The sequence below is a fragment of the Epinephelus lanceolatus genome, chromosome 24, assembly GCF_041903045.1.
Source record: "Epinephelus lanceolatus isolate andai-2023 chromosome 24, ASM4190304v1, whole genome shotgun sequence".
Lineage (NCBI taxonomy): Eukaryota > Metazoa > Chordata > Actinopteri > Perciformes > Serranidae > Epinephelus > Epinephelus lanceolatus.
The window spans coordinates 20,812,478-20,863,928 of NC_135757.1; the positions used below are offsets into that span (position 1 = coordinate 20,812,478).

General features: G+C 41.9%; 1 long non-coding RNA gene and 1 pseudogene across 2 annotated transcripts; one reads left to right on the forward strand and one right to left on the reverse strand.

Annotated features, from left to right (window-relative positions):
- The first annotated feature begins 2,437 nt into the window (after window positions 1–2,437).
- LOC117249736 (leucine-rich repeat-containing protein 3 pseudogene) lies at window positions 2,438–3,264 on the forward strand (annotated as a pseudogene).
- Window positions 3,265–5,360: 2,096 nt separating this feature from the next.
- On the reverse strand, window positions 5,361–32,591 carry LOC117249780 (uncharacterized). 2 transcript variants are annotated; one of them, XR_013490515.1, is made up of 3 exons: window positions 32,476–32,591; window positions 32,304–32,392; window positions 5,361–6,113 (listed from the first exon to the last, which is right to left on the reverse strand). It is a non-coding gene; the product is annotated as an uncharacterized LOC117249780 (long non-coding RNA). The 2 variants fall into 2 exon arrangements; XR_004501003.2 differs by lacking the exon at window positions 5,361–6,113 and adding an exon at window positions 31,895–32,210.
- Between the last annotated feature and the right edge of the window lie 18,860 nt (window positions 32,592–51,451).

The following is a 51,451-nucleotide window of genomic DNA, read 5'->3' on the forward strand; positions in this document are numbered from 1 at the left end:
GACGCTGGAGAACAACGCAGCAATTCAGCACAGAGCAGATCGTGCGGGGCAGCAAGTCGTGCACAGAAACACGAAAAAACATCCGGTTAATTTTCAAAACAAAATACACAGTGTTCACGGCGGATCATATTTCCCTGCACTACACCTTGAAAACTACATAAGACCTGAAGTCAACAGGTCAGAGGTTTTCAGACGTCATTTCACCCCGTTAACACCATTTGACGGACGGCGGAGCACGCAGCGGATAACCTGCGCTGCCGTTCCGCAACGGACACGCATCCAGTGGAAATCCAATTGTCTCACCATAAAGGTTTCATCTCCCTTATTGAATAAGGAGGTTAATAACTGCAATATCATACTTTCATTATATTTTACTCCTAGATTAGAGTACATCCTATATTGTGCTGTCTGGTTATTGATTATCCTAATCTGTCTTTTGCAGAGATGGGGACTCGAGTCATTGTGACTTGGACTCGAGTCGACTCGAGTCGCTGTTTTGATGACTTGTGACTTGACTTGCCAAAAAATAAAAGACTTGAGACTTGACTCGGATTTGGAAGTTAAAGACTCGGGACTTGACTTGAGACACAATGACTTGAATGACTTGAGTGTTATTCACATCATGTTTTCAGTTAGAATATAAAATTAATAAATTAATTTAAAAAATAATGTTGATTACCCGGTAGGAGCGCAGGCTGAGAATGGCGTTGTCATGATTGGATCACTGCCCTGTCAATCAGTCATGCCCTCTCTACGTACCACAAGACCAGCTGTACATTTTATGAACGAGCAACACAGGGTTAAATGAGCTAAATGGGTGTGTGTGTGTGTGTGTGTGTGTGTGTGTGTGTGCGTGCGTGCGCACGCGCATGGGGGTCGTCCCTGCAAAGTAAACATTGCAGCGATGAAATCAATGTTTACTGACAGTTACTTATATCTTGTCTTTTCACTTTATTAAGATCAGATTCTGCAGGTACAATTACAATAATAAGGTGACTTGACTTGGACTTGACTTGACCTATTACAGGACTTGACTTGACTTGACTTGACTTGACTTGCCCAAGAAAAAATGACTTGGGACTTACTTGAGACTTGAAGGTTAAGACTTGAGACTTACTTGAGACTTGCACATGTGTGATTTGGTCCCATCTCTGATCTTTTGCACCTCCAATAACATTTCTATAATACTCCTACAGTGACATAGTTTTACTGAGACTTTTTAGCTCATCAATATTTATATTACTCTACAATCCCTTGAGAAATCTGAAAATATTTCTAAACAGCTTGTGTGACATTCATCATCTTGATCCAGGAGCTGTCTTGCTTATCTGTTGCTCTTTGCATTGTTATCTCCCATTGTGTCCTACAGTTGCTTTCATTTGCATTCTCACCTTCACTGCTCTCACATGCATCCCTGTTAATCTGATAGAGTACAGGTTTGTTTGGGGTTTTTTTTGGGTTTTTTTTTAAATTTAATCACATATCACTGTTTCAAAGTTCATCTTTTGCATATTGATGAGCTCACACCTTGTTTAATGGCATTTCCTCAACGGGACCAATCCCGAACCCATTCTATAGAAACATGCTATTATTATGATAATGCTGAACTTTACTGGCTTCCCCTCGGAGGAGGAAGGTGTCTGAAAAGGGGAGATGGTGTGGAAAGTTCTCTGGATATGTGGTGGGAGATCATGGGACCAGAAAATTAACACAAAAGCATGTAAGAGTTGTCTTTAAATTCACATCATCGCAGGTTTTAACAGCTTTTTTAGCCGTAGCAGGCAAATAAAGACATAACTGAAGATGAACTTTCATGAGATTTGACATTTCCTCTCTCGCACCTTTTATCTCTCCATCTTTTTCTCTTTTTCTCTCTTTTTCTAGCTTCCAATCAGCCAAGAAGACATGCCCCCTTCCACCCTGGATTCACAGCCACGACCTTCCCTTTCTCCTCGGCGGCACTGCTCTCTGACATCTTATTTAGTTAGAATGCAAACCTTTGCCCATGTTCTCCTTTTTTGTTGGATCAGGGCTGGGAATTCCATAACTGTTGAGGTATATGATGAACAATAATGTCTGAGTGAATGCTGGAAAGTGCCCTGAGGATGAAACTTTAGCCATTAATACCCAGACGAAAGGTCAAGTTCAGATGGATTTTAGCTCTGCGTTAAGAAAAAAAAGTTTGAATGAGGCCGATGACGCAATGCCAACGCAGAAGGCTCCAGCAAAAATCTGCAGGGTTGTCTGGCAGGAAAGCTGAACTTGGCTGGAGTTTTAAAACACTGCCTTTTGGCATCCGATAAGCCATTAAATTCATGGATTTATTACTCAAACCGGACTTCCTGGATTGTATTTCATATCTTACCAGTACCTAAAGAAACCCCCACAAACGCAAACCCCTTGAGTTGTTTTAACCAGGGCTGATTTCAGTCCGCTAATGGGGGCCTCTTACAGTTGTAGGTCATCTATAAAACCTCCTTCCTGTGGTTCTCTTTTTCTTGTGGGAACTTTGCTTCTGTCTCTGATTATGACTGCGTATGCTTGCCCTAATATCTGTCACTGCACGGACAGGAACGGCGTGGTGGTGCAGTGCACCTCACGCAACTTAGAGAACATCCCACCGAACTTGCCCAAGGACACTGTTGTTCTTTTGCTTTCATCTAACCGAATCAGACACATCCCAAAGGAGACCTTCACAGACCTCCACCGCCTCAGGGAACTAGACTTATCTCACAATGCCATTGAGAGCATGGAGGTCGGTGCCTTCCAAGGAATTTCTGACAGCCTGCGGACGTTGGATCTTTCAAACAACCACCTCAGCAGCCTCCCCAAGGACACCTTTGCCAAGCTCCATGCCCGCGTGCGATTATCCCACAACCCCTGGCACTGCGAGTGCTCTCTGCAGGAGGTGCTGAGGGAGCTGAGGCTCGACCCCGACACGGTGAACGACGTCAGCTGCTACACATCGGTGCAGGAGGAGTACGTGGGACAGCCAGTAATCCAAGTCCTGGACTCGGGCATCAACTTTTGCAACTTCCACCACAAGACAACAGATGTGGCCATGTTCGTGGCCATGTTCTGCTGGTTCTCCATGGTGACGGCTTATATCATTTACTACATCAGACACAACCAGGAGGACGCCAGGAGGCACATGGAGTACCTCAAGTCCCTGCCTAGCACTTCCCACATTAGCAAGGCCTACGACACAGCCAGCAGTGTGTTTTAGCGTGCCTGAGAAAAGATGGACCAGTGAATATAGATGAAAGCGCGCCGGTGAATACAGATGCAAGTGTACCAATGAATATGTTTACAGCATATAAGGGAAGGAACATTGATAAGTGACAGCTTTGCTGTGATAAAACTCTCCTCAAGGTACAAAGACATTACAAAAAAGGTCTAAAATCATCATCGTCCAGCTTAAAGTAGAATCTTTAAAGTTACAAAATAAAACTATGAGCAGGAAAAACAGTCTGGATGTGTTTTCCTTCCATGGTAACAAGAGGCGGCAGTTCATTATTTTTCACTCAAGTGTTATGTGTAATGCATAAAAGCATCTCCAAGGTAAACTTCACCCAAACCTCCAAACAGTTTTGCATATTATTACGTGGTTTTAGAGTTCACGGTGAATTCATCCACACAGTGAGGTGAATTTGAGAGTGTCAATCACAGTTCAGTGGAATTAGGTACCTGAAAAATAATCCCCACAGCTTCAGAGGGGGATACTTGCAGAGAAATATCACTTTTAAGTTGTTTTTGTGAAAGTGTTATGAAGACTTTGGGGGGAGTAGCAAAGAAGGAAAAAGTGAAAGAAGTATAATGTGTTAAATTCACAAAAAGCTCTGAGTAGATGTCTAACCTTTCAAACAAATACTGTTGAGATTTTGTCCCTGGAAATAATCACAAAGGTTTTTGTAAATTGCACTTACATGTAACATTTCTGAAGTTCAAGATAGAAGGAAGTAATTTGTGAAATTCCTGAATGCATTTTTAGGATATGAATACATCATAACAGCCAAAACTTTGGCACACTGGGAGATCTAAGTGAAAGTACTGATTGAATCATGCAGTCTATTTTCAGAAGGTCAGTGTGCACTCTCATTGGATTTGGGTGGCTCGTTCGAGTGGAAATATATTGCAGCAGTTTTGGTTCATTTGGGCAAGTGAAGCCATTCAACAAGTCACATTTTCATTTAAGAAACTGTACACATTTTTTACAGATTTCTCATAATTTGACAAAATAAAATATGAATGAATGTTCACCTCCAGACACTACTGCGATATGGACAATAGAAGTTGGTGCTTTGAAATAAATGATGCACAATGGTGCAAATTCTCTAGTCCAGTGCTATTGAGCCATTGCAGAATAAGAGCAGCAAAACATCCAACAGCGGAAAACATAATGGAAATATGTTCTATATATTTATAATGTACTGGTATGAGGAACAATACAGCCTCCTCATCACTCCTTACTGATATGATGTTTTTACCTGCCACTATCTTTCATGTCTTCATTGGAGAGCAAGCTTGTGAGTGTCTCTTGTTCAACTTGATTTATCGGCAAAGTCACTTTCCACTTTGTAGCATTTTGGTTCAGCCCAGTGGCCAGAAGAAAATGTTGGAAGGGTACATCTCTACAAACCACAAACATGTAACATTTGCAGGTTTCATTCTTATCATATCAAAGATTCGAAAATGACTTTGTCATTATGAGGTGGAGGGGATGTTGGATGGTGTGACACCCAGCTGAGACATCTACCAAGCTGCAGAACACCGCTACAGACCAACAGCCAACAAAACTGGTTATTCATTGTATTTTTAGTCAAAACATATTAATCTTTTCTGAACCACAACTCAGTGGCTTTTGTGCCAAAGCCTAACTACACATTAACCACAGCACTCTTAAACATAAAGTTTCTTGACGATCCTCTACATAATAGCATGCAAATGTAGCCTAACGTATCCATGGTCAACCCAGTCTCAGCCCAAAGTTGTCGAAATCCGGCGCTTGGGAAGTGACATCCGGCAGCAGAAACCAACAAAAAAGCTGTCCTTTCATATCGACATGAAATGCGGCCAGTTGCAGTTATAGTTTGACGGCACCCGGCATTGTCAGGGGGAAACACAGCAGGACAAGAACAAAAGTGAAGGCAGTGAAAATCTGAGTAGGGCAGGTGGGAGGGGTGGTAGATGGGTCCAACAACCACCGACTTTCACCAGTGAGGCCGGTGTTTGCTTCCCAGAAGATAGTGAAGTCAAACCTGTTCTTTTTTCCTAAACCTAACCACGTGCGCTGGTTGTTGAAGGAAAAAAAAAAGTGTGTTTATTTTGAAAGAGACTGTATGCAAACTGTATATGTCCTGTGAAAACTGAAGTGTATTTTAAAAACAGACAATGCATGCAACAGGCAGAACCTTACACAGCGTTCTAGAATGCCAAAAACCAACACACCCAGGGTACTTTGTATGTCATATCTGGACGTGGAAAGTCTGTGACCAAACGTCGATACTTGATGAGGTTGGAGGGAGAATATGTTGCCATGGTTTGCAGAAATGCTAACCTTTTTTCATTTTTTTCTCTCAAGTTGTGTTTTTTTAATTCATACACCAACTTCAAACTTAGCTGAGCATTATTTGACATTATTATTTGGTATTTCCACTTTTTGAGGAGGTGGCATGGTTTTATGCATCAATTGAAAATATGCATACATAGTTAAAGAAGTCTTCCAAACTAACATACAAAATACATTATTCATACCTTCTGTCAAGAACAACACATTTTCTATTTATCTGGGAGACATCATTTGTCAGTGCCTTTCAAAAAAGTATTTACTGTTGCAAAACTAAAAACATTTTCTGTACACCACAATCGTTGTGAGAAAAATGCCTTGGTTCATTCTTCGAAATATCATATTTAATGCAAGGTTTAACAAGGTGAATTGCCCGATTAACCAGGGCAAGTAAAATGCCACATCGGACTAGTAAATGTAGAGACTTAATTGCTTGATGGAGAGCTGATGATGGACGTAGCTAAGGAATGAGCCATCTTGCTTTCTTCTCATCTTCATCGTCTTCTCATCTCTGTTAAGAGTTGCACATGCAGTACCAATCAGGCACCTACAAGAAAATGGTGGCAGGAAAAAACAAAGTGAATGAGCTGAAGAACAACTGATCATTTAAATTATCCTGGAAACAGGAGTTTACTTTGGTGGTGTTGGAGGATGTGGGTAGCCTGGTTCCAGACCATAGACCCCGCCCACTCAACTGAGTAGGCTTGCATCTCTGGTCTGGCATACTGCAATGAATTTGCGATTTATCTCGTCCAAACGATGGACGGACCAATGAACGCCGGGGGTGGGGGCGGGACTAGCGATTAGCCAATCAGCGCCACGCTAATGGCAACCGCTGCAGATCCTACAGACCACATTAACGATACTATCGAGGTATTTCGCCACTACTCGCGTTAATGGAGGACCAAATTAAGGAAGCTGCTAAACTGGATTTAACAGCGATGCAGCTGGGCGTGCACGACGACGGAGACATTTTAAATGGGCAATGCTCACTTGTTTTCAGCACCCCCGAGGCATGGATACTAATGACGTCAGATTCTAGGTGAGTCGTTGATCTCTACTGATTGGTTAGGGAAAAATCAAATTCCCTCCCCCTTGTAAATCGCCTTCAATGGAGGCGATGTCAGACTGAAGGTTCTGGGAGCTTCAGTCTGACACTCAGGCTAGGATGTGGGGCAAACTTTATGTATTGCGCAGTTTGCTGTAAGTTTAAGAGCAAGGCAAAAAAAAAGCAGTCATTTCTGAAAGGCTTGTCAAAATTCTGAAAAACAAATCTGAGGAGTTTACAGCATCTCACATGCATGGTAGCTTTAGTCTTGTTATTGTTGTTATTTGATAACCGCTATGTCCTCCTGAGACCCAGTCTTTTTTTTTTAGTATGCATTTTTACTTTCTCCTAGCTATTTGGGATCAGTAGTATCTGATAAGTATAAAAAAAACGAACATTGTCAATGACAATAGAGCCCAGCAGCAATTATGTCCCAGTGTCCTTAGAAAAAACAACAAGAAAATCCTAATGTCCTCAAACGAGACGATAATAAAGTCCCAATGTCCTTCAACGAGCTGATGAAAAATTCCCAATGTCTGCAAACGGGTACTCTCAAATTAACGTCTTATCTTGTCTGTCGCTAAAATTGGTCAAATTTGTTGCCATATCAAACTACAAACATAATTAACCATAAATAAACAAGTTTCAGTCATAAAATGTGATCAGGTTTTGGACCATGTCCACTTTGGTCTCAGGATCGGCTACAGACTGACTTGGCAGAGATGGCTGCCATCTTGTTTTTACATGGATTAGTGTATTGTGCTCTTACTACCACTAGATGGCACAAAAAAAGTGTCCATGAATTAGGACAACAGATCTAAGTCAAGCAGAATGAAGTATAAGGTCTAGTAAATTCAAAATGTAATGTCTTCATATGAGGACACAGGGTCTCAGGGGGTTAAAAGGGGGCCAGTAAAAATTTACTTTGGGCAAGTAGATTTCTGAACCACTTAAAAAAAGCAACCACTTGGACTAGCTGAGGGAAAACAGAAAGGGAAACGCAAGCTCTTGTATCAAAGTGCATCATTTTCTTAACCCGTCCATTCTTCACAACCTTTTTCCTTTGTGGATGTTGTGGCTCGACAACAATGTCACACGGTTTCATCCTCTGCTCCTTACAGTCAAAAGTCATATCTCATAAAGTCACATAAACACGCATATTTGCTGTGTTACTGAAGCTGTTGTTTTTCTTCAGTTACAGCCCAATTTTTTAATTTAGAATAATAAAATTGATGTATAATTAATGTCATGACTAGTGCAGCTTTATGTTAATTCAAGTTAATTTTCTAGAGGTTATATTTACTGAGCTGAGCCCCAGCCCTTTCATGGGTCTGCGAGTATCCCAATAAGCTCATAGCTCAATAAGAAATAGAGCTGTGCTGCTGCTTCTTATCACAAGACAGTGCTGTATTTATTTCCTTTCTTCTTTGGACGATAAAATAAATCAAAATTTAACATTTATCAGAATCCTGCTCCTTCAGTGATATGATGAATATGTGTTTGTTTGATGGAGACAGAGATTTGAACACAGCAGTAAATCCTGTGATTTTTATGGTCGTTGTTGTCACAGCATAGAGCCAATAAATGTGCCACAAGTTCACATAACTTCTAAAACTCTCACACAATCTTCTATCAACTCATCTGCAGCCGTAACACACTCCTCACACTGAGATCCTGTTATTTATTCCTCCAGATTACTGTGAAAAATACCCACAGCTCCAAATATGGAACCCATATATCTTCATCTGCATACATCTGGATGAGGCAGAATATTAATATGTGTCTTGCAACCCAGAAATAGTTTCATCCCACTAACAGTTCAAATCCATAAATCTAATGAGCCTTTGAGGAAGGCACTTAGGATGTCACAGGATCCATTTATATCAGAGATGTCCAGTCTTTATTTAAAGGGGGCCAAAGTCGATAATGTGACCTGCACCATCTGTCATGCTTTTGCAAATGCATTGCACTATAACGATTTAATTTTCAGGAAAGTAACAGTTGTTGTTTGTTCAAATCACTCACAGGTGTGTACAGTTCAATCCTAAATGGCACTTTCCAGCGGCTTTTGAGCCACCAATCCTGAGTGTTTTTATTTGAGCAACTGACCTTTGAGTGTTTTCAACTACCCGTGGCTTTTTTCAGTAGCATCTAAGCCACCGATCTTAGGTCTTTTTACCAACCCTTTTTGGTGTTTCTCAGTGGCGTCTGAGCCACTGATCCTCCTATTTTTACTGACCCTATGTGGCATTTGAGCTACAGATCCTTGGTGATTTAAGCAACCCTTAGCATTTCTCAACAGCATTTGAGCTATCAATTACCGTTTTTTTTACCGACCCTTGGCGGGATTTTTTAGCATTATTGGAGCTATCGATCCCGGGTGATTTTAGAGATCCTTAGCAGCATTTCTCAGCTGTATTTGAGCCACCCATCTTCAAGTGTTTTCACCCACCCTTCGTGGCTTTTTTCAGTAGCATTTGAGCCACCGATTCCAGGTGTTTTTAACAACGCTTTGTGGTGTTTCTCAGTGGCATTTGAGCCACTGATCGTGGGTATTTTCACTGATCCTTCATGCTGTTTTTAGCATCATTGGAGCTACCAATCCTGGGCGATTTTAGCAACCCTTAGCAGCGTTTGTAAGCAGTGTTTGAGCTAGCTATGCTGGGTGTTTTCACTAACCTTTATCAGTGTTTCTCAGCTTCATTTGAGCCACTGATCCTAGGGTTTTTTATCAACCCTTAGTGGTGTTTGAGCCACTGATATCCGGTGTGTTTACTGTCCCTTAGCAGCATTTCTGATCTTCGTTTGAGCCACTGATCCCAGGTATTTTTACGTACCATTCATGGCATTTTTCAGCATCATTGGTGCTATCGATCCTAGGTAATTTTAGAGACCCTTAGCAGCAATTCTCAGCAGTGTTTGAGCTACTGATCTCAGGTGTTTTTACTGACTGCCTGTGGTGTTTTGCAGCATAGTTTGAGCTACTGATCCCGCGTATTGTTACCAATCCTTCACGGCATTTCTCAGCTGCATTTTCTAGCAGCATTTGAGTCACCAAACGCAGGTGTGCCGGGTTTTTTTTACCGTCATTTGAGCCACTGATCACTGGTATTTTTACTGACCCTTCGTTTGAGCTAGCAATCCAGGATGTTTTTACCGACTCTAAGTGGCATTTCCCAGGATCATTTGAGCCACCAAACTCAGATGTTTTTACTCACCCTTTGTTGTGTTTCTCAGCTGTGTTTGAACTACCAATCCTGGGTGTTTTTACTGACCCTAAGCGTTTCTCAGCAGCATTTGAGCCATCAAACCCTGGTGTTTTTCACTGAGCTGTCCCTGCTTTTCCCAAATTTTTTCATGCCAAAGCCAAAACATAATCTTTTCCAAACCACACCCTTTTTGTGTGCCTAAACCTTACCACACATTCACTACAGCACCACAGAGTAGCCAGCTATACACTTGCTCAGGTCTTTGACAAACTATCATTTATCTTATGTGTCACATCTGCAGGAAAATCCCAAAAAACATAAGCCAAAGTGCACAGACTCTTAAGTATGATGAATTACCGATGTTACCATTGCATCATTATAACAATCAAAGCAGTTTTCCTTACTTGACCTGTTCTAAACATCTTCAGGTAATAAGATAAGTAAAATGTCATGTAGGTGAGGATCAGTTAGTTTCAACCTTAACCTCTTGTTCACAACAGTGAGTGTCTGTTCACACAAAAAATGCAAAGTCAAACAAGCTCAGCATTTTCTTTGCAAATGTTAGCATTTCTGTGAAAACTGCCTTTATCCTGCTGCCGGTAAAAGTTCACAGGAGAGAGCTGCTGATGTCGGCTGCAAAGCTCGCACTGCAGCTCAATGAGCTCCAGCTGTGGCTGATGCTGGACATCTTCAGGGTCAGGGAGAGGATGAGAGAAACATGTTCTTTTTGACAGCAGCACAATCTTACCTCACATAAATAAATTTATTATGTTGATCTGTTCTGTACATCTATTGCACGTCTGTCCGTCCTGGAAGAGGGATCCCTCCTCAGTTGCTCTTCCTGAGGTTTCTACTGTTTTTTTTTTCCCCCCGTTAAAGGGTTTTTTGGGGAGTTTTTCCTTATCCGCTGTGAGGGTCCTAAGGACAGAGCGATGTCGTATGCTGTAAAGCCCTCTGAGGCAAATTGTGATTTGTGACATTAGGCTTTATAAATAAGATTGATTGATTGATTTCAGTGTGGATGATCCACTTTGTTCACCAGCCATGGCAGTTTCATGTAATCAACAGCTGAGCAGACAGCTCACCACTTCAAGCTTGCTTTGGTGCTGGTTTCATTTGACTCTTGGGCCTGTGTGATGAGCTACTGCTGGGAGGCAGAGACAGCTGCGAGCTGCTTCACTTTTTCTGGGCGGTCACTCCCTGACAACTTGTCATATGCATTAGCATGCTTTGTTTGATAAGTGTCCCTTTACACTGACTTTATTTCTCTTGGCAAATAGGCAAACCCCATCGTTTCAGCTTTCTGTGAAGAAATATTGTGTTTTCCATCCTTGTGGAGGGAACCCTTCAACCCTTTTCTTTTCAGCTGCATTAGCCATTACAAAAACCTTATCTACCAGCGCTGGAAGGGATCAACGCCAGGGATGCGCATGTTAAGCAGTATTGTGCAGTAACATGTTACAGTAATACTATTACTTTTCCCAGTCACAAGTAGTGTAACAAATTACTAATAAACTTTCAGTCGTAATCACATACCTGGATTCATTTTCGCAATCTTTGCACAAGCTTGTCACAAAGCAGCAAGTTAGCTTTGAGCCTTGATCCCCCAAGGTTCAGTTTTAGGCCAACACTTTCTAATCTTTACACGCTGCCACTTGGGAACGTCATCAGGAGATACAGCATTAGTTTCCATAGTTATGCTGATGATACACAGCTGTACATCGCTGTGTCTCCTGATGACTCAGGGCCAATTGATGCCCCTTTTAACTACCTTTTAGATATCAAGTCCTGGATGGCAGAAAATTTTCAACCAGGACAAAACCAAGGTCTTAGTTATTGGTCCTGAAGCTCAGAGAGAAACTCAATACAAAACTCCAAGAAATGGCACTGAAACCCTGTCAACAAGTGAAAAATCTTGGAGTTCTCTTTGATTCAAATCTTACTTTTGAAACATATATTAGAAGTATAGCCAAAACTGGATTTTATCATCTTAAGAACATTGTCAGAGTGTGACCGTTTCTCTCTCAAGCAAACACAGAGACACTAATGCATGCTTTCTTCTCTACTTTCTGGTCCTCCCAAGAAAAACATTGCTCAGTCACAGTTATTACAAAACTCAGCTGCCCGTGTGCTGACGAGGACCAGAAAGAGAGCACACATTACACCAATTTTAAAGTCTCTGCATTGGCTTCTTGTGAGCTTCAGAATTGATTTTAAAATCCTTTTATTGGTTTAAAAAAATTGGTTTAAGGCTTTGAATGGTCTTGGTTCTACCTATTTATTGGATACTCTGTTACAATAAAAAAATATATATATAAAATTTGCTCCACCCTAGTGTTCCCCTCCACACCCTTGTTTGTTAGCTAATCTCCATTTCACTCCTTTTGCCCATGTCTTCCTAATCCAGCTGTGTCTCCTGTCACAGCTGTCATTCGTGTCAATCACTGCTCATGAGCTGCGGTCATGCTATCAAACTAGGAAGCCCTGATCAAATGTGAAATTAGATCCTGGTCCTGTATTGCCTATTTCTCACCATAAATATTATCAGAAACATATTTTGGTGTACTGTTTACCTGTAAAATGAGAAAGTTTGCTCTGGTTGTTGGGCGCTGCTTGATTCTGATTCGACTGTTTCCAACATGGTGGCCAGGTCAAAATAAATGTTTCTTAAAACACTTGAGGCTGAAAATGGGCAATAATTCAACCTGATTTGTTGTTTTTGTTCAAGGCAGTTCAAAGCACTACAATGCAGCAAAGTGTTATGTCCCCGGTCTAGGGGAACCTAGACATAGCATGATGTGTGACTCCCCACTCTTCCCACTCCCAAGAAAGGCCAGTTACACTGTTTTCAAACTACAGAGAAGCAGTTTATTTTTCCTTCAGAGGTGAGCAATGCCCAAAACAACAAACATAAATATAGGAATGGTCCCTAAACTTACCTAACAATAAAGAAAGTGAAACAAAAGACACTTTCCTTACCTTAGCTTCTACCTTTCAAAAACAGGAGAAAAGAACATAGCAATGCCAAACAAAAATGGGCTTCTCACTCCACTCAAACTGCTTTAAGTGATCTATTTACAGTGCTCTAAAACAAAAGAGAAAAACCTACAAATAATACTAAACATTACACTGCTAAACAAACTCTATTCACCTACTCCACATCAATCAAATACCTTTTCTACTCAACCAAGTTATACACACTAAGGTACACAAAATTAAAGTAGTTACTGAGGAACTAATGAGGAACTAATGAGTAGTTACTGAGGAACTACGGTACACAAAATTAGAGTATGAACTAATGAGGAACTAATGAGTAGTTACTGAGGAACTAAGCTACACAAAATTAGAGTAGTTACTGGGGAACTAATGAGGAACGAACGAGTAGTTATTGAGGAACTAAGCTACACAAAATAAGAGTAGTTACTGAGGAACTAATGATGAGCCAACTATTAGTTAATGGTCAGTTCTTCAGTAACCCCTGATCAAATTTCAGAGGAGTAGTTACTGTGGAACTAATGATGAACTAACTATTAGTTAATGGTCAGTTCTTCATTAACTCACAGAGGGGTTAATCACGACTTAATAATTAGTGAACTAGTTACTTCATCAGTACAGAATCATTACTCAATAAACTGTCCATTAGTTAACCTTTTTATGTCCTAAAGTAAAGTGACACATAATAAGTAGTCTTTCATTACTTCATCATCATCTTTACAATTAGTTCCTTAACAAATAAAATCACAGACAGCAGGATTCTTGAGAAGAGTTTAATTAATTATTTTCAGACCACATACACATTAATATGATCATCCATGTTATTCTGTACAAGGTGCTGACACACCAAACCGACATCAAAGAGCTAGCGGCAACAAAAGCCAACTGTTGCATCATCTACGTTGCCTCACGTCACCCTGTGTCAGTTGCATTTGAACACACTACAAAGACTACACCCAGCACTTGAAACTGTTACTCATTTATTTTGGCACTGCCCCATTGTCAAAAGACTCTGGAGTGATATTTGTAATTTTATTGCGAACAATATTAAAAAATAATTTAAGCTGTTTTGGAGGGATGTGCTGTTTGGACTTTGTGACTTTAACAGAAATACGGCAAAACCCACTGAAAGATTTATTATTAATCTCATCTTATCTTATATTTTTAATATTTTCTTGTAAACTCTTATCCCCACTGGCATATGTGATATATGACATATATGTGTAATGTTGAAGATCTGCATTCTGTAAACTTCCTGTCTTAAATAAAGTTGTGGGGGGAAAAAAGAAGACTACATCCGACGGCCAAGTAGCATGTACGTTCTGCGCCTGCGTGAAAGGAAATAACGCAAAAAGGGAAACCGGAAGTCCGTTGAATGTATGAGATCAACAAAGTAGCGCGGAGTGACAGAGTGGCACATCCTGTCAGCCAAGGGGTTTCCTATCTGTGCAGCCGAGCACCGCAGCACCTCCACGGACTATTACATCCAGATGCTCCCGGTGTTTCCTCCGCAGGCTCCACTTCACTCAACTTCACTCAGCTGCCCGACAAACCCGCTGCTTCTTCCCACTTTAACCTGAATAACAAACCAGGGCTCGGTGCTCCGGTTGGATCCAAACGGAGAGCCGGGGCTAACGTTAGCTTGGAAGCTAGCGGAGGCTAACTGGCTGCTTCCCTCCGGTCATGCTGCGGCTAACGCTCCGCTAGCCGCTCCCAGCTAGCTCCGGTATGTTATTGAGGTTAAAGTGGGAAGAAGCAGCGGATCTGTCGGGCAGCTGAGTGAAGTGGAGTCTGAGGAGGAAGCACCGGTTAGCCCCGGTTTCACTAAGTTACAGGCAGATTCGCTTGCTACAGGGAAGAGGATATAACACCTGAACAGCCAGTCAGAGGGATCTCTCTCACCGACAAGCTCCGCTGCCGACTCAACATGCTCAATCAGCCGAAAATTTGTAATGAATGATGAACTAACTATTAGTTAATGGTCAGTTCTTCAGTAACTCCTGATCAAATTTCAGAGGAGTAGTTACTGAGGAACTAATGAGGAACTAACTATTACTTAAGCATTACCTACTCATAAGTTACTCTTTTTGTGTACTGTTGGGAATTGAATGATGTTATGTGTTTTACTATAAGTTGTGTTTCACTATATAAGTTTTAGATGTGTGAACAATGAGAATACTGAGATGATTTCAGCTGATCTGAATGTGTTTGCTTTGCAGAAGTGGAGAAGTACAGGAGAGGAAGAGACATGAAGTCTGAGGAGCACATACCGCAATGCTTAGATAATTAGTTTCATATATGGTAAAAAGAATAGAAAGTGATATACAGATAGTAAGGTACAGCACGTGTAGGGAGTTGTGTTGTTCTCTTGTCTTTCAAAACAGGAACCACGCCCCCACCACCAGCGGGAAGGAGTTAGATTAACAGGAGGCAGGGGCGTGGTGTGGTGAAGGAGGAAGTGGAACTGCCAATGAGAAGAGGACAACGCCTTGCGTGCACAATGACACTCTGTTACGCTCAAATATACTGGGTCAGGGAAAGGACAGGAGGTCAGACTTCGTGAACTGACACACCTTTGTTGTTCGTCAGGGACGTGAAGTTGAGACCCAGAGCTCTGTAATTTTATTCCTTTACTGCTTAATAAACTATATTAACTGAGACCGAATATCTTCTCCTATTGCTTCATTAAAGAACACGCAGGACTGAGCTCACACATAGCACATTAGAGAGTAGGATGAGACTCTTAGTCCATCAATTGGTGACCCCGACGTGATGAAGCCGGAGGAGTGACGGGACAAAAGACATTCAACAGCGGAGGACAGCAGTATCGTGACAACACTTGCCGCGGCCTAAAAAGAAGGTAAGCAGACACCTGTTTTATCAAAGTTCTGCAATTGGAAACACTAAAACTTGTGTTGTCATTGTACTAAAGTCTCCTAGTCTAAAATGTAAAGGAATAAAATTAAAACAAAACACAAAAGTGAAATGCCCCGGGGCAGGGTGAAAGGCCCTGGAGCAAATCATAAATTTGACTCCTAAATACGAAACATAGTCAACACCTCGACAGGACAGAGTGAAAGGCCCTGGAGCAAATCATAAATTTGACTCCTAAATATGAAACATAGTCGGGTGTAAGGCCCTGGAGCAAATCATAAATTTGACTCCTAAATATGAAACATAGTCGGGTGAAAAGCCCTGAGATTAGGTTTTCCATCTAATCTCTAAAAAAGAAAAAGACGAGTGTCCTGAGGTGGATAAGCTCGGGGGGGAACCCATAAGGTTGCTCCTTGGACAGCTGAGAATATAGTCTGAAGACACGGGTTGTCTGAGGTTGAAAGACCTTTGTGTAGATTGTTACAACACAAAAAAGAGGTTACAGAGTTCTGCGGGCAGGGGAGCGTTTTCCATGTGATCCCTAACACTGAATACTATCGCTCATGTTGAGACATCTATTCAATGGTCCGCAGAACCACCCTGATATTGGGAGTGTAAATAAATAAGTCTTTTAAGGGGATATTGTTGTGTGGGTGGCTTACCGACAACCAGCTATTTTTACGGGGCGAGAGAGTTGTGTAGAGTCTATTAGAGGTGACTCAAATTCCTGCTCTCTCAGTGCCTGAGCGGTGGTCGTGTTCTGTGGGGAAGAAAAAGAGGAAGCTGTGTAATTTTGTCTTAAGATAGAAGCTAGTTGTCGCCGAGCCATAGGCATCCCGCACCCTCCTAGGAGAGTGGTGTAGAAGCTTGGATGTGTCGGCCTGCAACTGGTGGAACTTAAGTAGCGAAATCACAGCGATAAAAGGGGAATAATAAGCCCGCGTGAACTGCATTGTAGAGCGGTCACGTGGCACAAAGCATTGTGTACAGTTTTGTTTTTTGAATAATAAGTCCACGTGTACTGCATTGTAGAGCGGTCACTTGGCACAAAGCATTGTGTATAGTTTTGTTTTGTTTTTGTTTTTTATTGTGTGCAGCAGTACCTTACTGGTAGAAACAAGTCAGAGCGGGACAGAGAAACGTGATGACCGGTGAATTCGACAGGGACTGTCGCGAGCAGGGAGGCTGCCCTCCCATGCTGGTAAAAACTTAGGGAAAGTTTAGGGAAATTAGAAAACAGTTGTTGTCAGGAGTAGAGGATAAGCGGAGACAGGAAGTTGGTAGAGAGTTTGATGAGCTGTGGAAGGCATTACAGGCACAAGGTGAGTTGCCTGGGGATGATGAGGAGGGAAACGTCACAAAGAAATTGCAGGCTGCAGAAGTAAAAGCACAAAATGATGTGGAAGAACACGCTAAAAAGGAGAATGAACCTAAATTTATAAAGAGAAAATGGAAAAATCAGAAAGAAATGAACGAGCGCAAACGAGCTCTGCTCCATCAGATGGCAGTTACAGCCATGGCCTATTGGAAAAACACAGACAAAAGTCACAAAAAACAAAACAGATAAGCAACCTCTGTCTGCTCCTGCAAAGGATCCAGCCTCACCCCCACCAGAGCCCACCTCTAATAGGTTGTATCCTGAGCTACCCCAAACACCCACAGCTTCAATTCCCCCACCATATTCAGGGAAGAATATGCAAATGCAAATGTTGATGATTAAAGACGGTGTGCTTAATACAGATGTGATAGGGGAAGAAGAGTACAGTACAGGCCAAAAGTTTGGACACACCTTCTCATTCAATGCGTTTTCTTTATTTTCATGACTATTTACATTGTAGATTCTCACTGAAGGCATCAAAACTATGAATGAACACATGTGGAGTTATGTACTTAACAAAAAAAGGTGAAATAAATTAAAACATGTTTTATATTCTAGTTTCTTCAAAATAGCCACCCTTTGCTCTGATTACTGCTTTGCACACTCTTGGCATTCACCTGAAATGGTTTTCCAACAGTCTTGAAGGAGTTCCCAGAGGTGTTTAGCACTTGTTGGCCCCCCTTTGCCTTCACTCTGCAGTCCAGCCCACCCCAAACCATCTCGATTGGGTTCAGGTCCGGTGACTGTGGAGGCCAGGTCATCTGCCGCAGCACTCCATCACTCTCCTTCTTGGTCAAATAGCCCTTACACAGCCTGGAGGTGTGTTTGGGCTCATTGTCCTGTTGAAAAATAAATGATCGTCCAACTAAACGCAAACCGGATGGGATGGCATGTCGCTGCAGGATGCTGTGGTAGCCATGCTGGTTCAGTGTGCCTTCAATTTTGAATAAATCCCCAACAGTGTCACCAGCAAAACACCCCCACACCATCACACCTCCTCCTCCATGCTTCACAGTGGGAACCAGGCATGTGGAATCCATCCGTTCACCTTTTCTGCGTCTCACAAAGACACAGCGGTTGGAACCAGAGATCTCAAATTTGGACTCATCAGACCAAAGCACAGATTTCCACTGGTCTAATGTCCATTCCTTGTGTTTCTTGGCCCAAACAAATCTCTTCTGCTTGTTGCCTCTCCTTAGCAGTGGTTTCCTAGCAGCTATTTGACCATGAAGGCCTGATTCGCGCAGTCTCCTCTTAACAGTTGTTCTAGAGATGGGTCTACTGCTAGAACTCTGTGTGGCATTCATCTGGTCTCTGATCTGAGCTGCTTTTAACTTGCGATTTCTGAGGCTGGTGACTCGGATGAACTTATCCTCAGAAGCAGAGGTGACTCTTGGTCTTCCTTTCCTGGGTCGGTCCTCATGTGTGCCAGTTTCGTTGTAGCGCTTGATGGTTTTTGCGACTCCACTTGGGGACACATTTAAAGTTTTTGCAATTTTCCGGACTGACTGACCTTCATTTCTTAAAGTAATGATGGCCACTCGTTTTTCTTTAGTTAGCTGATTGGTTCTTGCCATAATATGAATTTTAACAGTTGTCCAATAGGGCTGTCGGCTGTGTATTAACCTGACTTCTGCACAACACAACTGATGGTCCCAACCCCATTGATAAAGCAAGAAATTCCACTAATTAACCCTGATAAGGCACACCTGTGAAGTGGAAACCATTTCAGGTGACTACCTCTTGAAGCTCATGGAGAGAATGCCAAGAGTGTGCAAAGCAGTAATCAGAGCAAAGGGTGGCTATTTTGAGGAAACTAGAATATAAAACATGTTTTCAGTTATTTCACCTTTTTTTGTTAAGTACATAACTCCACATGTGTTCATTCATAGTTTTGATGCCTTCAGTGAGAATCTACAATGTAAATAGTCATGAAAATAAAGAAAACGCATTGAATGAGAAGGTGTGTGCAAACTTTTGGCCTGTACTGTATGTGAAGGCCAAAGAGGAAGTGATGAAGGAAATAAGACAGGGAATACTACAGGTGGAAGCATTGAGACAGGACGTGATGAGTATTGTGGCGGGCGCGCGGAATGTGCATCAGGAGACTCTGAGATCCGCAGACAGTAGTAGGGACATGCAGGATGATGTGCGCAGCATAGAGAGCAGAGACAGCAAGAAAAGCATGAAACAGAGCCCTCTTTCCTCCAGCACCCCTAAAGTGGAAGCAACGGAGGAGGAGCCGAGACCACTAGCAGAGGCAGTGTTTCAGTTGAGGGCACAAAGAGAGAGGTCAGATAGAAGCAACAGAGAAAGGAGAAATGAGGAAAGGATAGAAGAACCAGAGGAGTGTTCTGAGATAGAGGAGATGGAGGATGAGGAAAGTCAAGGATGGTCAGGGTCAGACTCTGAGGGTGACTATGATACAAAGGCTGTAAGACTAACAGGAATAATGAAATCAATCAAAATGCCACACAGTGCTGTGAGCTACATGGGTAGATGTGGCTGGAGTACACCCAGGGTCCTGTGACCTACAAACCACCCTGTTCAGAAAGGCCGTGTTAGAGGGACTGCCCACGAAGGTAAAAGAATCATTAGAGAACAACCCTGACCTTCCTGGCTGTTCCACTGAACAGTGGGAGAAACACCTCACACACCACATGAAAAGACACAGAGCTAAGCAGGCGGAAGAGAAGGAAAACACAGACTCAGCACAGGTTCAGCTGCTCAAACTTCAATTGGAGGATGCACGTCGTAAAACGAACAATGTGAAAAAAGACAAAAAATCAACCAATCAAATGATTCAGCAGCCTCAGCCATCACCCACAGTTACCCCAGATCTTTTTCCAACCCCTGAGGGGGTAGAACCTCACCCTCCCCATTGGAGCGGCTCCCGAGGTGGTACAGGAAGATTCAGAGGCAGGGGGGGGAATCGTGGCGGCCCAAGAGGGGGTCAGGGCGATGGGGGGTGCTTCCTTTGTGGAGACCCATCGCATTGGCGGGAACGCTGTCCACACCAGACCCACTCATGTAACGCTGACCCCGAGTGGTTGGAGGAAAGGATGCAGGAAAGGATACCTCCCAGGGGTGGTGGAAACAGATCCCCCAGGGGCGGATATCAGGGACCGCACAGGGGAGGTTATCAAGATTATGTGCATCAAGCACCCAATGCCACTGTCGCTCCGCAGGGTCATTATCCTCTGATGACCTGGGAAGATTCCCAAGGATATTGACGGGGCCCAAGAACCCCTACGCGGGAGGGGCTGGCAGACCCCTACCTGCGACTGAAAGTACTGAATCAAGAACTGCCTTTCATGTTAGACACGGGGGCACGGTATTCCACATTAAACCTCCCTGTGTCTGCTACCCACATGTCATCATCAGCAGTTGAATTAACTGGGTTCTCGGGTCAATCAGAAAATCTGCCACTCACAAAACCACTCACCACTACCATACTCCAAGCAGATCAGACATTTCCACAAACATTTGTTTCCTCAATGGCATGTCCTGTTAACCTTTTGGGCAGAGATGTGTTATTAAAGTGTGGAGCCTCCATCCTGTGCAGCCCGGACGGACTGATAGTGACATTCCCAAACGGCTACACTGTGAACTGCTCATTGTCAACTGTGCATTCATCTTCACAAATGTTGTTATCTGCAGACACATCCCCCACAGCTGAAGGACAGTGGGCAGATATCTACTGGGGCCTCCTCGAGCCAAACACCACAGCAACTCCTGGGATTTGCGCTCTCTATCAGTCATGGCGCCCTTGGGTTCAGTCATTAAATCCCTATACACCTCCTCCTGATCCCTTCCATGTAACACTCTATTATGATAGAAAAGGAGATGAAATGTATCAGCAGGCCTTTTATAATGAAATTGAAGGTCACAGGTGGGATATACAATCGTCCTGTATACTGGTAGGTAATGAGGGAGTGGCTGCAGCTGTTGACCTCGATTCAGAACAGCAACAGTGGTATGAGGGGGAGGAAGAAGCCTCCCCTCACATATCTCTGGCAATCCATGCAAAACATCAGGCCAAAGACTTGGGACCTATGTGTAAGAGGTTAATGCAACTCACTGATTGGATCCGCACCCAAATTCCTCAGGTGGATTTCTCACCCTCTGAGAAAGCATATCGCATCAGGCAGGGAGCTACAGACAAGGCGATCCTGGAACACCAACAGATAGAGAGGTTTCATGGCAGGGAAAAGACTGACCATCCAGACGCAGAACGCATGTTACACACACTTCCTGACTCTCTCTGGTCTTCTGGGCCCACCGATGTGGGCTACTGTGCACAGGTCACCCCCATTACATTTGAGTTAAATGAGTGGACACCGATTTGGCAGAATCAATATCATCACAAGCCAGCGGCTGAGGCTGGTATTGCAGACACTATAGAGGGTCTGTTACAGGCTGGAGTGTTGGAGGCCTCAAACTCCAGCTGGAACACACCCATTCTTCCTGTAGAGAAACAGAATACAGGCAAATATCGCATGGCGCATGATCTCAGACGCATTAATGCAGTAATCTCCACGCCCACAGTACCAGTGCCAAACCCATACACCGCCATGTCTAGCCTGTCACCAGAACATAAGTGGTTTTCCTGTATAGACCTTGCTAATGCCTTTTTCTGCCTACCTCTCGCGCCGCCCCTTCGCGACATTTTCTCATTCACTCATCGTGGTAGTCAGCTGCGTTACACTCGCGTTCCACAGGGGTTCATTCTGTCCCCTGGTCTTTTCAATCAGGTTCTCAAACAGCAGCTGGCCGAATTGTCACTACCAGAAGGGGTTGTGGTAATCCAGTACGTTGATGACATCCTCTTGGCCGCACCCGATCCCTCCACCTGCCTAGAGGCCACACGCTCTGTCTTACTACGCCTACACCACACAGGATTTAAAGTCTCTAAACCCAAGCTACAATGTTGTAGGCAGCAGGTCTCGTTCCTGGGTCGCATAGTGTCAGCTAAGGGCACGGCTGTGTCCCCGTCACACAGAGAATCGATTCTGCATCACCCAAAACCACATACCGTGAAAGACATGTTGTCATTTTTGGGCCTCACAGGGTACAGCAAGCACTATGTGGCCTCTTATGGCGAACTAACCCATCCTTTGCGTGCCATGGTTAACGCACAGGGCATGCGCAATCTTACTGCTCCCCTGGTATGGACCACTGACGCTGAAATCTCATTTATCTCCCTCAAACAGGCACTCTCTACCGCTACTGATCTAGCCATCCCCGACTACAAGCTACCATTTTTTCTTGACGTTTCTGAAAAGGCACACACCACCTCTGGTGTGCTTTTTCAGAAAAAAGGGGGAGGCAGACAGGTGCTGATGTATGTAAGCATATCCTTAGACCCAACCGAGGATAGACACCCACCGTGCACACGACATGCAGCAGGAGTGGCAAAAATTTTGCAGAAAATAGCACACATAGTGATGGGACACGCACTGACTGTACTAACAACGCACAGCATAGTGGCATATGTAAACTCAGCGACATTTACTATGACATCACTCAGACAGACGAGGCTGGAAAAGATCTTAAATGCACCACACATAACATTCACACATGAAGGTGTAAACATGGCAGATAACATGGGAGAGGGCGAGCCACACAGATGTGAGGAAAAGGTGCAGAAAAACATCAGGGTGAGAGAAGATTTGCAGGTGAAGCCCCTGTCTAACGCAGAGGAAACACTGTTCACAGACGGATGCTGTTTCAGGCATCCAACTGAGGGACTGAAAGCAGCATATGCAGTGGTGAGACAGACAGAAACAGGGTTTGAGGAAGTCCTCACGGAAAGGGTGACAGGGAAAGAGTCCTCGCAGTTGGCTGAGCTCCAGGCAGTGATTGCAGCTCTAGAATGGTCAGAAGGGAAGAGAGTGAACATCTACACAGACTCTGCATATGTTGTAGGAGCAATCCATGTGGAAATGACACAGTGGATCAGATCTGGTTTTTTAACAGCAGCAAAAACCCCCATTAAACACGAAAAAGATATGAAGAGGCTACAGGAGGCTCTGATGAAGCCAGCACAAGTAGCAGTCATTAAGTGTAAGGGCCATGATAAAGCAGGGACAGCTATCGCTAGGGGAAATGAGGCTGCAGACATGGCAGCCAAGAGAAAGGCAGGATATAGTCCACAGTATATCATGCTACAAACAGAGAAAACAGTACATGATCTCTTGCCACCATGTGATGTAAATATGTTAATAGCAGAGCAGCAGAAAGCTTCTCCACAGGAGCTTACAATCTGGAAAGAGAGAGGAGCAGTGAGAACAGAGGGTGTGTGGAGGTCTCCGGACGGAAGACCAGTGTTACCCCCAGGGCTGATGAAATCAGTCCTCCAGGAGGCTCATGGCATGACTCATTGTGGAAAGATGCAAATGGTGCGAGGTCTCACTCATTGGTGGCACCCTTTTCTGCCAGCCATGATTGAGAATCACATCAGAGAATGTAAAATATGTACAGAATATAATGTCAGACCCACAGTGAAACCACACCAGGGGAAATTTCCTCTCCCTAAACTCCCAGGTCAAGAGGTCATCATTGACTATACAGACATGATAGAAAGAGTGGGAGGACACAGGTACCTTCTGGTGGCGGTGGATGCATACACCGGCTGGCCAGAAGCCATACCTGCCAAATCAGAGGATGCAAAGACAGTAATCAAATTTCTGATAAATCAATATATCCCCAGGCACAGGTTCCCCAAACGAATCAGATCTGATAACGGGACTCACTTTAAAAACAAAGACCTACAGCAGGTAGAGAAGGCATTGGGGCTAAAACACACATTTGGCACAGTCTATCATCCTCAGTCACAGGGCAAGGTGGAAAGGATGAACCAGTCTATTAAGGGAAAAATAGGCAAAATCTGTGCTCAGACTAAAATGAGCTGGGTAGATGCTCTACCCCTAGCTCTAATGTCAATCAGGAGTTCAGTGAACTCATTGACGGGGTTCACGCCATATGAACTAAAAACAGGACACCAGTTCCCGGGACCGGGAGCTGGGATCCAAACTACAGAAGAAATAGAAAGCCCTATGCAATACAAACCGTATTATGACCAACTAACAGCATTGGTGTCAGCTTTCTCCAAACAGGTGACCACAGCTCAGGAGGGAGCAGAAGTGAAAGAACCCCCAACATCAGAGTGGGTCCTGCTCAAGGTGATCAAACGAAAGTGGTCAGAGCCAAGGTGGACTGGTCCCTACAAAGTCGTGGAACGGACGTCCCACGCCGTCAAACTACAGGGAAAAGGTGACACATGGTATCACTGGAGTCAGTGTGCAGTGGCAGAGACACCTGCCCGAACACTGGAGGACATAAGAGACACTAAAGATGAAAAAAAAACCCACACACACAGCTTACTCACACAGACATTTATTCATTTAGCTTAGCATAAGTGCGGAAGAGATATCCTGTGATCAATGCGAAGGTTTGAAGCTCCTTTGACAAAGCCGTAGAACCACCACGAAACCGAACCAGGAGAAACACACCAGGGAGTGGAACGTCAGACTACTGTATAGCTAAGTATGGTGGAGTAGAATTGACATACATAATGGGGCAAAGTACAGGGTTCCAGTTTGACTTGTGCTCCGTAATAAACTGTAAAGGAAAGGATCCAAATTGGAGGGGGTATGACGTGTACATATGCGGATTCTCATGGGGAGGGCCCACACACAATCCGTGGTGTGGAAGATGGAGAGATGTGATGACGTATTCTGGGCTTTGGGACCCACCACCATATAGGGTAGGAGGACAGGACGTTGGGAAAAAGATAAAGATACAGAGGCAGCAGCTTCAGCCTCTCCCAGGCTCCCATAAGCAGAATCCGGTATTGCTAAGCGTGTATAATCTCACAACAAACCCATGGTCAAACTCAATTAGGCACCGCACCAAATGCGGAGATCGCACCAACAACACAATGTATTTGGTGTTGGGAGTAGACCACAGTGGCATCGATACCATGGGACTAATTAAACTAACCTTATTGAATCCTCCCCCTACTAATACCACCGTATCCCCAAGTAATGTAACCAAGGCGCCTGAACCCCAACAGAACACAGGCGTGATAAACATTGACTACTCTAAATTGACCCGCAGTGACGTAGTCAGATTGGCCACAGGCTATGGAGACAGAAACCTATGGTTAGACTGGGTGGCGGCGACAGCAGAATCCATGAACATGTCAAATTGCATCGTATGCTCATCCGCTAGACCTACACTGTTCACCACTCCAGCCCCTTTGTATCCCGACACAGACCCTATTGGTTTTAACTGTATGATAAATATGACCATGTATCCTGATCCTGCTAATTGTACCACTCTGAGTTCTCTGTTTCCACCCATAAAGAATCACACCATCCCACCAACGTTTAGTCCCAGAATCGCCAACTACACTTGTTTCCATAGGAACCTCTCCACCGGGGTGGTAACTGATATGGGACAGATGCAAGCTGACTGGTGCCAGAGAACACTGAATGTGAGTACGTGGCAGAACGCCAGCAGCATGATTCAGGCTAGAGGGGACCTGTTCTGGTACTGTGGAGATAAGACCCTCCACTTGTCCCTGCCATCCTCCTGGATGGTACATGTGCACTGGTCCGACTAGCTGTACCCCTGGTCCTGTTAGGGATGAGGGATACCCAGACCAACGCAGGTAGACAGAAAAGAAATGCATTTGATATGAGCCAGGGAACAACCATGTACATGGACGCCATAGGTGTTCCTCGTGGGGTCCCAGACCAGTACAAATTGGCTAACCAAGTGGCCGCTGGTTTTGAAAACATACCCATACTAGCTGCACTGTTTCCCATCACCCCTAACAAAAATGTGGACAGAATTAATTATGTGCATTACAATGTTCTTAGACTGGCCAACAGCACTAGGGACGCAGTTGGGGGACTCTCTGAACAACTGGCAGCCACCTCCCTGATGACAGTACAGAACCGAATTGCGTTAGACATGCTTTTGGCGGAGAAAGGGGGTGTCTGCTCTATGTTCCAGGGCCTCTGCTGCACCTTCATCCCAAACAACACAGCTCCGGACGGGTCAGTAACTAAGGCGCTAGAAGGGCTGCGCACGCTCTCTGAGGAAATGCATGAACACTCAGGCATTGATAAACCCCTGGGTGGTATCTTCGAGAAGTGGTTCGGTAAGTGGAAAGATTTAGTGGTATCGGTATTCTTGTCTCTGGTGGGAATGCTCACGGTGTTAGCATTATGTGGTTGTTGTTGTATCCCATGTATCCGGTCACTCTGTGAAAGAATCATAGTGACAGCTGTGGAGAGAAAACATCCACAGCCCCCACCATATCAGATGACTCAAATGGAGACGGCCACCCTGTTAGGAGAGCCGCCTACTGATTCAGATTCGGACTCAGACTCAGGAGAAGACAAGGTGTGAGTGGTCTCATGTGTATGAGACCAAAAGGGGGAGTTATAACTTTTTGTTTCAAAAGAAACAAAAAGTGCAGTAATCAAAAGACCTAAAAAGGGGGACCTGGATACATTGAGACTGAAAAAAAGTGGCCTCAGTCCTATGAGGCCAAAAGGGGGACTGTTGGGAATAGAATGATGTTATGTGTTTTACTATAAGTTGTGTTTCACTATATAAGTTTTAGATGTGTGAACAATGAGAATACTGAGATGATTTCAGCTGATCTGAATGTGTTTGCTTTGCAGAAGTGGAGAAGTACAGGAGAGGAAGAGACATGAAGTCTGAGGAGCACATACCGCAATGCTTAGATAATTAGTTTCATATATGGTAAAAAGAATAGAAAGTGATATACAGATAGTAAGGTACAGCACGTGTAGGGAGTTGTGTTGTTCTCTTGTCTTTCAAAACAGGAACCACGCCCCCACCGCCAGCGGGAAGGAGTTAGATTAACAGGAGGCAGGGGCGTGGTGTGGTGAAGGAGGAAGTGGAACTGCCAATGAGAAGAGGACAACGCCTTGCGTGCACAATGACACTCTGTTACGCTCAAATATACTGGGTCAGGGAAAGGACAAGAGGTCAGACTTCGTGAACTGACACACCTTTGTTGTTCGTCAGGGACGTGAAGTTGAGACCCAGAGCTCTGTAATTTTATTCCTTTACTGCTTAATAAACTACATTAACTGAGACCGAATATCTTCTCCTATTGCTTCATTAAAGAACACGCAGGACTGAGCTCACACATAGCACATTAGAGAGTAGGATGAGACTCTTAGTCCATCAGTACCCTAAAGTAAAGTGAGACATCAAAAGGAGTAGGTAATGAGTACTGAATCATTACCTACTCATTTTGATGCCTCACTTTACTTTAGGGTACACAAAAAGGGTAGGTAATGATTAAGTAATAATTAGTTCCTCATTAGTTCCTCAGTAACTACTGAAATTTGATCAGGAGTTATTGAAGAACTGACCATTAACTAATAGTTAGTTCCTCACTAGTTCCTCATTCGTTCCAAATTTGTTTCATAGTAACTACTTTAAATTTTGTGCACCTCAAACAACTGTACTGTGAACAACAGTTTGATCAGTATACAGTACTTTACACGCAGCCCCCATGATAAATTCTTTAAGCTTAGCCTACCTAAAATGTGACACACTATCATATTTATTTCTAAGGCATCATCGTACAGAATAACATGGATGGTCATATTAATGTGTATGTGGTCTGAAAATAATGAATAAAACTCTTCTCAAGAATCCTGCTGTCTGATTATTTTTGTTAAGGAACTAATTGTAAAGATGATGATAATGTAATGAAAGACTACTCATTATGTGTCACTTTACTTTAGGACATAAAAAGGTTAACTAATGGACGGGTTATTGAGTAATGATTCTGCACTGATGAAGTAACTAGTTCACTAATTATTAAGTCGTGATTAACCCCTCTATGAAATTTGATCATGAGTTAATGAAGAACTGACCATTAACTAATAGTTAGTTCATCATTAGTTCCTCAGCAACTACTCCTCTGAAATTTGATCGTGAGTTACTGAAGAACTGACCATTAACTAATAGTTAGTTCATCATTAGTTCCTCATTCGTTCCTCATTAGTTTCTCATTCGTTCCTCATTAGTTCCTCATTCGTTCCTCATTCGTTCCTCATTAATTCCTCAGTAACTCCTCTAATTTTGTGTACCGTAGTTCCTCAGTAACTACTCTAATTTTATGTACCGTAGTTCCTCAGTAACTACTCAGTAGTTCCTCATTAGTTCCTCAGTAACTACTCCTCTGAAATTTGATCATGAGTTACTGAGGAACTGACTAAGGATAGACCGATACATCGGCCGGCCAATATATCGGGCCGATATTTGAGTTTTTTACTTGTATCGGCATTGGCCGATACGCGCATGGGTTCGCGGATTTATTTTTCCCTGGCACTTTTTTTTACTTGAAAGTACGTGGTTAAGTTGAACAAAGCTGTTGAATCCTACTGTGTACAGTAGTTGTTGTTTTATTTATGCTTCAGCTTAAATATTTGTTTATTTTATAAAGACATTACTGGAAGATTTAAGAGCACTGAACTCTTTTTTATTTGAATGTATAATAATAATAATAATATTCTACCTGTTCTACCTCAACTTTCCATCTTGTTTTAGTATTTTTTACTGTTCAATAAATGTTTCTTATTTTAAACTTGAGACCTGTAATATTTGTTATCATTGTGTCATTTTTTTTAATGTAAATTGAGGGAGCAAAAGCAGTATCGGCCCCAAATATCGGCTCAAGAAAATCGGCAGTCCATAATCGGTCATCGGCTAAGGGTGATGGAAAAAAAATCGGTATCGGCATCGACCCTAAAAAATCCATATCGGTCTATCCCTAGAACTGACCATTAACTAATAGTTAGTTCTTCATTAGTTCCTCATTCGTTCCTCAATAGTTCCTCATTAGTTCCTCAGTAACTACTCTAATTTTGTGTACCGTAGTTCCTCAGTAACTACTCATTAGTTCCTCATTAGTTCCTCAGTAACTACTCTAATTTTGTGTACCTTATTGTAAAGTGTTACCAAAGTTTTTGCCTGCAGGTACTCACAAGCAAAAGCACTAGCTTTGTCAGTAGTGGAAAGGTGAAAGGAGGGGAGAGCTGCAGTCTGCTGAAGGTTTAAAAACCCTTTGACTTCAAGTGGGCCAATCCGGTGTCAGCAATCTTCTTGTGCCAGCCCAATCACCACTCACCACCTGCCTTTCAGTAACCAATCATGCTCCAACACATGCATACAGTGAGCACGGTTACATGCGCACAATAATCAGATAACTGGGAATAATCAGGTAATGGTAATAATCCGATTTGACGCATTTACACGCACTTCAATAATCTGATAATCAGAAAAACCTGGTTTACATGATTCAGTCCTTCAGTTGGATTTCTCCCCAAGTACATGACATAAAACTCAAACTTCCTGTTACAGTAGGTACTCATATCCTTGAAAAACCTCGAAAAGTACGCAAGTCATATATTTGCAAAATAAAGCACTCATCATGTTGACAGCTTATATTCTTACAGTACTGTTTGTTTTTATCATTAACAAATACATGTGAGAGCATTCTAATGTGTAGTTTATCAATGTGGAGCCAATTTTACATACTTTGGGTAGATTCATAGTAAAAGTACTGCAAAGTGCAATATACAAGTGTATTGTATATAAACTTGTCACACAAAGCGCATAACATATAAGTAAGATAAAATAAAAGTGACAATTTAAACACTGAGAATATAAAAGTATATTATTTTATGTAAAATCTTTATCTGAAAGGAAACAAAAGCTGTCAGATTAACGTAGTGGAGTAGAAAGTACAATATTTCCCTCTAAAATGTAGTGGAATGGGAGTATAAAATAGCAAAACCCGAAAGAAACCAGATTAAAGGGTATACATGCACCGAATAATCTGACTATTGGGGAAAAAACTAGATGTGTTTATCTGATTTCTCATAATCAGATAATGGCTTTTATCTGATAAAGCCTATTGGATTATGCTGTTTACATGACCACTTGAATAATCAGGTAACTCCAGAAATCATAATGATCGGTTTATTAGTGTACATGTAAACGCGCTCACTGACAGGGGGAGAGAGAACACCTTAAAGATCACACAGATCAACACAAGGAAAATACTCAAAAATTAATAACCTGGGTCATAACAAAAGGAATATGATTTTTTTTCACAGATTATCTGTCTCATTTCATGCTGTGTGACAAAAAGTTATGTTTTTATAAAAGTTACCAACTACAGCTACTTTGTTTAATATCTAATGCTGACCTTATAGTCCCTAAAGCTCTCCTGTCAAACGGTCAAAACATTAATTAATTACAGTCCACATTACTTTGTCTTACAAGTCCCAAGGGCTGTGGTATACATCTTAATGAGTGGAATATTATTAATTAGCAGGGTACCGTTGAGGTCAGTGTGTCTCTCTAAGTTTAAGTTCGGAGAAAAGAGTGGCACTTCATTAGCATTACGCAAGCTGTATAGCTGCCTTCTTCAACACTTGCCCAAGTCCTAGTCCTGGTATTATTAGTGTGGTAAGGAAAAATGTAGAGATCAGACTTTTTTCATTCTAACATAAACCCTAAATCAACTTTCCCAAATCCAAGAGAGCAGAACAGATCTGCTAAAGGTAGCCTACACTCTCTCTTATCTCTAGTGTTTGAGTATTTCTCTTACTACCTGCAGTAAGATAGATGTTTTTAAGTTAAGTCCCAGCTTGCCTAATCAATTGCTTCATCTCCTAGTACACCTTAGTTCTCTGCTTGCTTTCTAGCAATACTAGCCATTTCATTGCGAGGCTATTATTTGGAACTTGACATCACTGCATAAAATGACCTATTGTGACCTCTTAGATAATCAAAGCCTCATGAAACTTTACAATATCAAACTAAAGAGCTCAGGCATTCATCAGATGGATGGCTTTCACTGATGTACTGACAATAAGTCAGTGCTCCAGTGCTCGCCATCCAATCACTGAATGATATGACTCTTCCAAGTTTTTGATACCAAATCACAGCACAGATTTTTCGATGGTGTTCCTCATGGTCTTGGTGTCTTAATGTGGCATTTTGGAGGAATTTCTGATGATTTTTATTCATTCTACAGTGGTCAAAAATGTGTAAATTTTGCATGAAATTTGTGTAACAAATGGTACTAGCTCCAAAATTGCTGCAGCAACATAGAGAGACAACTGAGCACTGGAAATGGCCAACATATACTTCCATCATAATGTTGTAAGTCCCTATATATTCTACACTTTCAGTTTGAATAGCACAAAGTTTGTTAGATATTTATGATTAGAAAAACGTGACATAGTAACAAGCTGCACTATGTAAAATATTTCTTCAGATTCCCAGCTTTCAGGTGATGTATACAGTACCACTTCCATGTGGCATATACTGTTGACTGGCTATCTCCTCTGAAAGATCCCCTGCCCCCTCTAAAAAAAGACAAATATGGGTCTACGGTGGGTCTCAAAACAAAATCCTCTCTGTGTTGTCTCTATGCTCCTAGTTTTTTACCACTCATGAATGATCTTCAAAATCAAGGCGGAGAGGGAGTGCACTCATTGAAATCAATTTGCTCCAAAAACTGACCATAAATTATATTCCTCCCTGGCTGATAATATTACTGAACAAGCAAAACTGAAATCATTTACAAATACAAAAGTACACTAATGATTGTCAGAGCTGCCATGTCATTTTTTTTTTCCGGTTTGCTGTGAAGCCACAATAGCAAGAAATACTCCCTTATACTGTACTATGCCTCCTAATGTTGTTTTTAATGTTGTATTTTTCAGTGTTCTTATCAGCTCCATTGCAGTGTCATTGATTTATGATATAAATAACAGGGATCCTTTATGGAGATTTACCACAATAAAGACAGAACAGCAGCAAGCGCCAGGAGGTGGAGACTGATGGCTTGTAAAAAAAAAACAGGAGGCACTACACCATGGCACACAGCCTGGCCTTTAAGGGCCTGCAATGTAAATACCATAAAAAAACAAACATTACCCATTTGAAATTATGCTGAAATCAACAGTAGTATGAACTCAAATATACATAACACCGGCAGAGGGCGGTTTCCAACAGTGAAGCGGAGAGGAGGGGAGGACGCACGGCCGTTGCGCACTCTACCAACTGCTGACCAGAAACCATGGAAAAAGACAGTTTATTCAGGTGAAGACCAGGCAGAGACAGGTCACAACTTAAAACTAATTCGAACCAGCCTACCTCAACACCGAGTGGCGTAACAAACTCGAAGCAGGAGACCATAACTCCGGTCTGCACTCAAGACGCCAAGGGAGGGAGAGACAGCCACACTGCAGAGCGAGGAAACTGGCAGGTATAATACCAATTACGCACGCAGTAAATGTGCGGCACCAGGAATATTATGAGAGCCTACCTTATGCTTACAGCAGGACTAACACACCAAAAAGCCTCGGGAGGCACACCAGCCACACCAGACTGCACAGACGCCAGACTCTGGAGGTTAGGAAGAGGAACCAGAGCAGTATTGCCTTGCCTAGATATAAAGGTGGGTGGCACTGCCCTGCAATCAGCGCTGATGGCTGATTGAATGCAGTCTGCTGCCCGTTGAGTGAAATGGAAGAAAGGAGAGGGGGGGGAGCTCAATCTGCCACATGAGTTAAAAAGGGACAAGACGGTCGTAGAGTTTCTGCTGGACAGGTATTTTTAGTTTGCCTCTAATGTAACATAGGCTATAACATTATATATGACTCCTCTTCTCTTCGACTCTTCTCTTGGCATGTTACACTCACTCTCCTCTTCTGTGTATCTAACGTTACCTTGCCATAGACATAATGAGGGCGTAATGGAGGAGGGGAGTAGGCCTTTGGAGGGAGGTGGAGTTGCAGGAGGAGGGGGATGGGACTTTGGAGGGAGGCGGGAGTTGTGGATGTTCAAATTTTTTCTAAGTGCTGTGTGAAATGTAAGAAAGGTAAGAGTAGCTTTAACTGGGACTAGGCTTTTAATTAAACTTGTACAGTAAATTAATCAATCATCCCCATGTTTTATGATAGTGTGCTACTGAGCTATTGAGCTGTTCAGCAAGCGAAGACAAGACTTTAAATAAACGTGTTGTCCCCCAATGATCTGATGCAATATGACGCCATGACTTCTCTTTTTAACCTCCTTGACATGGAGGTTGTTCACACCTGACCAATCATCCAAAATTGATCATTTTTTTAGTTCTGTCACTGATCAATTCTGAGGGAGGGAGAGAAATACAGAAGGGATAAGTTAGTGAGGAGGCATGGGTGTGGCCACCTAGAAGGTGCTTGTGATTGGGAAATGCAAGTAGATTTAGGGGGAAAGCTTGTTGTTCCCCAGGAAATAGTTTGTACCAGGCAGAGGCCTGACATAGTGTTGTGGTCAGTGAGTCAACGGATAGTTTATTTCATTGAGCTGACAGTTCCTTGGGAAGACTCAGTGGAAGAAGCCTATGAAAGAAAAAAGCTTAGATATGCAGACTTAGGAGCAGAAGCTGAGCAGCGAGGATGGAAAACTAGGATTTGTCCAGTGGAAGTGGGGTGTAGGGGATTCATAGCAAGATCAGCTGTCTCGCTCCTGGGGGAACTCGGAGTGCTGGGACAGCGTTTAAGGAAGACAGTGAAGGAAATGTCAGATGAAGCAGTTAAATGTAGCCAGTGGATCTGGAAGCAAAGAAATAATGTCAGTTGGGGGCCAGCAGGGGGAACTAGCAGGGTACATAACTCCTTGAGATCAGGTGGAGAGATCCACTTCCTCTCAGGAGGAAATCCAGGAAGAGGAAGGTTATTTAAGTGTGGGAGTGGCCTATTTGAATCCCTTTTGTTTGAGACCATGCTGCAAGGTGAGTGTGTTTGCTGATCCTGTAAGTTTATTTATCTTCTTTAACTTTAGCTTATATTGTAGTTATGCTATGTAGCGTGTGAATTAGAGTATGGTGAATGTGCTAGGAAAGGTAGTATCAGCACTGCTTCTACCTGGAGCTCGTATGTACGGAGCCTGGGTTTGGTTGAAGGTGGCAGTGCTGTTTGGGCTGAGAAAGCCATGTGTAAGTAAGGTAAAGGAGGTTGTTGGGTTGGTGCGGGGAGCAGTGAGACCTGGCATTAGGGGAGTGTCTCTGGGACGCCAGAGATCACTGTCTAGCCTCCTGGAGGTGTCGTGGGACCAACTAGACGAAACACTGGTGAAAGGAGGTTCCCACCCGATGACCCCAAAGACATGTTAGTTGCTCTCCCTAGCCTGCGATTTTAAACTGATTTATTTTAGCTTTGGAGTGACTTTAAAGCTATCTGCTTGGACATCAGTTGTTTTTATTTTTGTTTTATTTATCTCATTTAATCGGACGTTATTTTAATCACTGGATGTCCAAGCATTAGGGGTTTTAACAGCCAGACACGGCCTGCTTGACAGGTGGGAAAACTTCCGCCAGCATAGCCTATATATGGCTACATCTATGCACACCGATGTGGACCCCCAGCTTGTAAAAGCAGACAAAAAGATTTCTGACCTGAAAGAGGACATTCGCCGGCTCTCTGGTGAACTAAACATCAAATCCTCCATGCTGACCGCCCTTCAGGAGGTGGCTCATGAACAGTCACTCCAGATCGTCTCACTCACGGCGGCCCTCCAGGACACGGTGCACTGGGATCCCAGCGCTTGGCCTCCACCGTCCTCCAGCTCAACACCGAGTCGCCGGTGGTCTTGGGTGGAGGTGGTCGGCAGGGGTAAAAGAGGCCCCGGCTGTGCTGCCTCACCTCCGTGCCTCAGCCTGTCAAACCGCTACAGCGCCCTGGCATCGGACGGAGATCCAGACGCTGGCACTGCAGACGCTGCCGCTGCGGCTCCTTCCCCGCCGACCGGTGCTGTTCTAGCCGCTCCCCGCTTGGAGGAGTCGGCCTCAGCGTCTAACGGTGCTGTGGCTCCCTCTCCGCCAGCCGGTGGTACACCTGCAGCGCCCTTCACGGATGGATCCGCGTCTTACTCGCTGGCACCTGTGGACCGGAGTGCCGCGGCTGCAGGACCCGACCATCGACTCCCATCCCGGACATCGGCTTCCGCGGCGCGTCGGAGGCTGTATGGAGACGCTCCGGGGGACTCCTCTCCCACAGCCGGGATGGCGCTGCTCCTGCCGAGGCCGGGGCCGGGGCCGGGACCGCCGAGTCACCGCCGCTCCTGCCCCCCCGGTCACGCAGCATGGACCGTCCACCTGCCTCATGTGAGTCACCCAATCCCCATCGTGTTCCTCTTCGTCTCTTTTCCCTCCTTCCACCGTGTTGTTTGGAGACAGCATCATCAGGAATATTCGTTTTTTCAACGCCACAACTCACTGCTTTCCTGGAGCCACAGTTCGGTCATCGTTGACAAACTTCCAGAACTGTTTCATTCACTCCCTTCCTCCATAAATCAGCTGATTTTCCATTTGGGCTCAAACGACACGGCCCGCCGGCAATCAGAGCAGACAAAAATGGATTTTGTTGCTCATTTAACTTTTTAAAAAACTTGTGGTAAGTCTGTCTTTATCAGCGGTCCCCTGCCAACACTGTCCCGCGGGGCAGAACGCTTCAGTCGGCTACTCTCCCTCAATTCATGGGTCCAGGCTGCCTGTAACACCTATGGTTTCACTTTTATCAACAATTTTAACTTATTTTGGAACCGGTCCTCTTTTTTCAGGGCTGACGGGCTTCACCCGAGCAGGCTGGGCAGCCGCATGTTAGCAGCTAACATTCCCCCCCCCCCCCCCCCCCCCCCGCTTTCCTCTTTGGTTCATCCCCAACCCACTCCCACATCCATGTCCATCCCAGTCAGAATTTCAAACAGATGTAACAGAACAACTTCACCATGGACCAATAGCAACCCCAAAAACTTGGTTCCCCTCACACCTGCTCCACACTCACCATTGTGATGATGAGCGCATGTTCGGCACAGACATTAACCTGGCCGTGCTGAACGTGCGCTCTCTTTTAAATACAACTTTTATCATAAATGACCTGATTTTAGATAACAAGTTGGACAGTATTCTTTTAACAGAGACATGGCTTGGCACTGACGTACCTGTTGTTCCCACCGAGGCCTGCCCACCAAATTTTAATGTTTTATTTTCTACTGGGGGGGGGGGGGGGGGGGGGGGGGGGGTAAAAAAGGAGGCGGCTACTCATCATTTGAGTATCATGCCTTTGTTTTTGGCAGCCCTCCTATTCTTTGTATCACAGTTTACAGACCACCCCACCATTCCACCTCTTTTATCACTGATTTTTCAGAACTATTAACAATCATACACACCACCTATAACAGAATTTTAATAACTGGTGATTTTAATTTACATGTTGATAATACCTCGGATCCATTGTCCAGAGAATTTTTAAACCTTTTAACCTGCATGGATTTTAAACAGCACGTCACACAGCCAACTCACAACAGAGGACACGCCTTGGACCTGGTCATAACCTATGGCCTGTCCACTGGTGTGTCCTCTGTTGTTGACCTGGCTGTGTCTGACCACTACTGTGTGTATTTTAACATCACCAGTTTTAGCCATCAGGAGGCCCCGGTGAGAACGGTGAGGAAACGCTACCTAACTTCTGAAGTGGCTGCAAATTTTATCGAGATTTTACAGAGCACTCCTGCTGAAATTTTACCTGCACCCTGTGATTTTATTGTGGACAATTTTAACAGTAAATTAAAGTCAACACTTGACTCAGTGGCTCCACTTTTAACCAAAATCATAAAAACAAAATCTACTCCCCCGTGAAGAAATGATGACATCAAAAGACTGAAAAGAAAATGCAGGAGTGCAGAGAGGAGGTGGAGAAAAACCAAATTGACAGTTCATTTTGAAATATTATGCAAACAACTCAAATCCTACAATAAAACAGTCAAACAGGCAAGAATATCCCACTTTTCAAAACTCATTTCCGATCATAAAAACAACCCCAAATTTTTTTTCTCCACCTTCGATCTTTTAACCAGCACCAATTTTAATAAACCATCCAACATATCAACAGATGCCCTCTGCGAGGACTTTGCAGACCACTTCAGAAGTAAAATCGATGATATCAGATCCAATCTTTTATCTCAACAGAATGTAATTTTTAACACACCTGGACCATTGCTTTTACCTGCGGAAACACTGGAGAGTTTTGTCCTGGTTGATGCAAGGACACTTGGTCAAGTTTTCTCCCAAGTAAAGCCCACAACTTGCCTTTTAGATCCGATTCCCACATCACTTTTAAAGACATTTTATGGATTCTTTGAGGAACAGATATAGTGAATTACTCTCTTCAGACAGGTGTCTTCCCCGCTGCCTTCAAAACGGCGGTGGTGAAGCCCCTTCTGAAGAAGAGTAATTTAGATCCCAACATTTTTAATAATTACCGACCTGTATCCAGCTACCGTTTTTAAGTAAGATTTTAGAAAAACTGGTTTTTAACCAAGTAAATGATTTTTTAAAGAAACAGTATTTTAGAGAAATATCAATCAGGTTTTAGGATTTAGGACTGCAGAGACTGTTGATGTTTTAAAAGGAGGCTCAAGACTCACCTTTTTAATTTAGCTTTTAACTGATTTCTTTTACTCTTTTAATTCTTCTATTATATGTTCTTTTACTTTCTAATGCTTTTAAATGATTTATTTTTAAATCTTTATGCATTTTAGTTTCTAAATCTTAATTTATTTATTTATTATTATTATTAATATTATTTTAATCTTTAACTCTTTAATTTTTCCTAATCTCCACACCATGTGTGGATTCTACCCCGGTCTGTCTGGGGTCGGGGTGGTCTCTGTGGCGGCGCTCCCTGTGGTCGTGGGCTGTAGCGCCTCTCAGTGTGGATGGCTCCCCATAGGTGGTTCTTTCCTCACCTGGTTCCTCAGTGCCCAGCCATGTTATTGACTATATTGACTCTGTGTGTGTGTGTGTGTGTGTGTGTGTGTGTGTGTGTGTGTGTGTGTGTTTATATGTGGGGGTGGGAGGGGCGGGTTTTCAATATGTATGTATTATTTTTGTTTGTTTTATTCTGTGAAGCACTTTGTGCTGCATTTTTAATGTATGAAAAGTGCTATACAAATAAAGTTTGATTGATTGATCACTGCTCACTGGTCTGTATAGTTAAGCCTTGCCATAATAGCTTATCATGAAGGGCTTAGGAGGTTATTCACTGACTGCTGATCCTTTTCTAGAGCACAAACTTCTTGTGTTTATTTGAATTGGTACAAATTGTTTTATAAAAATCATAAAATGTGCAAATCCTTCTGTAGCTGGCAAATGTGGAGCAGAAGCAGTATTGTCTTTGCACAAGTAACCATGACAATGCAACTTCAATCTGTTTGTTTTGTTTTGTTTTGTTTTTTTACAAAATGCAAAACTAGCATTGCGATCATATCTTTGAAAGAGTTGTGCTGTAATCATGCTTTCTGCCTAATACCTCACAAAGAACACCTGCTACGCCGAGAGTGAGATGTGAAATTGCAAATAACTGTCTTTCATGTTTGAATGACTGTGTGATAACATCCAAAGCAGCTGCCACATCATTTAAACTTCATTTAGGAGCACATAGTGTAGCATATAATCAGTCAGCTGATTAAAATGCATTATTTTTACACCCTGAACATCTGTTCAGAAGCGACTGGACAGATGTCTAAAACATTATTTTTTATTTGGGACAATAAACATGAGGTAGACAGTTATTTCATTTAATTGCAACACTGACAGAGTCGTGTTCAAACTAAAAATTATAAGTGAAAGCAGAAAGAAAATCTTTTTTCATCTCTATTTGTTTGCTCCCAGCTCTCAGTTTATAAAAACACAAATGTGTCTCTGTCACACTGACTTCCTACAATCCTCATTCACACACGTACACACACACACGCCTCACCTTTATCGGTCAGAGCTGATGCGTGACGCAGCACCTTCACGGATCACTGTTCAGGTTTCAAACATCTGCAGAAGGGATGGACAATGATAAAGATATTTATACTGAGGCGCCCTTACAGCGTGACCTGTCTGTCTCTTTCACAATCTCTAAAACTTATTTGTATTACTTTCAAAACACTATTTAAAGCTGTTGAAAGTTGACACTAAAATAGCCGAATATATAGAATAAGAAGAGTTTTATAACTCTGAGACGACAGCGTGCTGACAGCACAGGTAGAATCTGTTTCCTCTCCAAGGAAGGATTTAATTTTCTCCTCTTGCTGCAGGGGGAATAAGGTAAATGTTTCCATGTATATTAATGTACTTGAGCTGATCTTTCATTTATTTTTTCAGTATGTACAGTATATAAAAAAAGCACCTCACCACCTACACATACAGGAGGATGGTCCTGGTTTGTGCCTTTTGTGTATCATACATTTAAGTCACAAAGCTCAGCATTTGTTCTCTTCTCTTCTCCCCATGGTAGATACAAAGGTGTTCTTTGAGGGAGGTCTGTTTACTGTTGGCCAGAAATGACACCTACTCCCTCATTTTTAAAAGATCTGAACTAAAATGATCATATTATATTCATTTATATTAATACACATGAACATATTAGTTTCTCTTTTGTTGTAAAATATGGCAAAGGTGGTTTGTCTCTGGCTGTGGTGCTGTGTTATTTAGCTCAGTTAGCTGATGCTATGCTAGCTTTATGTGCATTGCGGGATACACGGGGATGCAGCTGGGCGTTGAAATGTGAAATGGGACCAACATTGATCAAAAGAATACATGTCTTCAACAAACACAAACTTTAGATTACGTTTAATTGATGTGCTTTGTGGCAAGTAGCAGGCACACACATGCCTGTGATGATGCAACAACAAGCGTCTGAGCAACACTTCAAATAATGTAGCTGGTCACAGTGTTGCATTGTTGCTTGTAGTTTGAACATGACACATATGATGACATTGTTAAATAACTTCTTTTTTTTTTGAGCTGAATATCAATATTGAACACGTTGGGAGCTTGATGTCTGTCCCTCACAACTTTTTTCCTCTCAAACATTTTACAGTCTCATTGCACACACACACACACACACACACACACACACACACACATACAGACATTCATTTTAGCTTGAATTGTGAAGAGGGACAACAATGGGCCCAACACATGATGACGCATGATGACACACGGGTGGAGAAACAAAACCACGCAATAAATACAAACTCCTGTTGTTCTGATATCCTCGAAGCACATTATGCCTGATGGTGACCATCTTTTCTCCTAAACTGCATGCTAATGAGACTTAGGATGCATCCTCAGAGACCAGAATGTTGTCTGTCATCACATTTTTTCTCCTATCCATATATCTTTCCAGTCAGGATGCATTCTCGCAGCACATTTCAGTGTTTTTACCACATGAATCTGGCAGTTAGGGAGCAAAAAGAGACACAAACAAAGAAAAGCAGTCACAACACATTGCAGCTGAAAAGGGTGAGGGATTCCTGGTGAGAGGGTCTTTCAATTTGGGATGCTGTGTTGAAGGAAGATGCAGTGTTTGGGTTTAGGGAGGAGGAGAGAAGTGTTCACTAACATTGTGCTGCACAGGAGTTGGTGGATAAACATGCTGAGAGAGGGCTGCTCAGTTCAAGATGGATTCTCAAAGATATGAAAGTGTTTGAAGTGTGTTTGTGGGTCTGATAAAAAAAAAGAATGAACTCTGTAGTGTTGTGTATCTTTATTCAAACTGCATCCTCTGAGATGCAGTTTTAAAATGTGACAAGAGGGAGAAAAAAAAGAGATACACTGTGGCCAAAAGTATGTGGACAACCATATGTGATTTACAAACATCTTACTCCCAGACCATTTGGCATTACTCTTACTATTATATGTGGTTTTGGGGCATCTGCTGGAAAAGCAGTGATGTCTCTATAAACCAACCATTTGTCGTGCCACTATCTCAGCAGGAATCAGCAAAGCCACAGGTTCCTAAAAACAAAAAACACATTTGGTGCTTAAAAGCCACTGGAAACACAGCAATCACTCACTAATTGCTCTCCAACAGTGGTCTGCAACTTGGCAGCCATCTTGCCTTGGTGCCACTCTATTTACAATCCTCTCCACCTCCCAACACAAAGTCAGCTAATATCCTGCTATGTCACTTAATAAATGATACATATGAAACACGAAAACGTAACATATTCGTTAGTTACAGAAACATACAATGCCACCATTTTCTCCTGGCGACAGGGATGGTTTTTTATCAATCTGAATTTGAAAGTATAGTGTGGTCTCAGTGGCCTAATGGAAAAGGCACTAGCCTCCTAAGCCAGGGATGTGGGTTGGAGTCCCATCTGGGTTGATAACCAGCTGAGAGGAATGGTGAGTTGACCATAGTCATTCTTTGCAAGTTATTCTCTGCAAAGGTCATAACTTTAATATCTTGGGGGACATGTCATCTTAGCGAGACTCCTGCCAAGCTGCAGACCACTTTGAGACCAACTAACAACAAAACTGAATGTGAGTTTGCAAGTCATTGCTGTCTCCAACAGCTTTTTAACTGCCAAACCTGGGTATTTTTTAGTGACCTGTCGCTGTTTTTCCAGCAGGGATAGTGCTACGTAAAGCAGTTATTTTTAGCAACCTGTCACTGTTTTTCCAGCAGGGATAGTGCCCCTAAAAGCAATTATTTTTTAGCAAGCCATCACTGCTTTTCCAGTTGAGATAGTGTCACAAAAAGCAGCTGTTTTTAGCGACTTGTCGCTGTTTTCCTGTTGGGGATGTGGCACTAAAAGCAATTATTTTTTAGTAAACCGTCACTGCTTTTGCAGTGGCGATAGTGCCAAAAATTTAGGTTATTTTCGAGCAACCTGTCACTCCTTTTCCAACAAATAGTGCCACAGAAAATGAGAGGCTGCTCACTGCTGAGCCAATGGGCGGGGCTGGACCTGGACTGGACAAACAACCTAACCATAACCAAGTGGTTTTTGTGCATTAACCTAACCACACGTTAACCACAGTGTTGAAAGTTTCAGTGTATCCACTACATAACATGCAGATGTAACATATCTGTTCACAGAAATATATAATTCCAACATTTTTCTAGCGATTGAGTTGAAATATGAGTTACATTTTGACCAAAGGTATGTGGACACCCAAACCTGACACCCATGTGTGATTTATCAACATTTCATTCCCAGATCATTTGACATTATTACATTGTAATAATAGTGGATTTATTATCTGAAGTGGGAGTCATTAAATATCCCTAGTGACCTAATGGATAAGGCACTGGCCTCCTAAGCAAGGGATTGTGGGTTCATGTCCCATCTGAGGTGGTTATCTGTAAGCCAGTGGGTTATAAATCATATCATACTCTGCAAAAGTACCTTTTTTGAAATATTTGTATTAATATAATACTGGTTATGCATTATGGCCATCTAAAAAACATTAATCTTGAACAACTAAGTATTGTGGTTTTGAATTGTTTCAGAGGTTTGAAGCCTTCAGAGTTGAAAGTAAACAGTATATTATAAAAGAAAAGAAAAGAAAAAAGCTGAAGAAAAATCTAAAAAAATTACAGAATTCTGAGGAACAGAAATATGTCTCTCGTCTTCTGATTTTATTTGGGGAAGTGTCCACTAGGTTTGGAACCACTGACATAATTAAAATTGTTTCATTGAGTCATTATTTGAGTTCATTCATTATTATGTAAAGCTATTAAATTTGAAACACTGGTCCCATCCAAGCATTAAACTCTAAAATGACGGATTACCTCAGATTTATAACCAGCTGTTCATATGAAACACACATTCTCTAGTAAAACTGCAAACCAATACACTAACTCTGTTTGCTTCACAGAATTTGTTTCTCTTTAAGGTTACTGTTTTGGTTTGTGCAGCAAGGTTCGATTAACATTCAGCACAAATAAGATACAGCTGCAGAGACTTGAACCAGTCAGTGCCCTCAGCAACCCATTCTAACCAGTGGCTGGGGAGGTCATTTATCAGATGCTGCTGCAGCCCTTGAACTGGGGAGCAAACAACAAAGAGCTCGTTTATATCTGTAAAAGAAAACAACAACAACAATATCACAGCTAAGTGTACCTTTACAGAGGAAAAGTGTGAAATCCCTTGGGGGTTCTGTATGTACACTTAATCACTTCCTCCTCTACTGCTGCTGGGTCAGAGGCTTGTCTTTGCAGAACAGCCGAAAAATCTTCACTCAAGGGTTTCCGAGCTCCTGGCAGTGTATCATGTGTGCAAATGTTTAAATGAACTGACATTACTGTGCCACTGCTGGGGTCTCTATGGCTTATAAAAAAACTTTTTCCACTGTATAAATCAGGGAAAAGAACTGCCCTTCTGTGGATAGTACATGATGAGAATGAAAGTAAAATACAAATCTAAGAAAATGCACTCCTCTCTACAGAGCTGTGATTGGACATCCTAACATCTGACATGGAAGCCAGACTTGATCTTTTTTGACTTGCCTGGTTGTCATAGGATTTGCATTCTCATGCCGACAAAGTCAAGAGCACGGACCACCAGATTTTTGACAATTGCATGTCTTTTCCCTTCTCTAAAATATGCTCCAAACTAAATAAATAAACAAGTGAAACTAACTCCTTCTTATTGTCTGTCAGAGGGAATTTTCAAATGTCTCTGACCATCGGACTGTGTCTGGGGGTATTTCTGCCAGCCCTTCAGATGCGCTCAGCTGCAGGCGGGATGAATGGATCAGCCTTAAACTTGGCACAATTACAGATGCATAGCTGAGCAAGCAAAGGACTCCCCAGGGTGCTGTGGGCACCCATATGTAACAGTGCTGTTAAATGGATTTTGACACCTTATTAAGCTTGAGTTGAAATGTGTTTGCAGAGATGCACACAACATGCCAACGATTGTGATTCAACCGATAATTTGTGCAGATGAGATTAAATGTAAATGCATCAGTGGAATTTCTCCCTTCGGAATAAAACAAAGATTTGTTTGGCAAATCCAGAAAGATCATGCCTGCAATTTCTTTGCGATTTCGTTTTCTGTTGTTTTTTAATTGTACACCAAACTCTGTACATTTATACACATTATCTGCAAATTAACAACCCACTTGATATTTTAAGTTGGGTTTTTTTGTACAGAAAAAATACTACATTATTTATATTGGATTTTCTGCTTTCTTAAATTACAGGCAAATTTATGTAAAATTACAAACACTTTCTGTAATTAAATATGTAGCTCATTATATAAAACTTAATGTCCATACCACTAATTTAATATTTTCTTTGTAATTTTAAAGTTAAATCTTACTAGTTTTATATTCATATGTACTTTTACTTTTAAAATATGTAACCAAATTTTATGGAAAATAACTGCATTTGAAAAAAAAATGCATTCAAATCTGTAAAGTCACAGACATTATTTATTAATTGACTGTTGTTTTAAGTATGATAGTGTATTATTTACACAGTATTGTTTCTGCTTGCTTAAATTACAGACAAATATATGTAAAAATACAGTAATTTTCTGTAATTAAATATGTATCTTATTATATAAATATTTATATCCATACTAACTATTGAACATTTTCTTTGTAATTAAGGTAAATCTTATTATATTATATTATATTATATTATATTATATTATATTATATTATATTATATTATATTATATCATATCATATTATATTATAGTATGATCCAACTGTTATTTAAGTATTATGCCAAAAATGACAAAGACAATGATTTTTGTATGGAAAGAAAATACTATATTATCTGTACAGTACTTTTTAAGATTTTCTTTAAAACACAGGCAGATTTGTGTAAAATTACAATTATCTGTAACTAAATACGAAGCACATCATATAAGTCTCTGACCATACTAATAGTTTAATGTTCTTATTGTAATTTTAAGGTAAATCATATCTGTTATATATCTTAATGTGTACATTTACTTTCAAAAACTGCAACTAAATTTTGCAATATTCCTTTGGAATTTTAGGATGAATCTTTTTTGTTTTATATTTATGTGTAGTTTTGTAAATTAACAACCCAACTTTTATTTCAAGTATCAGGCCAATGATGACAAATTACATTCTTCATTTCTGTACAAAATAAACAAAAAAAAACAAACAAAAAAACCATATTATTTACACAGTATTGTTTCTGCCTTTTTCCATTCAAAATTTGTTACCAAATGTTATGGAAAATAGCTTGTTTTTTAAATGTATATAAAATGCTGTAAAATTCATAGACTGTATAAAAAGGTAAAATTACAGACATTATCAACCTAACTGTTATTTTAAGCAACCTTTTTTTAAGACATTAAATACAATGTATGCATAGTCTTTTTTTTAAAGAGCATGAAGCTAACTTGCCCTGGAGATAAAAACAATCAGGCATGTTGCGTCTCTTGCCACACTCACTCCTGATGTTACAGTAAATAAAAGCATATACAAGCGCATAGATCTGACAGAACATAAATGAGTGAAGGCAAAGTCAGGAAAACAACTCATTGCAATAGTTGAGACAGTAGGTAGTAGAAGAGTAGAGTGATAAACTTTAAAAGTTTAAAAGTGCTACATCAAAGACAACACTGCATTTGCTGTACCATCTTCACCCAAAAAGCAATATCTACCCTTTAAACCCCCATCGTTCATTATAGTACAAACAGGAAAGCTTTAAAACTTGTCAAACTTTGCCAAAAAAAAGTAACAAGATCCAGTAAGAACACCACAACAACAACAGAAGAAAAGAACAGACATTCAATACGTGACTCTGCATCCCTATGTTTTTTAAAACCTAGCAACAGACACTGAAACAGAAGCTGAGAAGCGTAATATATGCAGTCCAGTGGATACAGGAGGAATGCACAGACCTGAACAATGCAGAGACAAAGCAACTGCTGAACAAGTGCATGGCTGAACACGAAGGTGCTGCAGGGGTCAGTACACTTAAAACAAAGTGCTTTTCAGACATCTGAAACCCCCCCATATGACTTTCTGAGACAGAGGTGTGAATGTAGGAATGATTTCTTATCCCTCAACCCCTTTTTTAATTCTACACAATCACTTCCATCACCTTTTGTATGTGCAAAGGAGTGCACACAATGAAAGCCTTTGAGGTGTGAGCATCATTACCCCCATTTGAGTGATTATCACATTACCCTGGCCTTTATCGACCACTTAATGCACAGTACCAGAGCCCAGTCATAACTTTAATGTCTTAGGTGACATATCATCCTAGCGAGACTCCTGATAAGCTGCAGACCATTTTTCAGGACCAACAAAGAACACAACTAAATGTGATTTGGTTAATTGCTGTGTCTCCAGCAGTTTTTTTAATTGCCAAACCTAGGTATTTTTTAGTAACTCGTCATTGCTTTTCTTACTTGTTGCTGTTTTTCCAGCAGAGATAGTGCCACTAAAAGCAATTATTTTTTAGCAACCTATGACTGTCTTTCCAGCAGAGATAGTGCCACTAAAAGCAATTATTTTTTAGCAACCTATGACTGTCTTTCCAGCAGGGATAGCGCCACTTAAGCAATGGTGGAGGTGTGGGGTGGCAGGGGGTGGCCGTGGCCACCTCACGCTGAATCCTAGCCACCCTACTGGCCACCCTGGCCTGACCCCAACCACCATATCACAGCCGTCGCTAGTTTCCAGCGTGTGGAACCTTTCCTGCACTGCGACGGCACTACCAGACACTTTAGATGTGCGCACATGCTGTGTTTTGGATATTTGGTGCGAAGGCGCGACCAGACAAAGATGGTACCACCGTTAAACAAAAAGAAGAGAAGACAAAGACGGTGGATAACGTAGTAATCCGGTATCGGTGGACCAGAGCACACCCATAGGCCAGTCACCACTAAGTGCCAGCGGGGCTGTCCAAAGGCGACCGAACAACAGATAATAACAGGTAATCTATAATATCAGTGGGAAGATTTGCGTTTCGACGCTAGCAACTAACAGGAAAAAGTAGCAAAAAGTAAGCATTGGCTAACTTCTTTATGCATCGGTCAAGTCATCCTTAAACTGTTAAGTCAGCTACAGGAGGCAAAAATCTCAATTTGTTCCTTGTTAGATCCTTATGTTGGCCCATTTTGCTGGCCATTATTCATATGTTTATGTGTGTATATAAAGCTTGATTAGGCTATAATAAAAACAACTGTTTTTCAAATTATGTCTTTGTATTTCTGATGATACACCGAGAGAATGAGCTCATAGTGATCACTACAAGCTGAGCTGAACATCTCCAAGTCCTCTCAGCACAGTACGCAGTACAGTTGTCTGTATATTGTGCTACATTTGTATAGTGTAAGCATCTTTGATACTTTACTTGCAGGAATAAGAAAAAAAAGTTAGATACACTGAATATTATTTGATCTTTTCCACCATTACCTGCTTTCCAAATATTGTGGAGGTGTGTGGTTTAGGTGCCCTAAATACCCCTATATTTTCTAGCGAGACATTACCACCCCAAAATGATCACATAACCATCCTGGCCACCCCACAGAAAATTTTCTGGCTCTGCCACTGCACTTAAGGCATTTAGTTTTTAGCAACCCATCACGGCTAGTGCCACAAAAAGTGGTTGTTTTCTAGCAAGTGTTGCTGTTTTTCCAGCAGGGATAGTGTCATGAAAAATGGTTATTTTTAAGCGACCTGTCACTGTTTTTCCAGCAGGGATGGTGCAACTACAAGCGATTATTTTTTCAGCAACCCTTAGCTACTTTTCCAGTGGGGATAGTGTCACGAAAGCAGCCCCAGTTGCCAGAGAAAAAGTTATATGTTTCTGCAAACTACAGATATGTTACATTTGCACAATATTATGCAGCGGATAAGTTGGAGCTTTACGTTTCAACAACGCTGTGGTTAACATGTGGTTAGGTTTAGGCACAAAAGCCACTTGGTTATGGTTGGGAAAAGATAATGTTTTGGCTTAAAATACATAGTTTTGGGGGCACTCTCCCACCTGGAAAAGCAGCAATGTCTCAGTAATAAACATACCCTTTCATGCCACTATTCTATTTAGAAACACAGTGAGGGATAGTTACAAAACACCTACATTTGGTGCCTATAAAGCTGCTGGAGAAACAGTGCAGATTTAAATCTTATGTGTGATGAGAATGAGACGCCAAAAGATTGTGGACACCAAAACTTGGCACGCATATGTAAATTATAAACATCTCATTTCACAATCACTTTGCATTAATCTGCTGTTATTACAGTTATAGCCACAGTGGCCTAATGGATAAGACACTGGTTTTCTAAACCAAGGATGGTGGGTTTGTTAATAACCAGTAAAGTGGTTGATTGATGATCCTCTGCAAGGGGAAATACTTTTCACATTCTGTTTATACCTGGTATTAATATGCAGCTTGGGTGATCCCATGACAAGTGGACAATATCTTGTTAGTCATGAACACTGGTCTGCAGCTTGACGGGCCTTTTGTTCCTGGGTGACAGGCCATCCATCATTCCATCCACCTCATGATGACAAATTCAAATTCTACTTTACCTTAGAATAATTGATATGATTCATATGAAACATACAAATACAAGTTATCCATGGTTTGCAGAAACATACAATGGCCACATTTTCTTCTGGTGACTGGTCTGATATCACTTCTCAGGCAGTTTGACACAGATTCAAACCTGAACTCTAACTCTCACATAACAACCAGGTGGGCTGACGATCCACGAGACCTTATCGACTTTCAGTGTGTGAGTGTTTAACGCCCTGGATTTCCCACCAGTCAGTCTGAACTGAAGCTTTCAAAATGTCCACTGGAAGTCCAGTTGCCTTTAGCAAAATAACAAAAAACAGTACATTAAATATTAAAGATTATAGCAATTTATATGTCTCTGTGATTTCTCAGAGTGCATTGATAAGCAGCAGTGTAACACAGAACAGAAGCTCTGCAAGAAAATCAGGGGTGAAATGATCCTGTAACACTCACCTGAATGTGTGTGAGAAGCAGTGTCTGATGTCTCCAGCCAATATTACAGGGAAAGAATGAGACCTTTTGGCCTGGCTTAGCAGGAAGAGCTCAGGTGTAATTAATAACATTAACGATGGCCATTCACATTGTTACAGTTATTAATTATGCCTGTGCCTTCTCTGCTCTCACGTCAAAATGTCTGCCGTGACAAAGGTCTATTATATGGGCTGAGAGCAAGACAATAGTTATATTTATAACCCTGAAGCCTGTTGTGAAATGGGTCCTTCTGGTTAACTATAGAGTCCATGAATCATTTGATTAATCCACTCCATTAATTATGCTTGGCACAGCTCAAAATACATTTGAAAGAGAAGTCCAAAAAGTCTGCCCTCCACTTCTTCTTCTTTTCTGTCATGTCTCTATATAACAGCAGTCAACCCAGTCCGCAGAATAAATGTTGGCATGGCACGTTTCTCGCAACCATAGATATGTGACATTTGTATGTTGTTACGTAGAGGACAACTTAACCATTCTTTACATTTCAAAAATGCTGTGGTTAATTTTTGGTTAGGTTTAGGCACAACTCCACTTGGTTATGGTTAGAAAAGATCATGTTTTGGCTGAAAATACCCAGTGGCAATGTGCTCTCCATCTGAGCTTCTCCACCGGCATACTCCCTCCCACAGTCTTAGGTCTGTTGATGCAAACCACCTGTTATTATAATTATCATTATTATTATTACAATTATTAAAATCACGACTGGAATAGTCACAAATATCTCCATAAAAATGACTGATTTTGGTGGCACAGTAATTCCTGGAGATGCTACTGATGTCTCGCTAAAGAACAACCAATTTTAGTGAAACAATAGCTGCTGGAAAACCACCAATGTCTCACTGAGAAAATACCTAGTTTGGTGGTACAGTCACAAAAAAATACAGTTGATGTCTCACTAAAAAAAAAAAAAAAAATGCTTTTGGTGACAAAATTACAGCTGGTAATGCGGCCAATGACTTGCTTAACCCTATGGGCCCTAGGCGTTTTTGGGGTATTTTTTACTGCCTTTAGTTTTAAGCTCATATCACAGTCATTATAAAGGCTACATACACATGCTATATCTTGTTTTTTTCAGGACAATGTGGGCAAAAATGTGTTTTACCTGAAAGAAACATGCAATATTTACATCTAAGATCATAGAAAAATAGTCAACCAAGTGCAATGATGTCCTCCAAGATAAAATTTGCTACTTTGTTTGCAGTAAACAAAGTTTGTTGTTGTTGGTGGGGGGGGCACGTGTCCCCCTCAATGTATATAGTGACTACGGCCCTGTCGGCATGCATAATTAGGCTGCAGTTGTCTGGGTGCGCAAAGGTGAAGTATGCTGGTCTTGTCATACAAAGTTTGATGGCGTGTCAACTGGACAATATGGAGATATTTGCATCTTGAAAGCCGGACTACAAATGTGGATAGACAGGGAGAAACACACACAAGCCTAAGACGTGGTAAGATACGATATTCCTCACTATATGAAGTGACTGATAACAAGATCTGTATAATGGATTGTAAAGAAATTCGTCAGGTTTTTGTTTTGTAGACAATTGATCTGCATTGATAGCGTGATGGGATGACAGCACAATGATGTGTGTGGTATCACATGAAAGCTCTGCTCCTGTGCTTTCATGTGATATGCGTGGCATTTCTGTGCGAGCCTTCGTTCGCGAGTAATCCATCCAAGAGTAATGTGTGTGCAGAGCTGCATGAAAGCTCTGTTATTCATGATTTTAGTGTAACTTTATCATTTTTTTTCGCTGTGAAAACATTGGACTACCGACAAGTGCTTGGTCTTGTCGGAAAGCTGTGATTCTGCTGTTTCACGTGATATGGCGCACGGTTGCGGAAAATCAATAGAGAAGAACAGGTGTGAATTTGGACGCACTATGCGTCGTTCGGGCCCATAGGGTTAAAAATACCAAAAGAAAAACCAGCTTTGGTGGCACAATAGCTGCTGGAATACGACCAAATTTGTCTCTACAGGAAAGTGCCTGGTTGGGTGGCACAATCACCACTGCAAATGCAATTGATGTTTTGCTAAAAAAACATTCATTAATGGTGGCATAGTCACAGCTGGATATGCTGGCAATGTCTAACTAAAAATACCCACTTCTGGGTAAAATCATGGCTGAAAATGCCACAAATGTGTCTCTAAAAAACATACAGCTTTGGTGGCAAAATCACAGCTGGAAATTACACAAATGTCACCCTAAAAAACAACCAGTTTTGGTGGAACAATAGCTGCTAGAATACTGCCAATTTCTCGCTAAGAAAATACATGGTTTGGTGGCACAGTTGTCGCAGTAAAAATGCTGTTGTTGTTTTGCTAAAAAACACTCTCTTTTGGTGGCATATTCACCACTAGAAATGCCACAAATATCTCACTAAAAAATATCCACTTTTGGTGGTAAATCATGGCTGCAAATGCTGCCAATGTCTCACTTAGAAATACCAATGTTGCATTTAGA